The sequence below is a fragment of the Pelodiscus sinensis genome, chromosome 7 (genome assembly GCF_052426305.1).
Source record: "Pelodiscus sinensis isolate ZL-2025 chromosome 7, ASM5242630v1, whole genome shotgun sequence".
In the NCBI taxonomy this organism is placed as follows: domain Eukaryota; kingdom Metazoa; phylum Chordata; order Testudines; family Trionychidae; genus Pelodiscus; species Pelodiscus sinensis.
This window is the reverse complement of record NC_143058.1, coordinates 29,316,742-29,380,124: the sequence shown is the minus strand read 5'-3', so window position 1 is coordinate 29,380,124 and position 63,383 is coordinate 29,316,742. Positions and strand designations below refer to the sequence as shown.

The following is a 63,383-nucleotide window of genomic DNA, read 5'->3' as shown; positions in this document are numbered from 1 at the left end:
AAGGCCATCAGTACTCTTGTGCTACAAAGGATAATGACTCTGGGAAATGTGCAGGACATTGGATGGCTTTGCTGCAAGGGGGTTCCCTGTGATGGGGTGAGAGATAGGGATGTGCATTCTATCTTGGCACCTGCCCATGTTGCCAAAGAGTACATAAAACACAAAGGGTACTTCTTGATGGTGCTGTAGGCACTGGTGGATCATAAGGGACATTTCACCAACATCAATGTGGGATGCTCAGGAAAGGTGCATGATGCACACATCTTTAGGACTTGGGTCTCTTCAGAAAGCTGCAAGATGGAACTTTCTCCAAAGACCAGAAAATTACCATTAGAGGCATTGAAATGCTAATAGTGATCCAGCCAACCTACCCCTTGTTCTCATAGCTCATGAAGCTCTACACAGGTGGCCTGGACCCCAGTAAGAAGCAGTTCAACTACAGGCTGGGCAAGTACAGACTGCACTTTTAGAATGTGCTTTTGAATGTTAAAAGGGAAAATTGTGCAGTCTGACTAGCTTAGACCTCAGTGAAAGCAACATTCCCATTGTTGTGGCAGCCTGCTGTGTGCTCCAGATTTTCACAAATATGGAGGGGGAAAATTTTATGCCAGGGTTGAGGAGGTTGAAGCAGATCATCTAATCACTAATTATGAACAGCCAGGGCATTTTGCAGAGCACATAGAGGGACACTGCAAATCTCATAGGCTTTGAAAACCAGTTTCATGAATGGCCAGACAGCGATATGACAATCATATATGTTGCTTTTAATGAGATGCCCCCTGCATTAAGTGTGCTGGCCTAAAAACCCTGTAAAGCCCTACCATCCCTATGCAACACAAGCAATAAAGATCATTCATGATTTCTCAACAGTATTTTTATTTAGGGAATATAAGAAAACAGAGACAGAGAAGGAGTTCAAGGTGCGCTTTGAGGGGGAAGGGAGGCGGGGCAAGTGGCATATTATAATCGCCCTGTTCAGCAAATCTCAGGTGTTGGAATGATAGCCTTTAGCTCTGGGAGACATCCCTGGGGGTTGAGTGGAAGGCTTTCTCCCTCTCTCCAGCATTTTATGGTGCCTGGGAGAAGAGGCTCACAAGGTGGCCAGAAACCTGGATCTTATGCTGCAATAATGCCATGGAATGGCATGGAAAAGAGTCCTGCCATGGAGGACGGAACAAGGCAGGCCTCCCCAGAAACCTTGGAAGAAGGATGAAAGAGTACCTCTATGAGAGCTTCATGGAGATGTGCAGAGAGGATTCCTGCTCCATCTCCAGACATGTTAGAAAGCTGTTCTGGGGAGCCCCTACTGTGTAGGCCAAGGATGGGCAATACTTTTTGAAGGGGGGTCCACTTCAAAATTTTCAAAGTGGTCACAGGTCGCTTCAAAAGGGCAAGGCCTCTAGTAGAAGGTGCGTGGCCTTGGGCAGAAGGCCACTGTAGATTTACAGACAAGTGAAAGTGTTATACTTAAATGAAGCACACGAGGGCTATGTCTACACTGGCATGATTTTCCGGAAATGCTCTTAACAAAAAAGTTTTCCGTTAAAAGCATTTTCGGAAAAGTACGTCTAGATTGGCAGGATGCTTTTCCGGAAAAGCACTTTTTCTGGAAAAGCGTCCGTGGCCAATCTAGACGCACTTTTCCGCAAAAAAGCCCGATAGTCATTTTTGTGATCTGGGCTTTTTTGCGGAAAACACTACTGTGCTGTCTACACTGGCCCTTTTCCGGAACGGTTTTCCAGAAAAAGACTTTTGCCCGAACGGGAGTAGCACAGTTTTTCCGGAAAAGCACTGATGATTTTACATTAGATCGTCAGTGCTTTTCTGGAAATTCAAGCAGCCAGTGTAGACAGCTGGCAAGTTTTTCCGGAAAAGCGGCTGATTTTCCAGAATAACTTCCTAGTGTAGACACAGCCGAGATCTTTTATGGGGGAAAAGGCAGTATGCTGCATTTATTGAGAATACAACAGTTGCATATGCTTTTCAAACACACACATACACACAAAACATCATGAATACACAGTTCTGCCAGATGATATAGTTACCAGTCCAGAATCTGTGTCAATCTAGTGGCCAGGTAGATTGAGAACAGGGAGGAGCAGGGCCTTGTCAGTCGATCGATCCGATACTCCTCTCCAGATAGTATGGCAGACGAACCCAAAGTTCCATAGCAAAGCACCCTGCTTTATATATTCCTTCTTCTCTGTTAAAATCCATGGATCCCACTCTGTCAGCTTGTGACTGGAATGTTATTTTTTTGATGTGAGTGTTCCCAAAACATCTCTCGAAGCTTCATCCTGTAATCAATTGTCCTTTCGGGGTGCTTGCTCCGCTCTAAGGCTCATCAATCTACCAATTACCCAATCTTCTTGTGAGTAGGGGGTACACATTGATGGTTATAGATGACTCCTCTGCAGTCAGGTTGTCTAGTCCTCTGGCCTTCGCCGGCACTCGCTCAACCCCCTCCTTTGACCATCTGGTTCTAAAGCCATATAACTTTGCATCTTATCTTAACACATTCACACTCCTTTCATACATAAGTCTCTGGGGTTACAGATCTGCATGGCAAAGCAAAAGAGTTTTAAATTAAGGCTTGGCCTTCAACATTTGAAGAATTCCTCTAATCTTATTAACACAGCCAAAATACCCAGAACTGTTTTTCTACTTCAGAACAAAGAAAATAGACCTTCAACTGAAAGGACTTGATTTGTAAAATATTAAATATATGTTAATATATATATGTATGCCTTATATTGCTATATTATTGCTACATTACTATACCTAAAATAAAAAATATAAAAAGAATAAAACTTTCAATCCTAACAAAAGGGCTCATGCTTCCCCTGTGGCTCCCAGGCAGCTGCCAGTAAAGTGGGAGCCCTTTAAATAGAAGCAGTTGAAAGGGCGCACAGACTTTCCTTGGGTCTTCTCCTATGCACTTGAAGAGAACAGAATTGAAAAGGCTGGCCCGAGTGGTCACTTTGGGGCACTGTGGGTTATCTCCCAGATGCCAAGAACTTCAACTTTCACAGGGCAGCATCTGCACTACCCTAAAGTTGACCATACAAGTTTGAATTTACTGTTACTCCTGTGAAAAACAGGATTACTGAAATAGACTTCAACAGCCTGTAAAGTCAGCTTGGTGGTATAGACTTAGATTAGAAAAATCAACCTAATGTAGCTAAGTTCTACCTAAACTCATAGTGCAGATTGTGCCTAAGAAGCTGCAGCTAAACCATGTATTGACAGGCAAGGTGGTTAAGAACTGGAATAAATTGCCTAAGGAGATTGTGGAATCTCCATCACTGGAGATTTAAGAGCAGGATAGATAAATACCCATCAGGGGATAGTCTAGATGGTGTTTTATCCTCCAATGAGTGTAGGGGACTGGACTTGATGACCTCTTGAGATTCTTTCCAGTTCTATTATATGATTCTATGTCAAGGATGAAGGAAAGGTGTGGGGATGCTATAATTCACCTCAGAGTCTTCATTTTAATGTTCTTCATTAAAGAACAAAAGTTCACATGTGAGGGGGAAAGACAAGTTTAAAATCAAGTCAAAGAATTTTTACTACTTGTGTAATGTAAGTCTTGTAATAATTCTACAGTGCTCAGACAAGGATTAGGGATAAAACCGCCTGCAAACCACACCCTACTAGCGCAAAGATAGCATTGACAACTCTCATGTGGGACTAAAGGAGCCTAATTCACCACTTTTTTCCATGCACCTATAAAAGCCACAACACGGTACCGTAACATGCCCACCCATTCGATGTCAGTGTACTTTTGGCCTCTGCCACTCCCCCATGACAGATAAATAATACCCAGTCTTTATCTCTCCTGCCATAAGCATTTAGTCCAGTCTCATTTAATGTACAAGTTATTTTATGCCCAATTGTTTTAACATGTCTGCCTTGCCTCTTCATATCACTGCATTCATCATTGGATTACTCCTTCCTTCCTCTTCCCTGTGCTCATCCTCACTCCCTTCCCACTTACCACCCTGAATTTAGTTTCATGGGTACTGTAACCATATTTTCTGAACCAAAAATAGAGACATCTTGGCCCTGCCCCTGAAACCACTAGCCACGCCCCTGGCCCCTTAGGCCCCACCCACCTGCCACAGGAAGTCCCACCCCATGGGGTAGTACTTCTGGGGTCAAGGTGAACACATGACCAGAAATAAAGGGTGTCTTGTGACCCCTCTAAGAACTCCTCCCACCTTCTACCTACAGGGATGGACTTGGGTCCCATAGAAGCCCCCCTCCCCATTCAACTGTACTGCAATTGCATTAACCCAGGGTCCAGACCTAGCGTCCCATGACAGTGCAGTGCTAGAGGTCCAACCTTGATTCAAGATGAGATCCAGGATCTCAGGCCTATTACTTTGCAGTGTAGATGCAACCCAGTTTGACTCATCCAGAACTATCCCACAATTTCATGGGACAACTGCCATAGTCCTCTTAATGGATGATGCTTACTGGTTCTAATTAACTGGTAATCAGAGGGGGCTTGCAGAAGCTTCCCACCTGCTTCAGGAAGGGGGCTGCTCCAGGCTCGCAAAGGGCTTTCTGCATAGGGGTTGCTCTCGTGCAGATCAGCCCGTCTCTGGGGAACTCGGGGGGCCCACAGGCAGGGACTGCACCAGTGTACAGAGCAGCCTCTCTCCATGGAGAGTCCAGCTTAATCCGGACAAAGGATGCTCCGGGGAGCGTAGGATGACATTCTGGTGATGATGATAGATTATGTAAATATGTTAATTATACAAACTGTATGTTTATTTGATAATGTTAAATGATATTTCTAGGCTGCTCATGAAAAACAAAATGGAGTCTGTATATTAGATGACCTCAGGACCGGAGGAGGGGGGGCTCTCCACCTCAGAGTGGTAAACAAGAACCGGCACAGACCGGAATTTCTCACCTTTTCTTAGTTACCTTAGAACTGGTCCCCACTGAGGGGTCACGTGGTAAAAATCACTTCAGGGCTTTCCCACCCTGAAGGTTTCATAAGTCCAGACACAGCCCATATGGGGTGCTGTCCATCTGAGTGGCAGTGTTTGTGCGGGCCATCAGCTCTCTCTCCTGAAACCACCAAGGGATCTGATCCAGCTGCAAGCCAGTCAGAGGAATAGAAGAGGGCACCCCATCCACTATCTTCCATCTACACAAGTGTTATCTGCCTGCCATCCTCTTCGGGGTTCCTGTACCACCAGCAAGGGACTCCCCAGCGTTCCTCCCTGAGGGCTCTCAATCAGCCCAAAGGTTCCATGTCCTGGGTAACACACCTCTGGCTCAGCCACTCCAGTCAAGAAGAGTAAAGTAACCATTTGTATTTGGGGTAGAACTTACCAATTATTTTCACGCAGTCCAGTTGGGACATTAAGGGTTTTACTGTTCACTTCCACTGTTTCGTTAAAGGTTATTTGGTTTGCGTCAGGTTACTCCCCTGCTTTTCCCTTAATATTGTATACAATCCCTGATATAGTTTATTTTTGCTTTCACCTTTCATTAGAGTCTGTTTTCCTTTATTGGCCTAATTCACAGGTGATAGACCATGAGGGAGGGGGCGGATCTGTTTTCTTTTGACTGCAATTTCACCATCAGGCCATATTTGAGTATTATCCAGGCCCCAGCGGTAACAGGGAGTGAGGAGGGAAATGCTGGGAACCAGTGGCAGCCCCATTGTGATCTAACATTAACCAGTTAACAGATCAGCCCGTCTCTGGGGAATGCCTATGTTACTAATACCTAATAATAATTGCCAAATGAGACCAGTTCCCAACCTGCTTACAAAGCACCTGATCCAATTTAATTTTAAACTAGGATTGGGCCCAAAGCAATCTGTTGAGATAAAGGTAATATTTAGTCATCCTTCAAAAATATTAGGGACTAATCAGTCAAACCCCACTGCCTAGTAGATGCAATCTTTGAAGAAATTTGGAGAAACTTCTGACAGGAGTGCTTTCTCTCACTGAATGTGGGGTCTTTAGCACAGGTTTCACTTTGGGTCACAATAACTCAGAAATGTGTTGTCACAACTAACTTCATTCAAGTGTAGGTACCACGCAGGCCAAAGACAGAACAAATTCCTTTGAAGCTGGAAGCCAAAACATCTCACCTTTCCACAGAGCTCACAAAGGTTCAATGACACAACCCTCGCTGTAGAGAGACGATACATCCTGCCTCTCTGTGGATGCACCAAGTGTTTTTAGGTGGCATCTTAACACATTGTTTAAATCATCAACTACTTGGATGAGGAAAACTCACAAAAAGTCTGTCCGTCATCCACACTGGAGTGACACAGTGATTTCACCACCGTGGTAACAGACCTCTGATCTCTCTGTGGGCTCTTCTGGAGCAACATGGAGCCTGGGAAGGTCTTTGGGGGGGGGAGGAGGGGGGGAGAGAGGAAGAAGCCAGGGGTACCTCTATGTCAGTGATTCTCAACCTTGTTGAGTCAGGGGGTCCACAGGCCAATGTAAAACTTTCAATGGACTATCAGTTGCTAATGGAAACTCACCATTAATTACATCATTACACCTGAGTCATTTTTCTAATGTTGCAGCTAGGGAGAATGGCTTAATTTAAATGATTAAACTGATAAACTAACATGAGAAAGTTAAAATGGTTAATCAAACTTCATTTTAAACAATAAAATATTATGTCCAACACAAAAGGTTTTAATGTATTCTTTATCTATGGCAGGGGCGAGGAACATTATTTGGGCCAGGGATCACTGATCCACAGAAAAATCTTCCCAAACCCCCAACCCTCAACAAAGTGGCCCCCAAATGAAACACCTCACTCTGGCATTCCACCCCAACTTTTCTGGTAGATTTTATGGAGCCCCCTTAGGTTCTGGGGTGGGGACAAAAATGAGGGGTTCAGTACATGTGACAGGGCTGTCAGAGAATAGGCGAGGGATGGGGTGCAGGATCTGGGAGGGAGGTGGGGGAACAGAAGAGGTAAAGGTTGCAAGATCTGGGTGGTAGGTAGAGTGCACCAGCAGGCTGGGAGTAGAGCATCTGGCTAGGGGGAGGGAGCAAGAGCAAGGGAGGGTTCAGCCTGTGGTCAGGAAGGAGGGCGCAGGAGGAACAGTGGACGCAGGAGCGGGCTGGGGGGGGGGGGATAGCCGCTCTCCGCCCCCGCCTGCTCTCCCGCCACTCTCCAGCCGCCGCCCGAGGCTGGGGGACGCTCTTCCCCTCCCCCTACCCAGCTAGGCCGCAGGAGGAGGTTCCTCTCCCTCGCCCAGCCGGGCCGCTCCCCTCCCCCTTCCTTTGTCCACGCCGGCCCCGCAGCCCAGCCACTTACTCAGCTTCCCAGGCTCCTACAGGCACCGCCTCCGCTTCTTCTATTGGCTGGATCGCTAGCCGCTGGGAAGTCCCGGAAGCGTCCCTGACTCCTCCCCCAGGGAGGGGCGGGGCAGGAGGAGGAGCAGCAGCGAGGGACTTTTTTTCTGGGTCAAATCTGGGGGATTTCAGGGCACCCGGGCAGAACGTTAGAAATCAGGAAAGTCCCGGATTTTTTGGGGCCCTATGGTCACCATATCCGTGGGTTTATCTGCGGCGCTCAGTCCGAATGCTGGTGTGACCAGCTGCGATGGTTTCGTGCTTGCGTGCAGATCGCGATCACACAGGGCACACGCTGTACCCACGCCTGGCACGACAGCTCTTATCACTGCCTGACCATAATTAATCGTGTTAGTTACAGCCATGGGAATGCAAAATGGAAACTGGGCACAGACGCTAGAGGGAGAACCTAATCCCTGCATAGCAGCGCCTCTTGCTCCTGCTCCGCTTCGCTTTAGGGGTGCTTAAGGGTTAAGTTTAAGCCGTGGGTTTACACAGCAAGGAGACCTGCCGCAGTTAGAAGCGAGCGTCGCGCCGCAGCAGGAGCCTGTGAGCTGGGATTTGTAGTTGCCTGTGGCTTTTCACAGCCTTGCGGAGATGCAGGGGACTCCGGTTCCCAGCAAGCGCTGCGCCCAGACAGGCTGACGAGCGGCGAGGCTGTCAGGGAAACCCAACGAAGAAGTGAAACTAAATCCTGCTGCGGGGTTGCGTTTTCCGGTCCGCGCTGCGCTGCGCAAGCGGGCAAGCCGGACGAGCATGGCAAGTGACTCGCTCTGTGGGGTTTCGTGGCGTAGCCGAGCGGCACGGTGCACCGAGCGCGGTTTGCCCGGTGCCAGGCTCTATTGCTGGACGGGAGGAAGGGGAGAGGGCTCGCTGGGATGCCTAGCGCGGCACGTTTGCTGAGCCCCGAGAAGGGCCGGGCAGCTGGGTGCAAACCCCTTGTTATATAGAAGCTAATGAAATGCCACTGGTCAGATCGAGCTCCGCCTGCAGCAAGAGCCAGCGTGCAGGGGCTGTGGGGGAGAAATCTCCGCGGGGGATTCACTCCGGGAGATACCCCCTCCCCGGGCCAGAGCAGCAGCAGGAGGAGGAGGATTTGCCTCCGAATCTCGCTGTGTGTGGAGGAGCTACAGTGGGGGAGGTGAAGGCCATCCGTGCAGAAGCCCTTTGCCAGTCTGCACCGGCACTGCTCTCAAGGAAGGCAGTACATTCACACTACCAAGCGAGTCCGGATACTGCCCCCGGGTTTAGAGGGGGAGGGCTGTATTATCTTTCTCGGCTATTTCCTTCTTCCCTCTCCTCCCCCAGCCTCCCTGACCCACCACGTGAACAATACAGAACATTAACTGTTGTGTCTGAATTGATACTAGCAAATGAAATGGTTAGTGAACTGGCCTGGATTGGTCATTCAAAGAAGTTATTTGTAACTTAACACACTGACATTGAACATTAGACATTCCCATCTGGAATGTGTGCCAGCCAAAACGCTGGCTCCCTCTTATTCATCAGAGAAAGTAAACTGTCACAGTGGGTGGTATTCAAGAGCTAGAAGCCTGAGTCTCTTTGTGTGACTACGAGCTAAAATACCAGGAGCACCTCTGAACACTCAGGCACATGACAAAGCTTGAGTGAAAACTGAACTGTATATCTCAAGGGTTGAGGACTAGGGTTACCAGAGGGATGCTAGAGTATAACAAATTAATCAATAAGCTGATGCTTATTAAAGATGTTAAGTAATATGTATTTCACTAATCAAATAGTCAATGCATTTTTGTATCGACTATTCAATTAATCGATAGGGGGTGCTGCCCTTTTGAAATGCTGCAGTAGCTGTCTCTAGGCTCCATACTATGGAACCCCAGGATCAGCTGTGCAGCACTGACCCTTTGAAACGCTGCGGCGGTTTCAAAGGGGCAGTGCTGCACAGCTGATCCTGGGGTTCCATATGTGTTGCCTAAGGTTGCCAGGTGTCCGGTTTTCACCCGGACTGCCTGTTATTTGGGTCCCCTGTCTGGTAAAAAAAAACAGAAAATACCAAACATGTGAAATGTCCTGTATGTCCTTTTTCTCTCGGACGGAATCCCAGCAGGGACAATATTCCCCTGCTGCATTTGGCGAGGGCGGGGCCATTTAAAAGCGCAGCACCCCCCTTTTTTTTTGCTTAATAACTTTGGTCTTCCCCCCCCTTTTTTTTCCTCAACAATTTTTTCCCTGTGTTTTTTCTTGGCGGGGGGGGGGGGGGGGGGGTGTTCGGTGTTTTTTGTTAAACCATCTGGCAACCCTAGCACTGCTCCTTTGAAATGCTGCAACGGCATTTGAAAGTGGTAGTGATGTGTTGATAGAGGTAGCAAGGGGGGGGGGGAGCGACTAGTTGACTATCCTGTCGACTATTGATAGGTAATTGCTTATCGAATAGCCAACTAGTCCTTAATATCCCTAATGCTTATTGCTTATACTCAGCAGGTTCCCGGAGAAGCAGCTTTGCTGCAGCAGGGCAGCAAAGCCTCCTCCCCAGGAGCTGAGTGGGCAACGGGAGGCTTCGCTGCCGGCTTTGCAGTTTAAATAGTCTACATCATAGGTAACCGTGTAACTGTTGCAAGGGGATGTGGCTTGCAACTGCTTTAAACACTAAGGAGAGGGGATCACCACATAGGAGTGTAAAGGGTTTGCTTATTCAGTTAAAACTGGGAAGGGAGGGGAATCTCACTCATACACTCAACCACACTTACAGTCCCAGGCAGGATGTTAAGACGAGCAGAAGGCAGTTCATGTTGTTTGATCTTCCCAAGTTGACTCCTAAGCTGGTCCACTGGCCAGGTGATCCGAGCAGAGGGCGTTCTGGGAGGCTTCACTTGATGGTCAACCCACCATTGTCTCTGTCCCTCTCTCTTTTGAGGATCAGCCACATGCAGCCTCTGAGTCTCTGGGCGTCTTGGGGCCCTGTGCATTGTTGTTTACTCCTGCTGTTTACCTCAGACATTCGTCTGCACTCACTCCAGGAAGGGATAGGGGGTTAACAGATAACACTCTAACAGTTTAGGGAACCAAATAACATCATTAACAGGTGAGAAAGAACAACCACCATTTTTACTCTCCCCTTGCTCCTCCTTTGCCTCCAACACCAACCACTAACATTTTTAGCGGTTACCTGGTTACTTTATTACACAATTTTTAACATTCCTTGTTTACCACCAGGCCACTATTTCTCTGGCCTAGCAGTTAATTTTTCCAGAAAATCTATATATTTTGCTGGAGTTTTGAAGGGATTTTTGCATTATCACAACAATACCCTGAGATAGCTAAAAAGACTGCAGTGTTTCCACTTCAGCAGTTTAAACAGATCAAAACTGTTGAAAACACAGCAGCTGTTTGCCTACCAACATGCAAGTGTGTGAGAGGGTTTGAGTCAGAGAATGAGGAGATATGTGATGTAAGGATGTTAAAATGAGGTTAATTGACTATTCGAGTAGTCGACAGGCACTTCCGCATTCCTCCCTTGAAATGTTCAAAGGAGGAATGCGGAACTCCGCCTACAGCCTGGGGAAGTCCTGCTGACTCCAGGCTGCACGTGATGTGCCTGACTTGAAATGCACAAGAGTCCTTAGCGGGGGCTCTTGTACATTTCAAAGCCATGGACCCTGGGGTCAGCGGGTGACTCACAGTCCCCCGCTGACCGGGACTCCATGGTACCCTGCATGCAGTTGAGAGCTCGGGGTCAGCTGGGGAGTCCCCAGCTGATCCCGGGTTCCAGGGAAATGCTGCAGGGAGCCCGGGATCAGCTGGGGAGTCCACGGCTACCCCTTTGAATCATGCAGAGGTGGTGATTTCAAAGTGGCAGCGCCCCGCTTTGAAGTACTCCTTCCCTTATGCATTTTCTTCAGATATTACTTAAAAAACAACAAATAGTCTAGTAGCACCCTAAAGACTAACAAAACATGTAGATAGTATCATTAGATTTTGTGGGCACAGCCCACTTCTTCAGATGACAGGAAACTTACTGACCACTAAACTTACTTTCATGCCTCTAGCTTCCATCCCAGACACATTTCTCAATCTATTGTATACAGCCATGCCGTAACATACAACCAGGTACTCTTTTGGCTCTGTCAATCTGTTTTTTCACTTGTCTGGGTGGGTATTTCAGTTTTAAGAATGTTCTATATAGATCCTGTAGGCGTTTTTCCCTGACTCTGGGATTGGAGCAAATCCGGTTGTATCTTACGGTTGTATCGTGCATGTGTTGAACTATTTTGCATGTTGCACATCTCAGGTGACTGTAGATATGGTCTTCCAATGTAATCCTGTATTCTAGCTATACTGAACTTTGGAGAGGTTTGAATCTGAGCCTTAAAATTGCAGTCAGAGCCATCTCTACAGACTAATAAATAGCAGTTGTGAGCCTGAACCAGAAAAGGTTAAGCAACTTGCAGGCTAAATGACCTAAATTCAACCTTTAGAGAGATATTAGTATATAATTATATTTTTGGTGTGTTTACTTAGATATTGTTAGAGGTTGACATTGTAATCAATTGATTCCTGTTTGTCTCTGTAGTCCGTTAATTCAGAGATCAAAAGAAAATGTTGATATTTAGAAGAACCTTGAATGTCATAGTATCAATGCCTTCATTTCTCTTTGAAGTTTGTAGTAAACTACTTGAACATGGCAGGAGATGGGCAGTTGCCTTATGCTAATCCATGTAGCTAATTATCAGTGGTGCTTGGGAAATAGAAGGTTTTACTTCAAAGCCACAGTGCTTCATGCAAGGAATGCCTGCTGTCAAGGGGCTGCCAGACAACTCTGCAAAGAACTCTACTGCCTTAATTCTGTATCTCAGATTTGGATAAGCTTTGTCAGAGCAAGTTTGAGTTGTAAGACTGACATCTCCAGCTCCAGTCTGGATCACCCTGATCTTGGAGTGTAACACATGGAACTTATTCTAAAAGAACTCTTTGCGCCCAAAGCTTACCATCTGTACTGTGAAATTGACCTAAGAATTGTATTCAAGTCCATTTTATAATGATGTTTTAGCCAGTACTTTCTTTTTTTTCTTTTCTAATAAATTTTGATTCAGTTAATAACAAAAGCTATAAATGTATATTTGGGTAAAATCTGAACTATTCATTGACCTGGTGGGAAATGTGTCCAATTCTTTGGGATTGGTAGAACTTTTTATGTGACAAACAAGATTTTCAGTAGTTCTTATCATATCTGACTGTCTAGATGGGAGCTCAAGTCTGGATTGCTTTAAGGGAACTATATTTCTGGGTTCTGGGTAACCAGATGGCTATTGTAGAAGCTATTTTGATGATGGTGTTGTGAGCCTAAGCATTAGAAGTATCCTACCAGTTTGGGGGATCATCTGCCCCATTCTTTGCAGTTTGCCCTAGTTGAGCAATCTTATTGTGGCTCCACTGAGACTCCGGTCACAGTAGTACTTTCCACCTCTAATCACACTCTGAACGTTGGAATCAGAAAATAGAACAAAAGCAGTCTTATTAATAATACACCACATACTGCTCATTTTAGAAGCCACTTAAGTCTGAAAGACTGCTTTCAATTGCATTGCTCTGGCACTTGAAGTGGAGGTGAATGTAATTTACATCCACTCTGAGGTCCCTTTCCATAGTGGTAAAAAGGCCTTAGGCCTGGTCTACCTCTAAGGGTACGTCTAGACTACATGACTCTGTCGCCAGAGGCATGTAGATTAGGCTACCAGACATAGTAAAATGAAGCGGCGATTTAAATAATCGCCGCTTCATTTAAATTTACATGGCTGCTGCGCTGAGCCGACAAACAGCTGATCAGCTGTTTGTCGGCTCAGCGCGATAGTCTGGACGCGCGGATGTCGACATCAAAGATAATTGTCGACCACCCAGGTATGCCTCCTGGGATAAGGTATACCTGGGTGGTTGACAAATACCTTTGATGTCGACATCCGCGCGTCCAGACTATCGCGCTGAGCCGACAAACAGCTGATCAGCTGTTTGTCGGCTCAGCGCGGCAGCCATGTAAATTTAAATGAAGCGGAGATTATTTAAATCGCCGCTTCATTTTCCTATGTCTGGTAGCCTAATCTACATGCCTCTGGCGACAGAGGCATGTAGTCTAGACGTACCCTATAGCTTAGATTGCCCTTGCTACATCTCTTAGGGCTGTGAAAAGTGTCATGCCCTGTGCAACACAGTTAGGTTGACCTAACACCTTTGTTAGCCCTTTAGACATAGCTAGAGTAACAGAAGAATCCTTCCTTCTGACTGTCTATACCATCTCTTGGAGAAGTGGACTGTAATACACGGTTAGAAAATTCCCTTCTTTTGATTTAGGAATCATCTGTACTACAGTTCGCAGCTGCATCATGGTAGCTATGCTTCTGTAATGTAGACAGACCTTTAGCGTAAATGAGAATTAATCCTTGGTGAAATTATCTATGAGGTCTATGGAGAGACTCAAGAGTTGATTAAGCATTCTTCCTGCTTCAGGAATTGAGCAGATGTATTATGTATCTTTATACTTGAAGGATGGTGTGACAGAGTGCATATGAGCGAGGTGCTAGGAAATCTCTTATGGGAGGGAACAGCTAGTTGCATAAGTCACTGCACATATAACTTGTATTTACAGTGTGTCATTTCTTGGTCCACAGGCCACAGAACAAGCTGCCAAGTCTGAGAAAACAATTGTGGTCTCTGGTATTCCAGATAACATTGTGAAAGATGATGTCATGGCTGACATACTGATGATTCATTTCCAAAAGTCAAAGAATAGGGGTGGAGATGTGCAGGACGTAGTGTATCCAACAACAGTAAAAGGAGTTGCATACATAATCTTTGAAGATCTAGAAGGTATTTATATTAATAAATAACATACTTGCATCCATGAAGCACAAGGATGTAATTTAGAATATTATACTTAAAACACTAAATATGTTCAGTTAATTGCCAGTGTTTGGGGCTTTATATATGCGGTTTTTGTACACCTTCATTTTAATTCCAGATTTTAAGATTTCTTCCTGTTATTAAGGAAACTAATGTGAATAGGTTTCAGGCAGAGTGTGTGTGTGTCTTTTAAGGCTAGTAAAAGAATAAATCTAGAACCTGAATAGCAGATGAGATTTTTATAGTCAAGTTTTAGGGAATAAATCTCTGCCAATTAGAGCATGTCTACACAGCAGGGCAAAAGTCGAATTAAGCTACACAACTTCAGCTATGTCAATTGCGTAGCTGAAGTCAAAATAGCTTAATATGACTTTTGGTGTCTACACAGCAGGAAGCCGAAGGAAGAACACTTTTACTCCTTGTGAAATGAGGATTACAGGAGTCGGAGTAAGAAGTCCCTTAGCTCGCCATTATTTCGAAGTAATGGCTTGCTATGGAGATGCACTTTTTGTTATTTTGGAATAACATCAATTATTCCGAAATAACACTGCTGTGTAGACATAACCTTACTGTTCTGAGGAGACAGGCTGTTCTTATTTTCCTTTGAACAATTTTGAGTAATGCCTAAAATATCAGGAGAATATTGAGCAGTGGGGAAATCACTGGAAAACCATCTTGAAAAACATTAATGAAATATTCTAACCAACCATCAGACAGAAAATAAAACATTATGATCCTCTTGCAAAACAAAGTGAGTCTGAATTTTCTTCTCAGTTACAAAGAATGTTCTCCAGAAAGATGAACACAGACTAGAGGACAAGAGGCTGGGCAGGTATTATCCTCTGAAAATCTCTCTCTACGGTGAACATGTAAGTCCTTCCATCATAGTGTCCAAATGGTGCAGTCATTTCTGTGGTGCACTTATTAATTGATTTTATTTTATATGTATAGATCTTCACCTGTGTGTCATCTGTTCTCAATCTGTCCATTTTTGGAGAAAAATATGTTTTGGAAGATCTGGTGCAAGAACTGTGGAAAACTATCCCAGCTCTCAACTTCAGTCCATTGCAATCCAATGGGCAAATTTCTGTTCAGGGGTCATTCTCAGCAATCAAATCACTAAAAGACTATTTGTTATCGAAAGCAAATTCCCTTTCAGGAAACAGTAAGAGGGGAGAGAAAAAGCTGGATCAGCGACCTAACAGTAGGACCCAAAAACAAGGACTCTTTGTGGAGCCAAATAATAAATTTGTCGATAATGTAAGCGGGGAAGAACAAGTAGTTGTCCTTGATACAGATATATACTATTACATGAAACATTTTTTTTACAAGGAAAGTCTGGGAAAATACAAGGTTGTAAGTCGTGAAGTCACAGACGGTGAGATCACCACAATATATCTAGAAAATACCAGAGCTAGTTCTGATTCGAGAGAATTAGAAAGAGCCAAAGAGGAAATTGAAGAATTATCTGCAAAACTTCATTGCAGCTTACGTAAAGAAAGATTCAACAGCAATACTAGATCAGAAAGGCAGAAATATAAACAGGCATGTGAGAGCATAAAATCCCAATTCCCCAAAATTTTGGTTATTCCTTATGATACTCACATTGATGTGATAGGAAGTTCCTCAGAGACATATGAATTTACCCAAGAAGTGTGTAGAACAGTAAAACGCCACTTTCAGAAGAGATTTAGGAGGTAGGAGTCATTTAGGTAATGTAGGTGAAGAATATGAGCTAAGCCTACCTGAGAATGACATCTCTTATATCAGGGATGGGCAAATTTTTTGGCATAAGAGCCACATCAGGGTTCTGAAATTGTATGGAGTGCTGGATAGGGAAGGTTAGGCGGAGATGTCTCCTATCCAACTCCCTGCCTCCAACTACCACAGACCTCTGCCTCCTATTTAGCCTCCCCACTTCCCATCTCCTGACCACCTCCTGGGACCCTTTGCCTCTTATCCAACTCTCCATATTCCCCGCCCCCTTATTGCACTATCTGGAGCACCAGGGCATGTGGCATTGCAGCTACACTGCCTGGCAGGAACATCAATGTTGGTGGCATGACAAATTGAGGCTGCAGGGGAGGGGAAGACAGCAGGGGAGAGGTGGAGGGGCTATCTGTGGTGGCAACAAAGGTACTGCTCTGGTGGCAGCACCTCTTGGGAGACTGGAGATGTGCTCCCCAACCAGCAACTCCTCTAGGGGGACCCTTAGGCAGAAACTCGGAAGCTGACAGGAGGATCCTGGGGGCTGGATGTGACCCACAGGCCATAGTTTGCCCTCCTATACCTTAGATTAGTGTGCAGTCTCCCAAAGGAGGTGGTAGAAGCTCTAGTAATAGGGTCTTTTCATAAAGGACATTTTGCACTTTATCTTATAGCCAAGGATTTCAAAGCACTTTGCAAACTTGAGTTAATTAGGGTCCAGTCTTGCTCCCATTAGAACTTTGTCATTGACTTAATACAGCAGCCTAATAGTTTTAAGAGCCTCATTTTATCCTTTGTAGCTCCTCTGTCATTAAAAGAAAATGCAGACCCCTTTACATCACTGTGGATGCCAGTCCTACAATATATATGTGCACAGGCACTGTCAAAATACAGGAAGTCACCAAGACAAAAGCCTCAAAAACTCAATCAAATAGCAAATGACCTGTTCATGTAGGATTATGTGGCAGTTAGTTTTCATGCAGAATGGACCAGTGTTTCTCAATCTTTTTTTTTTTTTTTTTTTTATAAAGTATCCCCTAAAAAAAGAGAGAGAGAGAGAGAGAGAGTACCCCCGGTACCTACAGTTTTCAGACACATAACTTTTTTTCTATCATTGCAACACATTTGTTTAAACAAGTTAATCGTAGCCAGGTGGGTGATGACATTTTTGGCTGTAAAAAGTACAAAAATAATAAGTGCTATAAAACTTAAAACAAAAATTCAGTTTTCTCCAAATTTCAGTTGTGTTGACATACCCTCCAGGCTTCTCTCAAGTACCCCTGAGGGTACTCCTACCACTGGTTGAGAAACACTGAAATGGACCATCCTTATGTTATGGCCTCTCCCAGCTGAATTAACATACACTCTGTTTATGCGTGTTTTTGTTTAAGAAACAGTTTTAAATGTAAAACTTATGATAATTTTTTTTGTGTCTGTAGCAAATTTAAGGTAGTTTCATTTAAATAAAAAAGTAAATGCTGTTTTTGTATATTATTAATTGAATTCTGATTTCTACCCAAGTGCAACTTCACACAAATTATTAGTAAAAAATTAATAATAATCCATTAAATAAAAAAGTGCACCAATCACCCTTTTTGTAACAAAAAATAGGAATCAGAATGAATGTATTTTAAGCTGTCATTTGCTACTAAACATATAGATTTTTAAGGCCAGAACAAGGGACCATCATGATCATCTACTTTGACATCTGTGCATTGCAGGCCACAGAGCCTCACTCATCCACACCTGTTACAGACCCATAATCTCGGGTTGTGTTACTGAAGTCCTCAAATCATAATTTAAGGAAATCAAGTTACTGAGACTCCACCATTCACACTAGTGTAAATCTGTAAGGGTATTTTATGTCTACACTATGGGGCTATTTTGGATACGGGATGTGTCCCAAAATAGCTATTCCGCATCTCTTAAAGCAGACTTATTTTGAAATAGATTTTGAAATAATGGTTGGCTTATTTTGATATCTGAGTAACACGAGGTTTAAGGGGAATTTTGGAATAGCGAGTTATTTTGAAATTTGGCACTGTGAAGACAATATCAAATTATTAAATAAGCTATTTTGAAATAGCATCGAAATAAGCTATGCAATTTGCAAATTGCATAGCTTATTTTGAGCTAAGAGCTGTGTAGAGGCACCCTAAGTGACCTGTGCCACATACTACAGAGAAAGATGGAAAAACCCACACAATACCTTAAATAATTGTATAAAGATATAGTATATCCTCCTGATTACAAAATAATAAAATAATAATAATAATATAATATAATAAATTGAGTGTAAAGGCTCTAAAAAGTTGCAAATAAGCATGTTTTAATGGCTTCCAACCAATGAAAATGAATCCTTTAGGAAAATAACTTAAGAGGTACAAATGGGGGAAAAGGGATTACAATCACTTATTTAAATCAAGGCTTCCTTGTTGGTGATTTAATTTTTTTTTGTTTGAACCAATTTACCCTATTTGATGCAGGGAATATAGTGGGGGTGAGAAGAAGGGATTTTTATGGCCACATCTACACAGCAGGGCTAAAATTGAATTAAGCTACGTACCTTCAGCTACATCAATTGCATAGCTTAAGTTGAAATAGCTTAAATCGGCTTTTGGTGCTGTCTGCACTTTTCCTTTGACTTCCCTTACTTCTCATGAAATGAGGGTTACCATGAGTTGGAATAAGCAGTCCTCCAGTTAGATATTATTTTGAAATAAAGACTTGTATATACATGCATTTTGTTATTATTCTGAAATAATACTGCTGTGTAGACATACCCTAAGGCTGTGTCTACACTGGGCCACTTATTCCGGAAAAGCAGCCGCTTTTCCGGCATAAGCTGCGAGCTGTCTACACTGGCCCCTTGAATTTCCGGAAAAGCAGTGACGATTTACTGGAAGAAATCAGCTGCTTTTCCGGAAAAACTATGCTGTTCCCGCTCGGGCAAAAGTTCTTTTTCCGGAAAACTGTTCCAGAAAAGGGCCAGTGTAGACAGCACAGTAGTCTTTTCCGGAAAAAAGCCCCGATTGCGAAAATGACGATCGGGGCTTTTTTCCGGAAAAGCGCGTCTATATTGGCCACAGACGCTTTTCCAGAAAAGGGGCTTTTCCGGAAAAGCAGCCTGCCAGTGTAGACGCTCGTTTTCCGGAAATACTTATAACGGAAAACTGTTCCGTTTTAAGCATTTCCAGAAATTCATGCCAGTGTAGACACTGCCTAAGTGTTTATGGTATAAACAAGAGGACATTCATATACTGTAAGGGATAAACCAACTAGGTATTGATTATCAAAAAGATACTTGGGGATACTATATATTTGTTTGTCCTAAGAGGTAGCTACTGAAAGCAGGAATATTGTTGTCTACCTTTACTATCTGTGTTCCAAGAGAAGCTTCTTGTGATTGAGACACACCCAGAAGGTAGAGCTCTTGTACCTGGGAAGGGGGCATGAGCTCTCACTCCATAAATGTAGTTAAGTCAGTGGTAGCCATTTTGTAGAAATCTTTTCTACTTTTTCAATCAGCTTACCCAGCCTCCCACATTCAAAATGCATACTGAGCACAAATAAGTGAAAATTGGCCTTATTTTCACTGGATTATCGAACTCTCTTTGGCTGGTAGCTGCAGTTGCTCAGCATCTCTTATGATCAGACCAGTTATTTGAGCATATATAGGCTTTGGAGTTAAGATGATGGCCACTGCACTTAGACTTCTGGCTTTGCTTGTACTTATTCAGATATTATTGACACTACTGTGAAATGGACATGTATTTCCACAACTAGTCATCACATTAAGCAATGAGCAACAGAGTAGTAATAATTTCCTGTACTAACATAAAAACCACAAAATTGTACTGAAAAGCAATTAATCTAATACATAATTACAGAAATAAGGGATTGAAAAGACCTTTATATCATATTTTCCATCATCTCCCCTGCCTCTGCCCGATTATTTCTGGCTGTGTTTTAATGTTTTAAATGTTTCAGATAACTCCACAAGCTACTAGAAAATTAGTTAATAACTTTTAGTTAAATACTTTCTGGCTCAGAAGATCTTTGGACCAGTCATTGTCTCTCTCTCTCTCGCAGTGTCTAGACTACATCCCTCTGTTGACAGAGGGATGTAAAGGAGGCACTTCAAAAGTGCAAATGAAGTAGGGATTTAAATATCCCCTGCTTCATTTGCATAATTGCATCATGGCACTCTTTCGAAAAAGTGCCATTTCGAAAGTAAAACGGCAGTCTACACGCGGTTCTTTCCAAAATGGCAGGCTTTTTAGAAAGATCCTGAGGTTTACAGGATCTTTCGAAAAAGCCTGCCATTTTGGAAAGAAACACATCGGCTGTGTCTACACTGGTCAGTTTTTCTGGAAAAGCAGCAAGAATGATAGATGCGCAAAAATAGAATATGCCCATTCAGCAGGCTGTAACTTTAAAAATGATGTTATGTGATGCATTTTGCCTAAAGCATTTTCAGGTTATGCAAATTAATAGTTAGAAGACAATTTTCATAAAGGTTGGGGGGCCTGACAGTGGGATTGAGGGCTTGGGAAAGAGAAGAAACTACAAAATACATAAGAAGAAGGCTGCACCTGAGAAGCAGTGATGTCAGCAGTAATGGAACCCTGCAAAGAAGCAGCTACCCGAAGAGCAGCTATTGCAGCAGCAATGGCAGAATTTGTGGGTTGCCTTGGATAACAGCTACTTCCGCAACCAAACCAGTGGAATACCACAGTAGTGCCTACCCAGCAGCTAAGCAGACTTCTGTCTCTGCTACCGGAGGGCAGCACTTTCCCCTCAGTGAGAGCAAGCTGTAGAAGCCACATGGTATTTCTCCATCACTACTCTGACAGAGCAGACAGCTCAAAGAGAGTTCAAAGGGATTTTTAAAGAAGCAGTTTAAGTATAATCATCCTTCTATTTACTATGCAAGAGTGTATGGGTTGTACTTATAAATAAAGCTGGGTGTGTGAGGTCTGAGTGAGACCTTTCGGTACCCTTAGGGTAACTGCCTAGCCAATGCTTACTAGATGTAAATAGACTGATTGCTAATGTTAGGTGTTCATTGTGAAATATTAAATGTTAAATGATTACTGTTGCATTGTTATTTGTTATGGTTATATTTAGATTACTATTGTTATATTGTTGTGCATTATGGTTGTGTTTAAATTATTATTGTTATGTTGTTATTTTTTATATGTTATTTTTTATATTTTTTATATGTTGTTATATTGTTATATGCTATAGAGTTAATTGAAATTGTTGTTGTTTTTTTGCCATGTTGCTTCATTGCCTTCTAACTGTAACCTTTATTATACCTATGTCTATTATTTTAGCTTCTCAAATCTAAATACAATATTATTTTTGTTTTTGAAGATTTACTGCTTCCTTGCCTATTCCTGATCGGAGTGTGGCATCTGTGCTTTTTTAAATGTCAGTAAAGCTAGCTTGTTTCCATGGCAATTTCTTTAAGGTGAGCCACAACCTTTTTTACCCATTTAGATAAATTAAGAATTAAGGTTTCAAATTAAAAGCAATGTTCTCAGACAACACCATTGGTTTAATATAATTAAATCCAGACCTTCCAGTAACAGCTTGTACTTCCTGTATCCCAAATCCAAGCTATCTAGCACATGGCATGGAAAGGCCTCAGAGCTCTCTGTGCACTAATATGCGCCTACATACCTTGCTGACTCATAAGTTGTACACCCTCTTCTCTTACCAGCTCCTTTCAGTGGGTTCATTGTACAGCTGAGGACCTTTGATGGGCCATCAAACTGGTTAGGTTTCGCCAGATGCATAGTACAAGATTAAAATACAGATATACCATACCTTGCTACAATTTATGAGACAAAGGTGGTACAAACATATAAATAAGATTATCAGACTTGGCAAATCATAACACTTTCACAGATACCTTATATAACATACCTGTCAGATTCTTTGCAGTTTTATAATATTGGTATCAATAATATTATAAATGGTCTCCCATATTCCATACAGTGTCACAACCCCCTTAACTTTCTCTTTGTTAAACTAAATGGACTGAGCTCTTTGGCTCTATCACTATAAGGCATGTGTTCTAATCCTTTAATCATTCTTGTGGCTCTTCTCTGAATCCTGTCTTATTAATATCCTTTTTAATTGTGGGCACCGGGACTGAACACCATTTTCCATCTGTGGTCTCATGAATGGCAAGTAAAGAAGTAAAATACCCTCTCCACTCCTACTCAGAATTATCCTGTTTATACATCCCAGGATCAAATTAGCTATTTTGCCACTGCATTGCACTGGGAGCTCTTGTTCTACTGATTATCTGCCATAACCCCCAAATATTTTACTGCAATCCAGAATGTTTTAATAAATGCAACACAAGTAAAACAAATCAGTGCAGATCCGGTGGCCATTGCCAGTTCTCATTTCTACAGCTATTACTGATCAGCAAATGATGACAACCAAAATGCTGTTAGAACTATTAAACTTCACTTGAGAAGAGATATGTATATTTAATATTTGTAGATGTTGGAAAATGTCCAGGAAAGTGCTTTAGTTGTTATTGCTGGATCCCTTATAGTTGTAAGTTATTTGGTCTGAACAGGTTTGGAAAACAGTATAATGCACTTTTTCCTTAGGACAGAGATTTGTCTCAATAACAAATACATTACCTCAACTTACTGTATATTCACTTGTTACCTGCTGCCTGCCATCCCAGAATTCATGCTGGATAGTAGAGAAGCTCATGTTGTATGTAGACAAGGTCCAGTTCTGACTTAAAGGTCCCAGTGATATCATTACCAGGACCCAGTATTTACAAAATCATTTCAGATCCCTTTGAATGAAAATTGTTTCAGAATTATACAATATCCTTAATAGTAAGAGATCAGTAGAGGGACAAAAGTCATGTTAAAAGGTTTTCTTAGGGAATGTCTACACAGTAAAGTTATTTTGAAATAACTTTACCAGCGTCTACACAGCCAAACTGCTATTTTGAAATTAAATCGAAATAATGGAGGGCTTATTTTGAAATTGGTAAACCTCATTCCACAAGGAATAGTGCCAATTTTGAAATTGCTATTTCGAAATAAGTGCTGTATAGATGCTTATTTCGAAATAGGGGGCCTCCAGCCCTTCCCAGGGTGCCCTGGTGGCCACTCTGGGCACAACCAAGAAAACTCCTCTCGCTCCCCCCTCCCCGCCCCCGGAGCCCTTAAAGGAGTAGACTCTGGCCACCGTGCCTGTACCAGCTCCAGGCCTGCCAGCCCAGAGCCAGTAGTTGCTGCACCTGACCCAGTGGTCCCGGCATGAGCCAGGCCCCCCAACCCTGAGCCCCGAGCTTCTCCTTCCCCTTCCTCCTCTTGCCTCTCCCTGCCAGCTCTCTTCTCCCAGGTTTCCCCCTCTCTCCTCCCCTCTCCCACCTTCTTTCCCCAGTCTCACCTTAGTTTCATTCCCGCCTCCCATACCCCAGTTTTGTTCAATAAAGAGGCATTGTTGTAATGAACAAGTGGAAGGACGTGAGGGAGGAATGAGGCACACGTCCCCAGCAGGGCATACCAAGGAGACTGTTACTGCCTGCAGAATGTGCTGCCTGGCTCGCAGCATCATGTCCAGGAGAAGCACCAGGGTGGCTCCGGCTCCGTGCTGCACAGTGCTGTGGTGTCCTGAGTGAGGGCAACCAGATCACACAGAGAAAAAAATGCTTTGCTGTCCCTCAGTGAGGTAGGTAAGGAAGCAGGGAAACCATAGAACTGGCTGTTCGGTGGGGGAGAGGGTGTCCCTTTAAGCACAGGTCTCAGCTATCTTATGTGGCTGCTGCCTGAGGCTAACTCCTGACCTGATGCCCTGCCAGAACCGGTTCCGGCCGGCCTTAAATGTGATTCAGCATCCTATCAATGTGGACGCGTTATTTCTAAATAGCAAAATGCTATTTCAAAATGCATTTTGTGTCTAGACGCGTTATTTTGAAAAGTTATTTCAAAATAACTATTTCGAAATAATGCTGTAGTGTAGACATATCCTTACTTAATGCATGTTTAACTGTCTTTCATTGTCAGCAATATTGGCCCAATATTCTGGCGTTTTGTTACTACTTTCTCTGTTCTTGGTTAACATATGCACAAATGGCAGAAAGAAAACCTCCTGGCCTGTCCCCTGAAAACCTAGATAGGATTGTGATATTGCAGATTTAATCATTCCTCTCTTCAGCCCTCTCTTCGTGTGTTTCGCTTTTTTACATTTCATTCAGATAGGCACAATATTTATAGTGTATCCAAAATAAATCATTCTTTGGAAAGAAACAATAACAATCAGGTTTATATTCTCATCTGGACACATGAGAGATTTAGGAGCATAAAATCAGCAAACAGCAAAATGAAAACACACCCAAAATATGCAACAGCTGTAAGTCAGCTTGCCCCTGATGACTGGTGATTCTGCTGAAGCATCTGCATACGTACTGTTTGCACTTTGGAAAACTCAAGAGAGACAGCAGAAGTTAGCTGTTGAGACTTCTGGCAGTGTTCATGTTCTTATGTGGCTTCAGTTCAACGCTCAGTCAGCACCTATAAATAAATGTATACATTTTCCTTTCTGATATACATCTCTTGTAAGGATAAACTTAAAAAACAACAAATGGTCTGATAGCACTTTATAGACTAACAAAACATGTAGATGGTATGAGCTTTCGTGGGCACAGCTCACTTCTTCAGATGACTCAGCTACCCCCTGAAGCATCTCTTGTAAGAGCAGGGTTCCTCCCCTAGCTCTGCTTATTAAGGTCTTGTCTATTTGGGGAATTCTTTCAACATAACCCAAAGTGTGAATTTAATTTGCTATAGTGATACCAATATATGTCCCCATGCAGACTTTTGTTGGTTTAGTTTATGTTGGTTGAGAAGCAGGGGAGGCTGTTAAGCTAAACCAGAAAAAGCCATTCTTATAGATAACAGTATCTATACTGCAGTTTGGGATGTGCAGGGTTATGCTAGTATAGCATGTCTACAGAGGAGCTGGGAGGTGTGATTCCCAATGAATAGACATACATAGGCTATTTCTATGCAAGTTAGTGCACTTAAAAATAGCGGTGGCAGCACAAGTGGTGGCTTGGGCTAGCCTCACAATCCTGCTCACCCCCTCACAATCTGAGCCACTGCCCATGCTGCTGCAGCCACACTGCTATTTATACTGTACTTGCTTATACATAGCTAGTGCATGTATTTCTATAGAAGATGGGGTTACACCTCCAGCAGCTATATAGACATATGCTCTAGCACCGTGGTCACCAACCAGTAGATTGCGATCTACCGGTAGATCTCAGGGGCTCTCAGAGTAGCTCTTGAACCCTCTCTGAACTGCGCGCCTGCGCAGTACATTTACATTAGATTTCCTCATTTGAGGAGCAGCTACTCACTGAGCAACAACATGGGTGAGTAGCTGCGAGGAATGGTGGGAGCTGAGAGGTCAGGAGGGCTGAAATACCCCAGCCAGCTGATTGTGGCTTTCAGCTGAAAGAGGCTGCCCCGCGCTCCAGCTGATCGGCGGCTTCTCCTCTGCACCTGCCCACGTGGAGCTTGGTGCACCCTGGCTGAGCGCCATGGCCAGCTGGCTGGGCAGTCACTTCTCTTCGCTCCAGCTCGGCTGCCCTATGCTCAGCCTAGGGAGGCTGCATCTAGCTCCAGCTATGCTGGAGCAAGCTTCCCAGGCTGAGCGCAGGATCACAGATTCCCATCTGATGGACTGTATACGACTAGCAAGCTCAGACTATAATCCAGACTTCAAGACACTGGCAGATACTGTTCAGTCACAGGTGTCACACTGAGACTTTGTTATTGGAAGAAAAAATATATAATTATCAATACTTGATTTTAGATTTACAAAATAGCAGAGAACAAAATGTATAATTGTAAATACTTCATTTGACATTTAAATAGCATGAATTAAAAACAGACCATTTATTTCATAACTATAAACATGTGATTTTAATTTTATATATTGCATAATTTAAAAATAAACTGTTTTAACAGAGTGTATAAGGGCTGGGGATAGGAAGTGATGGACAGGAGAATAAAGAGGGCCTGGCTTCAAGGAAGGGGTGGAGCTTCAAGGAAGGGGCGAGGCGGTAGATATTTGCCTGTTCTGAGACTTAAAAAGTGATCTTGGGTGTAAAAAGGTTGGAGACCACTGCAGCAGTACATTTCCCTTTTTAGTCCTCAATCTAAGATGGAGGTCATCATCAGCCCAGGAGATGTCCCCAAATAGGTTTTTGCAAAGATGGATGTATACAATAAGGGTCGGTAGCTGTTTGCCTTCCCCCACTCGCCTGGTGATTGTCTAGTGTTACAAAGGTGATGGATATTAAATATCCATCTTTCAAATGATTAACTTCCTGGCTCAAGTACAGCATTTCACAGATCATTTTGCCTTGCTGTAGCCATTTTATCTCCCCAAACAGGCAGATTGGATTTTCCTCTGAATATATTACTCAAAATATTTTCCCTTGTTATAAAATATAGTTTAGCACCAAACACTGAACACTCTATCATCTAAAACCTTAAAAAATCAACAAATAGTCTAGTAGCACCTTAAAGACTAACACTACATGTGGATGGTATCATGAGCTTTCGTGGGCACAACCCACTTCTTCAGATGACCGGAGTATTAGAACTCCAGATCCAAGAATAAATAAGGGGGGACGGGGAGACGGACAGTGAGTAGATAGTTCAAACAGTTACAAGTGGCTGATAAGAACAATTAGCACCTCCACTGGTTGGTTGGTTGATTGGTTGGTTGGTTAAGTCATTGGGGTATGTCTACATTACCGCCCTAATTCGAACTAACTTCATTCAAATTAGTTAATTCGAAATAAGCTAATTCGAATGAGTGCATCTAGACCTAAAAACTAACTCGAATTAGCGTTTTGCTAATTCGAAATAGCATGTCCACATTGAGTGGACTCTGAACTGAAGTTAAGGCTGGCTGGAACCAGTGCCGGCAGGGCATCAGGTTATTACTTAAGAGTGTGGAACTGCTGCCTCAGGCTAGCTGAGGGCTGTGCTTAAAGGGACCCGACCCCTACCCCGGACAGACAGTTCTCAGGGTTCCCTGCTTGCTTGTCTAACTTGATGAGGGACAGCAAAGCAGTCCTGTCTTGGAGTGCCCTGAGTGCCCACACTCGGCACATCACAGCACTTGGCCATCAGTCTGGGTGCACTTGCCGCAGGCTGCCATCCGGGGGGGTCAATTGGGGAGCTGTCAGGATCCAGGAGGCCCTGCAGGAGAGCTTCCATCCCAAGGAACCCACAGAGCCACCCCAGTCCTCCCCATTGGGGGTTCGTGCCCCATTCCTCCCTCACCTCCTTCCACTTACCCCTCCCTAGCCCCCCTTCCTGATGTAAAAAATAAAGGACACGTGTGTTCAAAAATAGAAATTTAACGAAACTGGGCGGGGAGGGGGATTAACCTCTGGGGAGACTGGGAAAAGGAGGTGGGAGAGGGGAAGAGAGAGGATGGGAGAGGGGAGGGGGAAACCTGGGAGGAGGGAGCTGGAAGGGGGAAGCCAGGGGAAGAAGGAGGAGGGGAAGTATACAACTATGGTATGCCATATCTTCAGTACTGGGTACAGATGTGGTCTCCTCACATCAAAAAAGATATTTTGGCCTTGGAAAGGGTTCAGAAAAGGGCAACTAAAATTATTAGGGGTTTGGAACAGGTCCCATATGAAGAGAGGCTAAAGAGCCTGGGACTTTTCAGCTTAGAAAAGAGGAGACTGAGGGGGGCTATGATAGAGGTATATAAAATCATGAGTGGTGTGGAGAGGGTGAATAAAGAAAAGTTCTCCATTAGTTCCCATAATAGAAGGACTGGAGGACACCAAATTAAATTAATGGGTAGCAGGCTTAAAACGAATAAAAGAAAGTTCTTCTTCACACAGTGCATAGTCAACCCATGGAACTCCTTGCCTGTGAAGGCTAGAACTATAACAGAGTTTAAAGAGAAGTTAGATAAATTCATGGAGGTTGGGTCCATGGAGTGCTATTAGCCAGTGGGTAGGAATGGTGTCCCTGGCCTCTGTTTGTGGAAGGCTGGAGATGGATGGCACGAGACAAATCGCTTGATTTGTCCATCCCCTCCGGGGTACCTGGTGTTGGCTGCTATCGGCAGACAGGCTACTGGGCCAGATGGACCTTTGGTCTGACCCAGTACGGCCATTCTTATGTTCTTTTGTTCTAAGCTCAGGGCTCAGGGTCGGGGGTCTCACTGGACCAACTTGATTATCATGCAAACCTGGTCCTGGATTCGCATGTGGCCTTTGGTGGCCAGGCTGGCAGCTATCCTGCCTTAGACGGATGCTTTCCTGTGCCTAGTGCGGAGATTATGGATGTTGGAGGCCTCCCCTCAAACCTTGATGAGGTCCATGATCTCCGCACTAGACCAGGCAGGCACCCACCTCTTGTGGCCCCGGGCAGGCTCCTGTGAGCCGCCAGCCTGGTCCTGGGAAAAGGTGGAGGGCTGGGTGGCAGCGGGTGGCTGGCTTGTGCTGTGCCAGGTGCAGGGTCTGCTGGCTGGGTGCTGGCAGGCTTGCAACTGGCACAAGCACTGTAGCCAGACCGTGCCCCTTTAAGGGCTCTGGGGTCGGGAGGGGGGCAGAAGAGTTTCCCTGGTTTGGCCCAGAGTGGTCACCAGGGTAATCTGGGAAGGGCTACCCTCCAACTGGTTCGAATTAAGTGGCTACATAGCCCTTAATTTGAACTACTTAATTCGAACTAGGCGTTAGTCCTCATAGAATAGGTTTACCTAGTTCGAATTAAGCGCTCCGCTATTTCGAATTAAATTCGAACTAGCGGTTTGTATATGTATCCCCTATTAAATTTAATTTGAACTAACAGCTGTTAATTGGAATTAACTTTGTAGTGTAGACATACCCTAGGATCTGGAAGGTAGTATGGGAGCCAGCTGATGTCCCTGTTCAGACCATTTGCATAAGAATTAAACTTGTGAATGAAGTTAAGTTCAATTCCAGAAGCAAATTCACAGAGAAAGGTTGGAACTTAACTTCTTTGTCCCCAAGAACTTGCCATCTAGAAGACACAATACAACAAGTGGATGAGACATGCAAGAACACTGGGATTGGAGGGAGGAGAGATGGGGCAATACATCACAGCTGGAGCAGGAAGTTTACTCAAAGCCTCCTAGTTAGGCAGATATACCATCCATATTAGGCAGCAGCCACTGCTGAGAAGCTCCAGATAAGCTATTTTTTTATTTCATACATTTCCTAATTGATAACTGCTATTACTATTATCTGTATAACATTAGAACTTGGAAGTCCCAATAGAGCCCCATTGTGTGTGGGGAAGTATACAAACCTCAGGAAGATCTGGTCTTCGCTCTGTATATCTAACAATCTGAAAAGCCAAGGAATCCAAAAGATCCATATACAAGCATAGTTACTGGGATGATGACAGTCACATGCATTGTTAGTTCCAATTTTCTCTCCCCAATCAAAAGCAATATATAAAGGATGGGGAAAAGTGGATTGATATGTACAATTTTTAGATACCGTTATTATTTACATATAAATGCATAATAAGTAGGCACAACAGTCTCTCAACTATTATTAACTGGACAATTTATTGTAGGTGCTATGGCAGAGGTCTTGAGGAGTGATTTGAAGGAGAGGACAGTGGTTCTATTGAACATTTCATCAAAGGAGAATAACAATGTAGTGGTCAATTGCGGAAGAACTTTGTACCTGATAGTTTAGGGGTGGTGAGGCCTGCATTCCTTCCCTCCTTTCCTTTTCCCCTGTATCTGATGAGCCAGAAGCAAGTCTTTGGGAACATACACCCCATTTAAGATAAGCATTGTTGCCAGCATAGCAAGAACAAGTATAAGATAAGGTTAAAGGACAAGAACACATAAACAACTCTGTTTACCATAAAGTACTGATCACATAAACAGGGCCAAAGGACAAGAAGATCCAGATCAGAACCAGATCAATAACTAACAGCTAAGCTCTACATCAGCACGAATGAGTAAGCCCTGGAAATTTCCAAACTGCCAAACAAGGCAGGAAAACTGTATTTAACGCTGCCTCAGAGCTTAGCAAATTGGATCTCACCAATGGGCTTTGGGTACCGGCACCTCGGAAGCTGAGACAACCTCCCACTTCGTCTGCAGCCTACCCGGAGTCCCAGGCTTTCAGGAAGGGATGTAAGATATGCCACTTCTTTGTTATGTTGTTCTTCCATTTATGGGGCATAGCTGTTAGCTGTCAAGAAATAAACTACTTGGCTACGTCTAGACTGGCATGATTTTCCGCAAATGCTTTTAACGGAAAAGTTTTCCGTTAAAAGCATTTGCGGAAAAGAGCGTCTAGATTGGCACGGACTTTCCCTAGCAGCATCTATTATTTCAATTTGCTAGGAAGCTCAAATGTTACAGTCTGGAGGTGCTTTATATTTTCTGTTCTGGCTAATAATTATTACTGTCACAGGAGTTGATGATAATAGGGCTAACTAAGTAATCAGTGCAACCCCCCATTGCAGATTACCACAGGGCTGAATTTATCCTATTTTGTTTTCATAGCTTCTCATTATGAAGGAATATGACCATAAAGGGAGGCAACACCGCAAGTGAGAGGAAGATTGGAATGCTCTGGGAATACTGAGTGTCATAAAAATAGAAAGCACAAGAGGGAGCCAGATACCATATAGCTGAATTTCTAGCATCTGGCTTAACATAAATATTATGCATAATCTCTTACAAATCTCTTTATCTGGATCCCTCATATACTTGGAAAATCAGCAATGACAAATTGAATTCTGCATACTGTGGCAGAAATAAAAATGTGTATGTAATGGAGACATGGCTGCTATGTAGCTGGTATAAACAGGGCTGGAAAGCTTTTTGATTTAGATCCCACTTGTTTTGAACAAACATCCAACATGAATTTTCTCTAGAACCTTATTCAGTTCTCCTTAAACTGGGAATTAGTTCAGTGAATGTTTATTTTACAGTGAAGTTCTTATTCAGCGACTTACACTGCAAGAAAACACTTTCATAGTCCTTACCTAAGCTGTGGGAGATGCCAATATAAATCCCGAGACTTTCACATCTAGAATGGAGCCAAGGAAAGAAAGCCCTTTTATCAGAGGGGTAGCCGTGTTAGTCTGGATCTGCAAAAACGACAAGGAGTCCTGTAGCACCTTAGGGTATGTCTACACTAGCCCCCTAGTTCGAACTAGGGAGGCTAATGTAGGCATTCGACGTTGCAAATGAAGCCTGGGATTTAAATATCCCAGGCTTTATTTGCATCTTCCTGTCTAGGTGCCATTTTTAAATCCCCCTAGTCCGAACTAACTGCCCGCGGCTACACACAGCAGTCAAACGTTAACTCGAACTAAGTCCTTAGTGTACCTAGGTGTAACAGTTAACTCGAACTAAGGACTTAGTTCGAGTTAACGTTTGACTGCTGCGTGTAGCCGTGGGCAGTTAGTTCAGACTAGGGGGATTTAAAAATGGCGCCCGGACGGGAAGATGCAAATAAAGCCCGGGATATTTAAAACCCGGGCTTCATTTGCAAGAGTGTTCATATTACTTGAAGCTGATAGGGAAGGGGTAAATTGTTCTTAGGTACCCATTGTTTGTTTTTTTAAGAGTTTCCCTGGTTTGGCCCAGAGTGGCCACCAGGGCAACCTGGGAGGGGCTAGCCTCCAACTAGTTCAAATTAAGTGGCTACATAGCCCTTAATTTGAAGTACTTAATTCGAACTAGGCGTTACTCCTCATAGAATGAGGTGTACCTAGTTCAAATTCGAAATAGCGGTTTGCATGTGTAGCCCCTATTAACTGCTCAGGGGTTAATTCGAACGGCTGTTAGTTCAAATTAACTTTGTAGTGTAGACATACCCAGAATTAATGGACACAAATCAGTTATTCAAAAAGGCAACACACAGAAATCTGTTGGAGACCACTTTAACCTGTCCAGGCACTCATTAATGGATCTCAAAGTCACTGTTGTTTCAGGCCAATTCCACAAGCCAAATACACAGGGAAGAGTTGGAACTTAACTTCATTTACAGGTTTGGGACCCATCACAAAGGTATGAATAAAGACATTGCCTGGCTAGCACACTACCTTCCACATTCTAATGACTTAAAAAAACAAACAATGGGTACCTAAGAACAATTTGCCCCTTCCCTATCAGCTTCAAGTAATACGAACACTCTAATTCACCATATTTCCCCTTTCCCTATCCTCCTCCCTCCCATCCCCTATTTATTTTGGAACTGGACTTTTAATAACTGCATTCATCTGAAGAAGTGGGTGGTACCCACGAAAGATCATGATACCATCTACATGTTTTGTTAGTCTTTAAGGTGCTGCTAGACTATTTGTTTTTTTTTTAAGTTTTTCCACTTATATGGACTTCAAAGAGGGCAGCTGGAACTCCTGATGCTACTCCACAGATTATTATTTTTAATCCAATGTTATCACAGGGCTTGATCATGCTTAACACGGGTACAGAGCATCACATGTGAAAGCATACAGCAAAAATTAATGGGCAAAGCAGGGGCTGCAAGGGAATCCAATCCTGCTCTAAGGTGAGTGTTGCTGATCACCAACTATCCCTGCTTGGAAGGAGTAAGATTTAAAAGAGAAATTCATAGATAAGCATTATGTGGCTTCTGTTCATTCCCATATCCTCAGACCTGGCCATCTCTGCCTATTTTAACCCTGCACACATGTTAGTCAGGGCATGAGCATATTTCCTGCTGCTTCAGTGCTCAGGACCATATTGAAAATTAACCTTATTTTGTACTCTCACGCACTCTGGTCTTCCTCTGACTATCCTCTACTCAAATGCCTTCCAGCTCACAACAGCCTTGTGCACAATGCTAAGCACTTCACAGGGACTTTTGGAGGAAGACCCTAGGTAGCATCATAATAATCAGGTAGCATGTCTAGGAAGTAAATTATTCTGAGTTTCTACTAATAGTATAACACGCCAGAGACAGATCCTCATCTGGTGTGAGCTGGTAGAAGTTCTGGTAAGGAAAACAGGTGTGACTCCATTGACACCAGCTGAAGCTCTGACTTTAATTCAAAAAACAGTCTAAAAGATAAAAAGATGAAATGTATTTGGATAAAAAACACTGAACTGTCTGAATCATAGAATCATAGAATTCTAGGACTAGAAGGGACCTCGAGAGGTCATCGAGTCCAGTCCCCTGCCCCCAGGGCAGGACCAAATACTGTCTAGACCATCCCTGATAGACATTTATCTAACCTACTCTTAAATATCTCCACAGATGGAGATTCCACAACCTCCCTGGGCAATTTTTTCCAGTGTTTGACTATCCTGACAGTTAGGAACTTTTTCCTAATATCCAACCTAAACCTCCCTTGCTGCAGTTTAAGCCCATTGCTTCTTGTTTTATCCCCAGAGGCCAAGATGAACACGTTTTCTCCCTCCTCCTTATGACACCCTTTTAGATATCTGAAAACTGCTATCATGTCCCCCCTCAATCTTCTCTTTTCTAAACTAAAAAAACCCAATTCCTTCAGTCTTCCCTCATAGGCCATGTTCTCTAGACCTTTAATCATTCTCGTTGCCCTTCTCTGGACCCTCTACAATTTCTCCACATCTTTCTTGAAATGCGGTGCCCAGGACTGGACACAAAACTCCAGCTGAAGCCTAACCAGCATAGAGTAGAGTGGAAGAATGACTTCTCGTGTCCTGCTCACAACACACCTGTTAAGGTATCCCAGAATCATGTTTGCTTTTTTTGCAACAGCATCACACTGCTGCCTTATAATCAGCTTGTGGTCCACTATAACCCCTAGATCTCTTTCTGCCGTACTCCTTCTTAGACAGTCGCTTCCCATTCTGTATGTGTGAAACTGATTGTTCCTTCCTAAGTGGAGCACTTTGCATTTGTCTTTATTAAACTTCATCCTGTTTACCTCAGACCATTTCTTCAATTTGTTTAGGTCATTTTGAATTATGACCCTATCCTTCAGATTAGTTGCAACCCCTCCCAGCTTGGTATCATCTGCAAACTTAATAAGTGTACTTTCTATGCCAATATCTAAATCGTTGATGAAGATATTAAACAGCCGGTCCCAAAACAGACCCCTGCGGAACCCCACTTGTTATGCTTTTCCAGCAGGATTGTGGACCATTAATAACTACTCTCTGAGTACGGTTATCCAGCCAGTTATGCACCCACCTTATAGTAGCCCCATCTACGTTGTATTTACCTAGTTTATTGATAAGAATATCATGTGAGACCGTATCAAGCGCCTTACTAAAGTCTAGGTATATCACATCCACCGCTTCTCCCTTATCCACAAGACTTGTTATCCTATCAAAGAAAGCTATCAGATTTGTTTGACATGATTTGTTCTTTACAAATCCATGCTGGCTGAAAGACGGTCAGATTTCCATTCCACCTAACCCTACTTTATTCCCATCCTCCCAATCCCTTCCTAATCATGTATGTACAACTTCTTCTATTTTATTACTTTAACCCCCACCCTAATGTGTTCTGGTTTGTAGCATTGTCTGGTTTTGTGTTGTCTGGTCTTGCAGCTTTGTAAAACTAGCAGTTGTAAAACTGCTTCATTCTATTGGAGATCCCATGATGCATGCAGAATTTGGAAACATACGCAAGCTGTAAATCATCTACCTTTTGTGTACTTTTAATTTTTGGTTTATTTATTAAGGAGAAAAAGAAAAGAAATCCCTGTCTTTCCCCACTTCTACTGGAGCATGGATTTTGATATCCCCTATACACTTCAGCCTTCCAGATACTGTTGTGAAAGTAACAGCAGTCTATGGTTCTGTGACTAGAAGTGTATGACTACTGAAAGCATATGAGGCCTCACTAAATAACATACTGCATAGTGCAGACATATTTTTGCAGCTGTGGTTTGGCATAGATCCTCCTGCTTGGTAGAGCAGAAGTGACTGTGAACACACCCAATATTTTGATTTCTAACCCTTATATCCAATAAACATCACATTTCCAAAGTAGCTAAGCAGTCCCTTGCCCTCTATCAATTAATGGAACTTAGATTTCTGTCTGTCAGACTCTGTTTTCCAGAACCTTCTGAGTAATGTACACTTGCAAGATTTAGTCACCTACACTGCCAAATCAAATGAGAGAAATAACAATTTTATGGCCTCATGTCTGTGTAGTGTTGACAAGCCTGTAGGGTTGTAGAGTTATTTACATACAGAATAGACCGGCTTTATGGAGAGTGGTATTATTTACATATAGAAGAGACATCCCCTTAGGGGTGTGGTCTCACTTGTATGCAAAAGCTACAGGGAATGCAGGGTGTGACCGTATGTACATACAGTTCCTTCTGTATTTTCAACACGTGCCATTTTGATGCTCTCTCTCCTACCCCTCACAATAATTTTCTGCTAACAGCAGGTATAATTTCTTCACTCAGAATAAGAGTAACTGTTTAAGACAGGGGTAGGGAACCTTTTTTGGGTCAGGGGCCATTGACTCACAGAAAAATCAGTTGGGGGTGAGGGAGGGCTGCACACAAGCGAGAAGAAAAAAACCCTTCACTGGCGTAGTTCCCAACTGAGAAGGAGAAAGACACTCCCCACATTTCCCTCCCAGAGCCTGGGGGGCCCCAGCCTAGTAGATTTATTGTGTTCCAGTCTGCAGTGGGGAAGCATGAGGGCTGGAGCAACAACCCAGGGCCCCCCCAATGCTCAGAGAGATTCTGAGCCTCTGGGTTTGGATCCAGGCTAGCTGGGGGCCACATCCAGTCCCCAGGCCAGATGTTCCCACCCTTTTTTTAAGACTCTAAACTACAATAAAACCTGTGTTGTCCAGCATACTCAGGGATTAGGGTGTTCTGGTTATCTAAAAATTCCGATTATCTGAGAGTCCCATCAACCGAGGAAAAGCCAATGGACAATAATAGTAAAACTCAAGTTTTTAATATTGGTAGTTTTGTAGTGTGAGGCAGTTGGTCTCACATTTCTATTTTGAGTTAAAGATGATTAGAACTTCTTAAATAAAAAATTGTTAAGCCAATCATGGTAAACCAAGCCAGGCCTGTGCGCCTGAAGATGTGACAGTATTGTGGCTGGGGGCAATGCCAGTTAACAAAGTTTTCTGGTTAACAGAGTGCTGGATAACAAAGGTTTCACTGTATATCTTTCTCCTCAAATTTACAGCATATGTTTTCCTTCAGATCTATGTCTAGTACATTCTAGAAGGTGTTTGGCACCTACAGTGATACTCCAAAACCACTCAGTAATGACAGATCTTACATCATGATATGAACCTTTTTTCTGGACAATGAGTGTAATGGCAATTCATTGTCTGCTACCCTATCATATTTTATGAGAGGAATCAAATTAGAAAAAAATTTGGAGAGCCCAAAAAATCTCTTTATAAATGTTGTACTCTATAGCCATTGAAATTTGCACAACTCTTAAGATCGGTGAACATGGATAATAGCTCCACTCACCTGGTATAGCATACGCATGCTAATAGGAATGATGTGGTATTGGATAAGAATTTCTGCATGTGGGCCTAGAATAGTCTGAAAATCTACCCACATTTTCTATATTTTTTCTTTTACAGTCTCTGTTTTTTTTTTTTTTTTTTTTTTTTTTTGTCTTCTTACATGTAAAATGATACTCCACTTTTGCTACATTCCAGTAATAGCCTCTGGTCCTTCTTCACAGATCATCACCATAGAAACACAGAAGTTACAAATGGGAAAGATCTGTTAGGTTGTCAGTCCATCTCATTGTCATTGCAGGATTGTTTCTACAATAGATTTTTGATTGCTTTTGTCTGGTTTAATTTTAAATGAAAGAGGCCATGGAGATGCTATTATTTTTGTTTGGGAGACTATTCCATCTGTGGCCTAATACATAGGTATCATACATAGATATCACTGTCATATTGGGAACTTTTCCTTGATATTTAGACTAAATTTCATCCAGCTAGTCCTGTTTTCCATTAATTCTGCCTAAGTCTATGTCTACACCTACATCAGCTCTTCCATTGGCATACCACCCCCCGCCAGCCCCATGAGTGGAATAAACTATTTCAGCAGAAGTTCTCCTGCTGACACAGTGCTTACATCACTGGGGAGTGTGAGTGTGTGGAATATTCACACCTCTGAACAACATAAGTTTGGCCAACAAAGACAGTAATGTAGACAGCCTAAAGCAGGGCATGAAAAATTGAATAATCAGCCAGGGCTCCCTCATAGCTGGGTGCAGCATAGTACATTTTTCCCATACACTGGACATTCAAGTCTTCTGGTGGTCCCCTTTGCTTTCTGACTCAGTCATCCAGCCCACTCATATTTTATTTCACCTCTTTTGGGGTAAGTCAGAGTCAATTCCAAAAACAGTCCAGCAGCCTTGTGCCAGGTCTCCAGATCTACTCTAGGACCCCCTAATCTTTAAAATCCTTGTTTGTGGCCTTCAGCAGACCTTTCCAGGATTTCTTTAGGGGATCTTAATTGCTGCTTCTTTTCTCTAGGTTCCAAGCCTAAACTCCCCATATAGCAAGTGATTAAGGTTTGCTTTTTTCAGACCTCCTGCTTCTTCCCTAGATTTCTGTGTATCATCACCTCTCACTAGGGTTTCTTCCCCAACCCTTTACAGGCCTCAGAGGAAAGGTAACAAAGGAAAGGCATAACACGAGATATATTCCATATATAGCCCCAGTCTCTCTTTTTTCAGGAGATACCTGACAAGCCTTAGCCCAGCTTATTGTCCCCAGAGCTATCACACTCTAGAAACCTCAGGCAGCTTTGCTCTCTATAGTGCCCCTTTCTGAGACCTAATGCAGAGAGGTAAGTCCAGCTCCACGGCTGAGCCCTATTGAACTGGGCTTTACTCTTTTAAGGCTCCTCTGCCAAGCCTGGTATACCTTAAAAGGCAAAGTGCGGAGAGGCTGCCGTAGCCAAATCTGCTCTTTAACTCCTTCCTGCCTGCATTGGAGCTTGTATACCCTAGCAGAGAAGTGTTTTCACATGTTTCTGTGGTGTGGACCACATCCAGGAGAGAGATTGCTTTGTGGATCACTTCTATGCCAATCTGTTAGGGTATGTTTACAGTAGCTCATTAGTTAGAATGAGGTAGGGTAATGAGGGCAAAAAGAGTTGCAAACGAAGCCCGGGATTTAAATATCCCGGGTTTCATTTGCATGTTCCCGGGCGCCGACATTTTTAAATCCCCCTTAGTCCGAACTCCGTGCCCGTGGCTACATGCGGCACGGACTAGGTAGTTCAAATTAAAGATCCTATTTCAAACTACTGTTACTCCTCATGGAATGGAATGAGGAGTAACGGTAGTTTGAAGTAGCTGTGGGCACGGAGTTCGGACTAAGGGGGATTTAAAAATGGCAGCGCCCGGGAACATGCAAATGAAGCCCGGGATATTTAAATCCCGGGCTTCGTTTGCAACTCCGCTTGCCTTCATTACCCTACCTAGCTCTAACTAACGAGCTAGTGTAGACATATCCTTACTGAGCAACCTACCTTCCCTCTCACTTGTCATTGCAAAACTTTTAGAAGATGATAAAGCACTAACTGTTTTGCACATTATGAAATAAAATTTGTCTTCTTGGTTTCATATTCAGCAGACTGAAGCAATGGGGAGGTTTAGCAGTACTGTGTGACCAGTCAGCTCTCCAGGGATCACCAAGAAATGGTCTATATTGGCTTTTATTTTTTTAACATCTAGGTCATGACACATGCATTTAAGAATCAGTGTTGCAAGTTAATTCATATTACTTCATTTTTAAAAATAACGCGGTCAATGTTACTCTGTGGAACATATTTCAGTATTTATAATTTTTAAAGTAGTATATTTGCTAAGATCGCATAAGAACGGCCATACTGGATCAGACCAAAGGTCCATCTAGCCCAGTATCCTGTCTTTCTACAGTAGGCAATGCCAGGTGCCCCAGAAGGAATGAACAGCACAGATAACCATCAAGATATCCCATTCCCACCCTCTGACAAATAAAGGCTAGGGACACCATTCCTACCATCCTGGACCCATTGATGGACCCATCCTTCATGAATTTATCTAGTTTATCTAGTTTTTGAATTCTAATGAAGTCCTGGTCTTCACAATGTCCTATAGCAAGGAGTTCCACAGGTTGACCATGAATTGCATGAAGAAATTCGTCCTTTTGTTTTAAAACTGCTACCTATTAATTTGGTGACCTCTAGTTCTTTACCTTTTTCACTTTATCTACCAGTCATGATTTTATAAACCTCTGTCATATTCCCCCTTAGTCTCCTCCTTTCTAAGCGGAAAATCTCAGATTGACTGTGAGAGAATGTTTCCCTCTAATCCTTTTAAAGAAATAAGATGAAATTCTCTAAATTTTGCTCAGAAGTTTTGCAAATTTTCTTTCACACTGGCAAAATGTGTGTTTATGATGCTTAATAGATGCCCAAGTGGTTAAAGTTTCCCCAAATTATCAGGAACCTGAGGCTTGCAGTTGACCTCACTTTGAATACTGATCTTTCTGGTACAAAGTCTGCTGGCTTTTTGCTGGGATAGGGCAGAATAAATCATGTGAAAAGAGTCACTGTCTAAACCACCATGTTCAAATAACACAAATAATCCATGTGTAGGGTGGGGAGAGGGAAAAGGAGGGAAGAGAAGGGTTGGTTTACAAGATTGGCAAGATATGGAACATGTCACCCATAGTATCCTGCTTCCAAACAGCTCTGATTAGTAGGGACTGATAGTTATCACGATGTAATATACGTTGAGTGGCCTATGCCTATGAGAATAAAGATTAATCGAGCAAGTGTCCTAACTAAAGTCTTCCATTTCACTTAACATTACATATAAGTCTCAGTAGAAAGGAGAAGACTAAGCGTGGAGAGTCTGGAGAGAGTGAAATCCATCTTTCACAGCATGGGGCTCTTCTACCCCACAGCTGGTTACATAGAGACAAAACGGATTTAAATGCCAGTTTTTCACAGACTGGTATAAATCCATTGATTTTAAAGGAGTTAACAACAATTCACATCAATGGCAGGAGGGGAAGAATCAGGATATAAACAGCAGAGATTCAACAATCCAGCAGAATCTTTTCAAGGGCTATTCAAAGATTTAAAATAAGAGTCCCATCCCTTTTGGGACTCAAAGAGAAGCACAACATCCTGTCCACCCTCAAGTGTGTTCTCTCTCCTCCTTTTTTTTCTATCTAGCAACGGGTATGTCTACACTACCCCGCTAGTTCGAACTAGCGGGGTAATGTAGGCATACCGCAATTGCAAATGAAGCCCGGGATTTGAATTTCCCGGGCTTCATTTGCATAAGCGGGGTGCCGCCATTTTTAAATCCCCGCTCGTTCGAACCCCGTGCCGCGTGTAGCCGCACGGCACGGGGTTCGAACGAGCGGGGATTTAAAAATGGCGGCGCCCCGCTTATGCAAATGAAGCCCGGGAAATTCAAATCCCGGGCTTCATTTGCAATTGCGGTATGCATACATTACCCCGCTAGTTCGAACTAGCGGGGTAGTGTAGACATACCCAACTAGACCTGATAGATTAGTGAGGCTAGTTGAACCACACCCTTCAACTGAAGAAGGGGTTGTGCCCACAAAAGCTCACAATACTATACATATATTTCTTGTTAGTCTGTAAGAAGCTACAGGACCACCCATCAACAACTACTTTTAGATCCATACATGGACAGAGCACTAGAAGTGGGGAGGTTTGTACTTCTGCTGTGAGAGAGGAACATTTTCTTTAGAAAGGGGACTTCAGTCTCCAGTGTCAACAACCTGGCAGCATTCACAAAAATTCAATAAAAGGGAAAATATGATTACTTATATATTAATTAAGCTGAAATTAAAAAATTAAGATTTCTAGTTATTATAAAGTCATATTCTAAATGTATTAGTGGTATGTTAGGCACTTTTTAGTGGATAAATCTCTATATTCTTGGGTTCATTTGGACCTATGTGATAATATGATTTGGTCTTCCTTAAGCAGATGGAACTGAACCTTGTTTTGATCATATTATTAAAATCTGTTATGGGCTAGCGCTGTGAAGTTTGGTCCTGGATATCATCAACATGGCTGTGGGACTATAGTGTCACAGCAGGTTCACAAACAAATGCATACGTCTTTGGAGATGAGTCCATGCTTGTTGAACATGTTAAAAATAAAATTTGAGGTTACTATGCACATCTCGGGAACCTGGCATTTTGGTAATAAGACAGTTAGAACATGTTTGTACAAATATGGGCATGATTGCTGAGGAGATTAATTCATGTTTATACAATTCATCTTCACAATATCCTCATTTTAAGTTTTTTTATATATTGGGAATTTGAGGCAAAGAGGACAAGAACTTGCAATTATTGTATGTATTTTATTCCTTATTTCTTTAACTAACTAACTAACTAACTAACTAACTAACTAACTAACCTTTCTTTCTTTCTTTCTTTCTTTCTTTCTTTCTTTCTTTCTTTCTTTCTTTCTTTCTTTCTTTCTTTCTTTCTTTCTTTCTTTCTATTTTAGATACTAAAGAATTAACAACAGCATGATTTTTGGGTAAGATCTGAGTTGTATATTGATCTGGATGTATGCCTTTGGGATTAGATAATCTTTTCTTTAAGAAGGTTGGCTATAAAGAACCACTAATCTTTAAATCCAGGGAGCTCTGTTAAAGGGATGTGCTGATTGCTTTTGGGGGCCACCCAAGGTAAGTGCTGCTCCTTCACTTCTTCCTGCACCCCAATTCTTTGCCTCAGCCTAAAGCCTGGACCACCTGCTGCACCCTAAACTTCTGTCCCAGGCTGACCCCAGAGCTCCCTCCCACATCCAAAATCCCTCCCAGAGTCCACACCCTACACCGCCTTCTTTCCCAGAACCTCCACATCCTCCCACCCTCCAATGCCCTACCTCCCCGAAAGTGAGTGGGAGCTGGGGAGAACAAGCAACAGAGGGAGGGAGGATGGAGTGAGCAGGGGGAGGCCTTGAGAAGGGGTGGGGCAGGGACATGGCCTCAGGGAGGAGGTGGGGCACGAGGAGAGATAAGGGTCTTTGGATTTGTGTGCTTAGACAGTTGGAAGGGTGGGAGGGCATGTGGAAGCCCTGTCCATACCAGAATATCATGCCCTGCAGCACAGCCATCAGCTCCCTGGGCACCAACAGTGTAGCTACCAACTAGATGGTTATTAGCCAATGCAGGCACAGCACTGGCCAAATGTAAGGTGGACCGCATCCATGTGGACATGGCTTGAGCATGTCTGTAGGCCCATTGACTGTTCTGAATGGGGCCCCGAATTACTATTGGTGAGTTTGACAAAAATCTTATGATAAAGAAACATAACGCTAATTTAATTTCTACAGCGTAACATGGCTGCTTTTTTTGTAAGCTACATATATTATCTTCATATTGACACACACACACACACACACATTGATAAACATAAGAAATATTAAATCTAAACAGGCCAGTTCCCACAGAAACAAATGGAGAAGAAATTCAGAGTTTATAAAAGCTTAGGGTAAGTCTTAGCCTTTGATCACCAAATCTATACAGTCTGATGAGTTAAAAGCAACATCCTCCCTCCATTTGCTTGTAGAAATTTTCAGCTGGCATCCATGCAGACTCTTCTTCCTCCTCCTGTGCTGGAGGAGGAGGATTAGGGTTAGGGTTAGCTAACTAATCACTCAGCTAATCAGCTAAACAACTAACCAACCACTCAGGAAACTAAGTAGATTAACAAACAAACAAACAAACAACTCTGTGGCAAAATACTTCAGAGTTAGGGAAAATAGCTTGCTTTCACAGAGTGCATGTGGCTTTTAATAAAGAAGCTGTCCTGACTGCTTGTCTTCATGGACCTTATTTTACATACCCAAAACTACCATACCCAAATCCAAACATTTCTGAATGTGTAATGTCAATTGTGCATCTGCCTAGCAACAAAGACCCAGACACAACTCATTCCTACCTCCCCCACTTCGCCATAGCTCTCTTAAAGAGGAATCTCCTTATTAGGCCTGTGGGCTAGTTAAGTAGGCAACACTCAATTTTTATATGAGTTAAATCCACTGAAGTCAAACGTAAGTAACCTTATGGTGAATCAGTTCCACTTTCTTTATTATTTCGGGATCCAGATACACTCTGGCAGCCAATCCAAACAATGAACGACCCTCCAGTCAAGCACACATAGTAGAACACATCTCCATCCCTAACACACGTCAGGACCCTGAACACTCTAGGGGTGTGTCTAGACTACTGAGTTTTGTCGACAAAAGTGGACTTTTGTCGACAAAACTATACCAGCGTCTACACTACCGCTGAGTTCTGTCGACATAACGTCGAGAGAACTCAGCAGTTTTGTCGACGCTGGTATACCTCATTTTACGAGGCATAACACCTTCTGTCGACAGAGTTCTGTCGACAGAAGGTGTTATTGCCTGTAGGGTTGCGTCTAGACTACAGGGTTCTGTCGACAAAGCAGCTTGCTTTGTCGACAGAACTCAATGTGTCTGGACGCTCTTTGTCAACAGAAGTTTTGTCGACAGATACTGTCGACAAAACTTCTGTCGACAAAACGCGGTAGTCTAGACGTACCCTGAGTCCCCTGAGCATTCCATACTCATGCCTGTAGTTCTTACTCACCTCGCCCCATAGTCTTCACTGACAGAGCACTAATGTAAATAAAGGCTACTCATTTGAATACAGGTTTGTATAATTAGGCCTGTGGTTTTCATAGCAAATATTTATGAATGAACTTCTAAATAGTGAAACCTCAAACAACCCTTGTGATGACAGCCAGCCCCATTCCCTTTGCTGTGAGAGACCTGTAGTAGTTTTCCTTCTATATTTATTTATAACTATATTTAACCTATCCCATTCACTTCCTTCCTTAATTTTCAACTGCTAGCCCACTGTTTTTGAATTTTCTTGCTCTGTTGCTACCCATGACACTTTCAGCACTGTACATCCTTTCAACACATTGCACTGCACCAGCCTTACAAATATCAATTGTCCAGCTGGTATAATATAGTGACAGACAAAATGTGAGCAATTTTCTTCCTAATGACTTGCAGTGAAACTTCTCTGTGGTAGCAAACCTATCACTTTTGACTGATAGACTAACAAGTGTAAGTTTGTTAATAGCTAGACCGTAGCATATATCGCTGTATAAATCAGTCACAATGATGTTTTGCTGCAGAGTTTGCACTGTGGAATAGTTAGATGGAATTAGAATGAAGGACTTAAAGTTATAAAACAAACATTGAAAACTGAGCAATACTTCCATAATATATGAGAACTAGAGCTCATTCAAGGGAATTAATGGCTAGTCAACTTAAAATAAACACAAACATTTCTTTACATCAATTATTTCCAGTAAATAGCTGTAGTGGGCACTAAGCAGATTCACAGTGGAAGCACATACGGAAAATGGGACTATGTGGGCAGGACATAGTACATCCTGTGAGATCAGCTCACACCTAGTTCCACCTTGAGATTCCTCATTGGAGAAGGGGGCTAGGTTTGCCCCCTAATGAATAGTGAGCTTATGGAATTCACTATCACAGGGAATGTTGAAGTTTTAGGCTGAGATTTTCAAAGCTGCCTAGAGGATTTAGACATCTAGTCCTCATTAAAGTTAAATGGGATTGACAATCTAAATAGCCAGGCTTTGGAAACCTCTGCCGTAAATCATTGATTGCTTGTTTCAAAAGCTAATGCTTTTGTCTCAGAAAGTTGTGACAATTTTGAAGCCTGTTTTTGATCATTTGGGTCAGATTTTCAAAAGCAGCCCCTTGAACCTGCACATTCAAATTCACACTTGTCCTAACATTTGTCCACCTCAAAACTCAGATTTATTACTGCATATGGCTTAGATATTTTCAGCCTGAACTTTGGGGATTTTAGAAACCTAGACAACTCAAAATTGTTCTCCTACTGAGAAGCTGCAACAAAGATGATTTTTTTTTGCCAGACTGCTAAGCTAATTTGGCATAGTTTTAAGACATAACATTTTTAATGCAGACACCATGAATGAAACTTTATCAGCATTCTTACAAAAATATATCACTGAGATGCTCAACACATTCCTTTTTGGAAATGTGCTGTTATTTGCCACACTGTATGTCTCATTGTCATAACTTGCTTATTTTCTAGCTATATTGCTTTAGCCTTACTCAGTATAATAAACCAAATCGCAGTCTTAGCCACAAAAAATGGGAATTAACATAATAAAAGAAAACAAGGACATTAAATATAAAACATGGAGCAATGAAAAGTTATAGGCATGGGAATAATTGTAAGTATTACAATCTACTGCTAAGTAACTTTGACCACACTTTACACATATATCATTTAAATTCTCTCTCCAACTAGAGGAACTGGGTATAATATGAGAGATTATTATGTGACTCATTTATATGAGAGCATGAACCAGAGAGACTTGTTCATCTTTAAAAAGATATCCATATTAGTTATATTATATAGGGAAATGATGATGGGATAAGTTGGCCTTTCACTGCTAGGTTAAGAGAGAGGCCATAAGGTTGTAGCACTGGTGCGGGCTCCAAGCTGCATGGCGAACAAGGGGTGTGTGTGTGTTTGTGTGTTCGGGCTCTAGAAGAGCCATATCTGGCTCCTAAGCCATAGGTTGCTGGCCCCTGTAAGAGAGCCTCAGTTTGTATTTTCTTCCTTACCTTAGTTTCACTGGGCTCAAGGAAAGAGGGTGATTGGATGAAATGCATGTTCTGGAATGTTAGCCTCAGCCCACTTCCTCTTCCCTTATCCCACTACTGTCCACCTCTTCCCTCCATATGGATCCCCAGCACCAGGGAATGGCTTCCAAGGAATTTTGAGGAAAAAGGGGGTGTTACTTTGGAGGGGCTAGAGCCCCCTCCATTCTGTGACCTGATAATGGATCAGGCAGCCATGAATGAACCAGGCCCTTTGGGGGCCTAATTTTCAAATGTAGGTGTCTAATGGGCTGTCCATTTTTATGGATTTACTGGTTATGGATTTATTAGGCATAGACATGACTGCTATTTAAGACTTCTAAGTGCATACTTGAGGACTTAAAAGCAGAATCTGGACATGTTTAAATGCTCATATTAACTACACCAGAGAATCTACAGAGATAGCTAAGTGTGCCATGCCACACCAATATACCTCTACAATGTCCATTTTTAATTATACTCTAAATGATTGATATTGCTGCTAAATGTGTAACCATTAATCTCTCACCTTTTTCCTCCCTTTTCTATTGGGCATTGGACATTTCAACAGCTAATGAGCAATATGAATTTGTAGAATGGATGAATAGACAGCTATGTGCTTTGGGTATTTCAGGAACGCCCACAATCAGATTAGCTTCCCAGTGGCCCTGGATCTTACTCTCTCCTAGTGTAGGGGTCTACTGTTAGTTCAGGGAGATATCATAATGAATATTAAGGACTTTTTTGTTTACATCCAAGTGTCTTTGTTTTTACAATAACAATAGCCAGTTAATTGAGAAGATAAAATCCCTAAAGTCTTATGAGGCTGCATCACATCTGGTAGTCTCCCACACTTTGCCCAGGTACATTTGATTACATGCCCCCAGAAAATACACACCGCGAGATACCAGTGAATAGAATGGAGAGCTGTGAGAACAGAATCAATTTCTGCACATGTGCATTAAGCATCTTCAAATATATTATGCACACTTATGCTATATTGCACGCAAAAATTCTATATTGCCTCATCAACAGATCAAATGTGAGGGATTGCCCATGGCTAGCCCTAATGATTGCAAAGAAAAAGCTTTATATGATCCAATTGTAGCCAAAGCAGTGATGTCTGCCTAAGCCTACAGAGAACCGGAACAATAATTCTGAAGATGGATGAACTGCTCCGTACATTTAGCTGCCAACGCGAAGACCCATTGCTCTAAGAGGCCTTGCTAACACTAAACAAGCAGAGGGCAACTGGCCCAATTGGGCAAAAAGATATATCTACAGCTACTGTGATATATATGAGGGGGCTCCCAGCTGCTACCCTGTAGAGAATCAACAAGTATAGTGCTTTGGCCGCGTGACAGGGCATCCAAAGGACAAAACCAAGAAAAGCTGCAGACCTTGGAGGACGATCCAAGAGTCAGCGGGAACGCGCGTAATCAAGAGTCCTGAGCCAACAATAACAACATCTGCCCGAGTCAACGACCTTCGAGAATGCTGTGTTGGGACTGTGAAAAAGCACAGTTTGTGAAAAGCAGGATGTGGACTTTTGGGAAGTTGAGAGAGTATAAAGATAGTTGTAATCTTGCAATAAAACAATTTCGTGCTTGCACTGGCCGGAGTCCGTGCCTTCATACACCACACTACCCTAGCTCTTTGAGAGCTGGTGAGGATAGAGGGGACCTTTTTCTTCTCCCCAACTGCTGTTTAGGAGAGTGAGGGGACTGATGCTGCCTTTGTTAGTACAAGGTCACAGTGTGGAAGTGGTGTCCCGATACTAGAACTGACTTGGTCACCTGTCATCACCACTCTGATTAGGAGGAGGAGCCACGGTGGGAGGGCATGTCTCTAGCCATAAAGGTATGTCACAGTGTACCTAGGGTCCTAGACTGCATTAATCTGACCATGGTATCACCTTCCCACCATTGTTAGGGGCAAGGTCAATCTAGAGGCACTGAGTTAGTGTAATAGCACGTATGACACTTTTCTGTCCTGATGATGACAGGAGGGAGAAGGGGCATAGCTGGGGCTCCCTCATCCCTGACAGTTCCCTGCTGTTATAATGATTCCTTAGAGCCACTGGCTCAGGAGCTAGAGGAGCACAGAGTGGTTTAAAGCTCCCCCTACCGCAAGTTGCTAGGTGTTCCTCAATGAGTACACGACTATACTAGGTTCTAGGCATTGGAGAATTAGGGCCACAGGTAGAATGCACAGCATAAAATAGAGGGTTCTAGGCTGTGGACAATTAGGGCCACGTATAGCATTTGGGCCACGTATGTTGCATTTTCACTTGTGGTATCCATTATCTGGGTCAGAAGCACAGTGCCTTCCGCACTGGAGATAGGCTTGAACAATACTTTCCAATCCAAACCTTTATACCTGTGGAGAGGGCCAAGACCTGGTTGAAGACTCTGTGGCTTCTGCCCATATCTACTCTAATCCATCAGAGGAAAAATGTTCACAAGGTGATATGAGATGGATGAATGCTAATGAAGGAATGTGTTGCTCAAAAGCCTGTTTCAAGGTTGCCATTCTCTGCCCTTCTTGCCATTAGGGAAATAAGCAGACTGCACTGTCTATCACATTCATGAAAGTATACGATTTTTTGACTGGGGGCTGGAATTGGTTCAGATACAAACATATGACAGTTTTTCCCCCAAGCATGTCAGTTGGTAATTTTGTGTGTATGTGCAGGTAATAAGATCAGTCAGTTCTCTGAACACCTTGTCGTCTTGGTAAAGTCTGTATGATATTAGATATGGTTGGAAGATAGGCATAATAAAGACAAGAAAATCTTTTTACAAGTTATTCCATCCACTGTTGGAATGGCCCTTCATGGCAGGCATTGGAATAGTGGGTGATCTCATACACTGTATGTTCAGCAATATAATAAATACAAAGGGGTGGGAGACCTTTGTTTTTATTTTCCCTCGACTTTATTGTTATTTTGAGAGGAATTTTTTTTATTCCAATAATTTTTATTGGACTGTCTTCTGTAGTGCTTGTTCAAGCTTGAGGCTATTAACTGAGGCTATATAGTTGGCAGGAATGTAGCTTTTTGAACTCACACAGAGTGCATTAATCTGCGCCTAGAGATTATTACTTCCATAATGAACCACAAAACACATATGCTTAGGTAAATAAAATCATTAATGAGGTTCGGATGAGGATTTTCCAAAGAGCACAACAATACCAGAATTATCTCTGGCAAAGAAGACCCAGGCTATCTGAATTAGGTTTTTTACTAATAATTCTCAGTCTATTATATAGTACAATCCTCCATCAGATTGTTAGGCTGAGCCTGGCTGAATGCCTGGTGAGTTAGCATGTGATATAATGTTACCTCTCCAAATCTGTGTTTCAAGTTAATTGCATTGGTCAGCTCAGTATAATGTCAGAGTGTGTCTAGACTACAGGGTTTTTTCGAAAAAAAGTGGCCTTTTTTCGATAAAACTTCCCCTGAGTCTAGACTGCTGCCGCATTCTTTCAAAAGTAAATTGAAAAAAATGCGGCAGTTTTTTCGACTGCAGAAAACCTCCTTTTATGAGGAAGAACGCCTTTTTTTTAAAATAGTGATAGAAATGTAGCCGTGTTAGTCTGGTGTAGCTAAAACAAAATACAGGACTATGTAGCACTTTAAAGACTAACAAGATGGTTTATTAGATGATGAGCTTTCGTGGGCCAGACCCACTTCCTCTGAGGAAGTGGGTCTGGCCCACGAAAGCTCATCATCTAATAAACCATCTTGTTAGTCTTTAAAGTGCTACATAGTCCTGTATTTTGTTTTTTTTTCAAGTGCTCTTTTGAAAAAAGGCCTTATGTAATGCAAACTGTGCTTTTTCAAAAGAGAGCATCCAGACTGCCTGGGTGCTCTCTTTCAAAAAAGCAGCTTGCTTTTTCAAAAGTACTGGTTGTAGTCTAGACGATCTTTTTCGAAAGAGGCTTGCAGTCTAGACATAGCCTCATATAACAGGGCAAGGAGTCCTTTCTTCAGTTTATATGCATTAAATTGCATTGATTGTTTATTTTACAGTGGTGCACAAAGTCTTTAAGCAGTATCAAAGACTCATTGTGTCACTTGCTCGACAACTATGGAAGTTTCAGGGGTTCCTGCTCTAAGGCTTTTATAGCCTAATTTGAAAAGAAACTGATAAGTTAAACATTGCTGGGTTAAGGAGGGTCTTCCTCCCACTACAATCTAAGTAAGGTGGTGAGTGGTGCTTAGGTGGGTATGTCAGGGAGGGAAGGCAGGAACACTCTGTCTGGCAGCACCCTCTGTACGCCTCAGATATCTCTTGCCTTTTACTTTCATTTTTAGCTATCCCGCATTCCTGCATCCCAGACATACTTTCTAAGCTTGTGCACACTTATAGTTTTCTTTTTCATTTTATTTATTCAAACCTTACACTGAGTGGTGATTGTTCTTAGGGCATATGTGTGGCCTCCTGTCAGTCTCTCATCTAGCACTACTCTGGGAATCAATTTGTAAAATTTCCTGAAGACAGTTCCCAGAATAGCTCTACCTTTCTTCAACAGGTTCTCTGCAGTGTTCCTGAGTTACAGTGGCCTGGAGAAAGTCCTAGAAATCCTGTACAAGCTATCAGGTTGACTTAAAAATCATATGTGATATATCTGTTATTTGTCATCATCGTTAAAATCATAGAAATGTAGAACTGGAATGGGCCTCAGTAGGTGATCTAGTCTAGTCCCCTGCTCTGACATAGGACTAAGTATTATCTAGATCAGGGCTGCATGCGGCCCACAACCCGTTTGTTTGTGGCCCACAGGTGGGAGCCAAAACAAAAAAGTAGTCCATGTAATGGTATTCTGTTGAAATGCCTTTTAGTAGTTAAATTCCTGGACTGTCATTGCTCATTAAAAGTGCTGTCATATGGGTACAAATCAGGTAAATATTGCATTTTGTTAATATCAGCAGAACTAACTTAAATGGGGCCTGTGTGTTGTGTAGTCTTGCCTTAATCTTTGTATTCATGCCCTTCAGTGTGAAAAGCTATTTGCATATATCTTTGCATGTATATGCAACCACACTTAAGTTGTGGCCCTCAGCATGTGCTGAGAGTATCATTGTGGCCCCCGGGGCTTCCAAAGTTGAGTAGCTTTTATCTAGATCATCAGTGAGAGGTATTTGCCTAACTTTTTCTTAACACTTCCAATGATGGGGACTTTGCAATCTTCCTGGACAATTTGTTCCAGTGCTTAAATACCCTTATAGTTAAAAAGTTTTTCCAAATGTCTTACCTAAATCTCCCTTGCTGCAATTTTAACCTATTTCTTCTTGTCCTGTCCTCAGTGGTCAAGTACAACTTATTACCCTCCTCTTTAAAATAAACTTTTATGTTCCTGAAGACCCTTGGTCTTCTTTCCTCTGGACTAAACAAGCCCATTTCCCCCCCTCTATTACTATAACAAGCCAAATGATTTAGAAACCCATTTTCATTCTGTGTGGCCAAGCTTACCAACAGGGCAGATCAAAGGGGGCAACTGACCTGGGTCCCATGAATTCTAAAGGACCCAGAGTCACCTCCACTGCCACTGTTGTAGCAGAGGCTAGAACCCTGGGCCTTTTAAATCATTGCCAAAGTGCTGTGTGGGGTGCTCCAGGGCTCTTAAGGCTGGGGTGGGGAAGGCAGAATAGTGCACTCTAGGCAGCACTGAGGAAGCCTGCTCCACTTTGCCTAGGGGCCTGGTATGGCTGTCGGCTGCCCTGTGTGTAGCCTGCACATTTGTGCGTTGTTGTTTTTTTTTTTTTTTTTAAGAATCACTGCCGCAAAAGGAGATTTAGCCTCTACAGCATTTTGCTAGCATATGAAACCATGGTAACACTGCGTTCGGAGCATTTGTAAGCAATTTAATTTGGCCTACACATTTTAGAGGCACTGTTCTGCCAGATATTTTTTGATAGTTACATTTTATATTTCAATACCTATAACTTATACTTTATACCCTCCCCCATTCCCAACTGCCCGGAAAGGAATCCTTTGAGGCTTTATGACATCATATTTGACATTCCTCCTTAAAGAGCCTGTAGGTAGAGAATACCTTGCAATTTACTGGATCTTCAAAACACTTGCATTGCATGACTTTTTGTTTAAACTTTGAAATCAGGCTAAAAGAACTCAAGCTAAGAGAGCGATGAGAGCCCAAGCTAACTTTTGTAGCAAAAAAGACCTGATTCTCAATTTTAATAGGAGTTTGCTGGATCAGGTCTTTAGTCATAAAACAAATTGCTCAATTCTTTTTAAGTGTGGTACAGTCCTGATATATAACTGTCACTATTCAAGAAGGAAGAAAAAAGTGCAGACGGGTAAAATTGAACTGTTTGCTGACATTTGCGTAGGCGTTTCTGTCTTTTTTTAAAGCATTACCTTAAAGAGCCAAGAGAGCCCATTTAATTTCAAGTTTAATGACTCTCTACCGTAACTCATTTTACCTTTCCCGAGTACATTAGTTGAATGATATCACGATTGCTAGAAGGGTGTCGTCGGGTAACAGACTGAATGTCACATGTAAAAGCTTAATAAGTAGCATGCTTTACATTTTGGGTGCAATCACAATTTAAAAGCTTCCACTCAGTTAAAATTACTAGAGGTAATTTCAGCACAGCTGTCAAGCCTTTTCCTAGAAATGGAAGTTTTCCTTAATGCAATTTTTACTCAGATTCAGGTGGAGCCATTTCTGATTTAATTTTCTTGAAGTGTGTGGGTGGGAAGGGGAGGAAGGAAATCCTGATATTTTTGCTGAGAAAATAGTTGCCAGGCCAATATTTTCATATTGGGTGCCTAAAGATAAACTCTACCTTCAAATGTTGGGCACATAAATAAAAGGACTTGATTTTTAGGTGCTGAGCACCTTCATCTACTTATGACTTCTTATGGGAGCTCAGTCACATTTATTTGTATGTCTAATTATTATTTTGGGTTCTTAAATTTAGACATTCACTTTGAGACCATCAGATTAGGAACTTTTCAAAGTTTGAACTTTCCCTTATCTAGGAGGCCCAAGACACCAAAATCAGCCATCCACCAGAGAGAGAGAGAGCGCCTTCCTCCATTGCAGCAGGATTTACTATTGTTGATACAGAACTGATACCAATAGACCTTTGCTCTAGTCAAGTAGAAAATTCCCTCTTCCTTCTTAGGCTAATATATTAACAAGATTCTCTTGGGTTTGCATTGTTCCTCTTTGTGTTGATGCAGTGGAATGAAGGGGGACTTCCTCCCACTGTTTGTGGACATGAATAGGTGCAAAGACCACACTGTACCCTAGACCTTTTCTGTTAGGGTATGTCTACACTACAGCGCTAATTCGAACTAAGCTAATTCGAACTAACGCATCCAGACTAAAAATCTAGTTCGAATTAGCGTTTTGCTAATTCGAACTAGCATGTCCACACAGAGTGGACCCTGAACCGGGGTTATGGATGGCCGGAAGCAGTGCTGGCAGGGCATCAGAGGAGGACTTAGAGCGTGGAGCTGCTGTCTCAGGCTAGCCGAGGGCTGTGCTTAAAGGGACCCGACCCCCACCCCGGACAGACAGTTCTCAGGGGTTCCCCGCTTGCAAAGCAGTCCTGGCTTGGAGTGCCCGGAGTACCCACACTGGGCACATCACAGCACTCGGCCATCAGACCGGCTGCACTTGCCGCAGGCTGCCATCTGGGGAGAGAGGGTAATTGGGGGTCTGTAGGAGAGGTACCACCCCAGAAGCCCGCAGAGCCAGCCCAGTCCTCCCCATCGGGGGCTCGTACTCCATTCCTCCCTCACCTCCTTCCACTTACCCTTCCCTAGCCCCCCTTCCTGATGTACAAAATAAAGGACAATTGTGTTCAAAAACAGAATCTCTCTTCATTGAACAAATCTGGGGGAGACTGGGAAAAGGAGGTGGGAGAGGGAAAGAGAGAGGGTGGGAGAGGGGAGGGCAACTACAATAATTAGGGGTTTGGAACAGGTCCCATATGAAGAGAGGCTAAAGAGACTGGGACTTTTCAGTTTAGAAAAGAGGAGACTGAGGGGGGATAGGATAGAGGTCTATAAAAGCATGAGTGGGGTGGAGAGGGTGCATACAGAAAAGTTCTTCATTAGTTCCCATAATAGAAGGACTAGAGGACACCAAAGGAAAGGAATGGGTAGCAGACTTCAAACTAGTAACAGAAAGTTGTTCTTCACAAAGCAAAGAGTCAACCTGTGGAACTCCTTGTTGCAGGAGGCTGTGAAGGCTAGAACTAGAACAGAGTTTAAAGAGAAGTGAGATAAAGTCATGGAGGTTGGGTCCATGGAGTGGTATTAGCCAGAGGGTAGGAGTGGTGTCCCTGCCCAAAGTTTGTGGAAGGCTGGAGAGGGATGGCACAAGACAAATGGCTTGGTCACTGTCTTCGGTCCATCCCCTCCAGGGTCCCTAGGGTTGGCCGCTGTCGGCAGACAGGCTACTGGACTAGATGGACCTTTGGTCTGACCCAGTACGGCCATTGTAAGCTCAGGACTCAGGGTCGGGGGTCTCAGCGGACCACCTTGATTTTCATGCACACCTTCTCCTGGGTTGCCAGGCTGGCAGCTCTCCTGCCCTAGACGGCCACTTTCCTGTGCCTAGTGCGGAGGTCGTGGACGAGGTTCACGATGTCTGCACTGGACCAGGTGGGTGCCCGCCTCTTGTGGTCCTGGGCAAGCTCAAAGCTTCATATTATCCACCATGCCTTTTGTTGCCTGCTTCATCTCTCACATCACTGATAATGCAAAGAGGGGGAGAGCTGGGGGGCATCGGGTGGCTGGCTCGAGCCGTGCCAGGTGCAGGGTCTGCTAGCTGGGTGCTGGCAGGCTTGCACCTGGCACAGGCACCGTAGCCAGCCCGTGCCCCTTTAAGAGGTCCAGGGCCGGGAGGGGGACAATAGAGTTTCCCTGGTGTTGGCCAGAGTGGCCAGCAGGGAAAGCTGGGGAGGGCTAGCCTCCTACTAGTTCGAATTAAGGGGCTACACACGCCTTAATTCGAACTAGTAAGTTCGAACTAGGCTTAGTCCTCGTAGAATGGGGTTTACCTAGTTCGAACTAAGCGCTCCACTAGTTCGAATTAAGTTCAAACTAGCGGAGCGCTAGTGTAGTGCCTATCAAAGTTAATTCGAACTAACATCCGTTAGTTCGAATTAACTTTGTAGTGTAGACATACCCCCACTTAGGATATGTCTACATTGAAATGTAAGCCCAGGGTTTGAACTGGGACACAAGTTTAACCTCCCCCTTTCCATGTACACAAAAATTATGCTAACCCAGGACTAGGTCCCAAGGTCCCACAACCCCACAAGGTGGAACGCTGAAGCCTGAGTCAAACTAGGAACCAAAATTCAAGCTCTATTGCTTTGCGGAAACAGATACAGCCGCACTGGATTAATACTCTGGGATTCTACTGAAAATATCCCACAATTCCACAGGATCATTTTCTTTGTCCTCTAGATAGTCAAGTTTTCCCCCAAAGCCCCCCAAACAAAGGGCTAGAAAAGTCAAGTTTTGCGATGGTGAAAGAAACCTGGGACATGGGTGACTGGACTTAAGCCAATATAATGAAATGTAGGAGCTGGAGCTCAAGGTGAAGAACCATGATTTAACAATTCCTAATCTGGGATTACAAATGAGTGTAGACTCGTTGGAAAGTCAAGGTCATGTAACTCATCTCCACTAACCCATTTCATATTATCCACCATGCCTTTTGTTGCCTGCTTCATCTCTCACATCACTGATAATGCAAAGAGGATTGCTGATTACACACATCTAGTATCCTGTCTGCAGACAGAGGCTAATACCAGATGCCCCAGAGGGAGTGAACACAACAGGTAATCATCACGTGACGCCTCTCCTGTCATCCATTTCCAGACAAACAGAAGCTAGGGACAACATTCCTACCCATCCTGGCTAATAGCCATTGATGGACCTAACTTCCATGAATTTAGCTAGCTCTTTCTTGAGCCCTGTTAAAGTTCTAGTCTTCACAACATCCTGTGGCAATGAGTTCCACAGGAGGTTGACTGTGAGCTACATGAAGCAAAACTTCCTTTTGTTTGTTTTAAACCTTCTATCTATAAATTTCATTTGGTGACCTCTAGTTCTTATATTATGGGGACAAGTAAATAACTTTTCCATATTCGCTTTTCCCACACCAATCATGATTTTATAGACCTCTATCATATTCCCCCCCTTAGTCTCTTATTTTCTAAGATGAAAAGTCCCAGTCTTTTTAATCTCTCTTCATATGGGATATGTTCCAAAACCACTAATCATTGTATTGCCCTTTTCTGAATCTTTTCCAATGCCAATATATCTTTTTTACATGAGGCAACCACATCTGTACACAGTATTCAAGGTATGGGCCATGGTTTTATACAGAGGCAATAAGATGTTCTCTGTTTTATTCTCTCTCCCTTTTTAAATGATTCCTAACATTGTTTGCTTTTTTTGACTGACACTGCATATTGAGTGGATATTTTCAGAGAACTATCCACAATGACTCCAAGATCTCTCTCTCAAATAGTTGTAGCTAAATTAGTCCCCATCATGTTGTATGTATAGTTACAATGTGCATTATTTTACATTTGTCATCATTAAATTTCACTTTCTATTTTGTTGCCCAATCACTTAGTTTGATGAGATCTTTTTGAAGCTCTTCATAGTCTGCTTTGGTCTTAACTACTTGACACACGACATTTCCTATTGTATACATGTGTGTTTCCTGTTCAGAGCATGATGTGGCCCACAGAGTTCTATTGTAGCAAAAGTGTGATAGACATATTGCTGTAATCAATAAAGTGTGTATTGATGATTCAATGTACTTATCTATGCATCTACTTATTCCTCCCTAAGTTCTTCTTCCAAAGCACTGGTACCAGCCGCTTTCTTACTGCAAGCAACCTTTGTGTTGCTTCCAATTTGTCAGAGAAATTGACAAACTCTATAATCACATCTTTAATCAGACTACATCTTATTTCCCCTGCCTTCTGAAGCCAATAGAGGGGAGGATGATTTCTTTTCTGCAGCATTCAAATGGGTAGATCAGAGTACACAAAGAGGCAAACACCTTATTATATCGTTGAACCAATCAATCCTTCTGGCCAAGCCAAGATATATCTCCACCATTTGAGATTTACATCAGATATTGAATTCTCAATATTAGCTAGTTCCTTGAGGAAGATCTCTTCCTTTTTTCCCACAAAAAATATCTATGTTCAGGACCCCATACCTAATCCATGTTCAACCGAGCCAGATTCTACTTGGGACTACCTATAAAATTCTCTCCTTTTCAGTAACAGGTCATTATGTTCTTGAGGCTGAAAAAACTGCATGTGCATTCCTGAGGCTTTTTTGAAAAAATTGGCTGCCAGAACCCACCATCGATGGCCAGGATGAAATAATTTTATTTTATTTTTTTTATTTTATTGTTAAAAACTCATAAGGAGCCTTCACAGTAAATGGACCCTTCACATCAATAACTTATTTTCTGAATAATCTTAAATATTAACCCAATATACATTTAAAAATGAGAGAAAGTGCTGTGAAAATATACAAATCCCAGCCATTTCCCACACTCTAAGGAAACATCCTATCCAACCACTATATATTATTCCCTTTATGAGACCCCTGAAGAAAAAAGGTTAAAGCAAAAATCAATCCAAATGTAAAATGTTTATAAACCACTGGGAGCTACAAAGTAAAAGCCTATGTTCTGGCCTACAATTTAGGAGCAGAGAAGAAAAAAACCCTCCTAATAAACAGCATTGCCCATTATATTTTAATACAGAGAATTAGTAATGATATCCAGGAGTGCTAGTAATGCTTTTCTTGTAAATTTCTGCTAGCTCTCAGCTATCTCAGGGTTCCATTGTGCTACCCAGAAAACAGCCCCATGAGGAGATCAGGACTTCATTGTGACTCAACTAAACATGGGCCTGATGGTGGTACAGGAGACACCTGGGAAGCACAGCAGCCCATAATATGACCTGTGCTTTCTTTCATGTTTGGCTGGTGTGGGAGGGAGGGGTTGTGGCAACAGGCCCTCCACTCCCACTTTGGAGCTGACAGAGCTGACAGTGGTACAACCTCATGCAGTCTAGTCTTCAGGGCATGAATAGGGGTGGCTTGGCTCCTGTGGGGGTGCCTTGGGATGAGGGTGTTTTGTGTATTCTCCAGGTCAAGCACAAACTTTCTCTCAGTGTGCAGAGGACTCAGTAACAAGTCAGGTTAAGTGGGGAGAAGCAATGGGTGATTAGATGAAAAACAAATGGCAGCTCTAAATAAAATAAAGCCAGTGATGGTCTGAAAGGGGCTGCACTCCACAGCAAGTGGTCATAATTCAGTCTCAGAGGTGCAGCATGTTTTGCACTTGAGTTATGCATGGGCTACTCAGACTGAGTCTGCCTCCACTTCAATCAATGGTAAAATGACTTTGATGAAAACAAAACAAAAATCTCAGTTTGTGGCGCTTATCTCAGTAAGGGTAATGTAGTCATACGGAGTTGCAAATGAAGCCCGGGATTTGAATTTCCCGGGCTTCATTTGCATAAAGCCAGCCGGCGCCATTTTTAAATGCCATCTAGTTCGGACCCCGTGCCGCGCGGCTACACACGGCACGGACTAGCTAGTTCGGATTAGGCTTCCTAATCCGAACTAGCTGTACACCTCAGTTCGGATTAACTGTTACTCCTCCTGCAATGAGGTGTAACAGTTAATCCGAACTAAGGAATTAGTTCGGATTAACTTCTGACTGCTGCGTGTAACCGCGGGCAGTCAATTTGAACTAAGGGGATTTAAAAATGGTGCCCACCCGGGAACATGCAAATGAAACCCGGGATATTTAAATCCTGGGCTTCATTTGCAAGTTCGAATGCCTACATTAGTCACCCTAGTTCGAACCAGGGGGCTAGTGGAGACATACCTTAGAGAAAAGTTAGCAGAATATATCAAGGCCCATTCTTTCCCTATCAAAGTAAACAGAATAGAAGTTAATATTAGAAAATCAATCTTGGTGCTATGATGCCATTTTAGTCAACTGGGAACATCCCCAGTAAAAATGTTTGAATTAGAGTTTCCTTTCGAGTAGTACAAAAGTACTCAGTTCCTTGAAAGTTCATCCACTGCAGCTTCTAACAACAGCAGTAAACATAATCCTCTGGTTTTCACTCCATCAGTTTCTGGATTTTTTTTGACAAAGCTTATTAAACTAACTAAATTATTTGCAGTAAGAAGCCTGATCTCTTGTCCAGCCCATTTGATTCCATATAGTAGTTCCACAGATTGGTCCAATACAGTATCAATCAAGCTTGTCTGCACCATGTGAAATTTCTAAGTAAGGGCCATTTCACTCTCTTCCCATGGAAGAGCCCTCAGCATGGGCCTATAAATGAGTGAAGCATCTGTGAGATTTGCTTTGAGGAGTTTTTCCCGTTCAAGATAAACAGAAGGAAACAGACTGGGTGCGTCTAGACTGGCAAGATTTTGCACAAAAGCGGCCGCTTTTGCGCAAAAACTTGCCAGCTGTCTACACTGGCCGCTTGAATTTGCACAAGAACACTAACTTTGTAATGTACAAAATCAGTGCTTCTTGCGCAAATACTTTTATGCTCCCACTTGAAAAAAAGCCTTCTTGTGCAAGTGTTCTTGCGCCAGAGGGCCGGTGTAGACAGGGAAGGAATTTTTTGCATAAGAAAGCCCCGATGGCGAAAATGGCCGCTTTTGCTTTCTTGCGCAAAATTGCATCTATACTGGCCACGGATGCTTTTGCGCAAAAGCACTTTTTGCGCAAAAGCATCCGTGCCAATCTATACGCTCTTTTGTGGAAATACTTTTAACGGAAAAACTTTTCAGTTAAATGTATTTCTGCAAAATCATGCCAGTCTAGACGCAGCCACACTGCTGAGAGAAGAGCTGTTTTAGTGGAGAAGTGCCCTCTTCACTAGTCCCTTTTCCCTGGAAGTATCATCATTCTTTGGGGCCTCTGTTAATTCCTAGAGACTATATTATGTTTTGCACTTGAGTTATGCATGGGCTACTCAGACTGAGTCTGCCTCCACTTCAATCAATGGTAAAATGACTTTGATGAAAACTGCCTAGTAATCCAGGTGCACAGCTGGGAGGGTGCTGTGGAGAGCAATACCTCCCTAGATCCATATTCTCTCATCCTGTTGAGAGACATCCTGTGAGGGCTAGGAAGGGAGCATGAAGCCACAGAAGGAACATGCCTTCCACATATGAAGGAAGAGTTCCATTTGTGGAGAGCCCCTCCCAAGCCTGGATCTATAGCAGATGATCTGAGTGTAGATTAGATATTTAAGATGGAGCATACCAGCGAGTATGAGGTTGCGGGTACATTCCATTACTAATCTATTTAGCTACTTAATTTACTTTTAAACTGAGGTACACTTGATACAATTTTGTTTAGTGTGGTTTATAAAGTACATTTGTAAAATTAATTGCATTTGCTGAAAAATTGAACAGAGGCTTCTCTTTCACGAGTATGTGCTTCCTTTGGATTTTCATAATGAAGAATATGCACAAGTCACTGCTTATCAGACCTAAGGTCAACATTTCCTTGTCTCTCCAGGTAATTTTATCATTTTATCATAAATCTCAAGGGCAAATTTCCACTGCAGTCCTTTCATACTTTGCATCTTTTCCATTTTCTTCATTGCCCCTAACTTATAGCATGCAGCAGGAAAACTGATACAAACTGCAGAAGAACAGGGTGAATTTAACACACTTTTCTTGTGTTTGCACCATTTTAGATGGTTTAGTTTTCTTTCAGAATAACCTAGGTCTCATTTCAATAGCAATAGATAGGAACTACCTATTTGCATTCAGAACCTTTTACATCACCATGCCTTATAAAAGTCAATACATGAAATGTGAGTTGGGGGAGCCATTAAGAATAAAATGTACCCACAGCTATTATTGTAGAAAAGAACACAAATCAGAAGAGAAGCTTGCTTGTTTAACACCACACTTAAAACATCTGCCTAGTATTTGACTGTCAGTAGTTAAAAAAAAAAGATAAGACCCTGAATTATCTGTGTTTTGGAACACGTCTGCAGAAGTTATACCACTTTATACAACACAAGAGACCTCATTAGGATTATTGTGTGCAATGCTATGCAATATAAGTTAGGAGGCACGTTGCAAAGATAGAAAAGATGTGGCAGAGGCACAATGATCAATCCACTGGGGTCAGAGTTATATGAATGACTCACTAAAAAGGAGACAAAGGCATATTATTAAAATATTAATAAGCAGCACTTTACATCTTCAAAGTCTTGAACAAAACTGCTTAATTATTAAGTTCCTGGAATGGATTATTTCCCTCTAACATCCCAACTAGGTCAATAAATAAAATATAGTCCTATTATATGGAGAAGAAAATTTAAGTGAAGTTGAGTTAAGGGCTTAATCCAAAACCCACCAAAGTCAATTAAAAGACTTCTATTGACTTGAATAGGCTTTGGATCAATCTCAATGTGACATATTCAAGAGACTCTACACACTGACTCAGTGGTAGAGATTGGATTACATCTCAGGAGTTCAGGTGTCTAGACCCATCATCAGCCCATTAGACATCATTAAAGTATTCTAAGACCCTAATGTGGAAAATACTAAATATATGGAAATAAGCCAATTGTGGTAATAATAACTCAGCTAACAGGAGTAGGGAGGCAGGGGATAGAAAGCTATCAGAACCTAGAGTCAGAAGTTTAGTTTATAAAGTTTGCCTACACCATACAGCAAAACAGACACACTATGACTACGTCTACATTGGCATCCCTTTCCGGAAAAGGGATGCTAATGAGACGAGTCGGAATTGCAAATCCGCGGGGGATTTAAATATCCCCCGTGGCATTTGCATTTACATGGCTGCCGCTTTTTTCCGGATTGGGGATAAGCCGGAGAAAAGCGCCAGTCTATACGCGATTCTCCGGAAAATAAGCCCTTTTCCGGAGGATTTCTTATTCCTACTTTCAAGGAATAAGAATAAGGAATAAGGAATAAGAAATCCTCCGGAAAAGGGCTTATTTTCCGGAGAATCGCATCTAGACTGGCGCTTTTCTCCAGCTTATCCCCAAGCCGGAAAAAAGCGGCAGCCATGTAAATGCAAATGCCGCGGGGGATATTTAAATCCCCCGCGGATTTGCAATTCTGACTCGTCTCATTAGCATCCCTTTTCCGGAAAGGGATGCCAATGTAGACACAGCCTATTAGGCTAGGTCTACACTGCAGAGCTATTTTGGGATACCAAAAATATAGCTGTGTCTTTAAAGAAGCCCAATATTTTGAAATAGATTTCAAAATAACGGGTGCGCTGTTCCGGAGATATGTCAGCTTAGAACTGGCAGAACAGAACTCCATTCTTCCCTTTTCTTTTTTCTATTGTCCCTCCTTTCTCCCACAATACACCCTTTATATACAACAATTACAAAAGAAAGTGTGAATGGACAGCACACAACACACAAGGTTGCTTTAAATTAAGTCAAAATAATTATGAAATATAGAATCATAGAATCCTAGGGCTGGAAGAGACCTCAGGAGGTCATCAAGTCCAACCCCCGGCTCAAAGCAGGACCAACCCCAACTAAATCATCCCAGCCAGGGCTTTATAAAGCCAAGACTTAAAAACCTCGAGGGATGGAGATTCTACCACCTCCTTAGGTAACCCATTCCAGTGCTTCACTACCCTCCTAGTGAAATAGTTTTTCCAACCTAGACCTTCCCCAATGTAATTTGAGACAATTGCTCCTTGTTCTGCCATCCATCACTACTGTGAACAACCTCTCCATCCTCTTTGGAACCTCTCGTTAGGAAGTTGAAAGCTGCTATCAAATCCCCTCTCACCCTTCTCTTCTGCAGACTAAATAAGACCAAATCCCTCAGCCTCGCCTCGTAGATCATGTTCTCCAGCCCCCTAATCATTTTTGTTGCCCTCTGATGGACCCTCTCTAATGCGTCCACATCCTTTTTGTGGGGGGGAGGAGGGCGGGGCAGAATTGGACGCAATATTACAGATGTGGCCTCACTAGTGCTGAATAAAGGGGAATAATCACTTCTCTGGATCTGTTGGCGATGCTCCTCCTAATACACCCTAATATGCCATTAGCGTTCTTGTCTACAAGGGTACACTGTTGACTCATATCCAGCTTCTCATCCACTGTAATCTCCAGGTCCTTTTCTGCAGAACTGCTGCTTAGCTATTCAGTTCCCAGTCTGTAACAATTCTTGAGATTTTTCTGTCCCCAGTGCAGGACTCTGCACTTGTCCTTGTTGAACCTCATCAGATTTCTTTTGGCCCAATCCTATAATCTGTCTCCGAAATACCAGCTCCGAAAGCCCAACATCAAGAGCCCACCATCACAGTGAAGGGACAAAAGCTGCAAGCAATGGACCAATTTACATACCTTGGCAGCACCCTCTCCCGCGCAGTGACAATTGACATTGAGGTCAACTGCAGAATCGCCAAGGCAAGCTCTGCATTCGGGAGACTGCTGACCGAAGTGTGGGACCGCCGTGGAATAAGCCTTGCTACAAAGCTTAAAGTTTATCGAGCAGTAGTGTTAACTACCCTGATGTATTCCAGTGAGACTTGGACTGTATACAGGAGGCATGCTAGGCAACTGAACCACTTCCACACGATTTGCCTCCGCAGACGTCTGAGGATCCGGTGGCAGGATAAGGTGCCAGACACA

At 42.8% G+C, this 63,383-nt stretch overlaps 1 protein-coding gene across 2 annotated transcripts; it reads left to right on the top strand.

Moving 5' to 3' along the window:
• Positions 1-7,447: 7,447 nt before the first annotated feature.
• On the top strand, positions 7,448-22,368 carry RBM43 (RNA binding motif protein 43). 2 transcript variants are annotated; one of them, XM_006125637.5, is made up of 4 exons: positions 7,448-8,111; positions 13,994-14,192; positions 15,000-15,094; positions 15,177-22,368. In XM_006125637.5, the coding sequence occupies exons 1-4, from the start codon at positions 8,109-8,111 to the stop codon at positions 15,924-15,926; spliced, it is 1,047 nt and encodes a 348-aa protein (XP_006125699.1). In that variant the 5' UTR covers positions 7,448-8,108; the 3' UTR covers positions 15,927-22,368. The 2 variants fall into 2 exon arrangements, with proteins under 2 accessions (XP_006125699.1, XP_014430342.1); XM_014574856.4 differs by lacking the exon at positions 7,448-8,111 and adding an exon at positions 9,601-9,930.
• Positions 22,369-63,383: the final 41,015 nt, after the last annotated feature.

Bases quoted from the DNA above. Each gene is read 5' to 3' on its own strand.
- RBM43 (XM_006125637.5), top strand. The intron at 14,193-14,999 runs GTATTTATATTA...TTTTCTTCTCAG, and splicing joins AATCTTTGAAGATCTAGAAG to TTACAAAGAATGTTCTCCAG. The intron at 15,095-15,176 runs GTAAGTCCTTCC...TTATATGTATAG, and splicing joins TCTCTCTCTACGGTGAACAT to ATCTTCACCTGTGTGTCATC.